The following is a 72,089-nucleotide window of genomic DNA, read 5'->3' on the forward strand; positions in this document are numbered from 1 at the left end:
AGCTTTTGCTTCTTTTTCCTCCCAATCTTGAATAACAGTTGCTAATGTTGTAGGTTCGACCTCTTCACCATTTACAATGGTCTAGACATTGTGCTCCTCTCTTGAACTTCTAGTTAACATAATTAGTACCATCTTATTTGATTCAATTAAAGGGGAGAAAAAAGAGCGGGGCTATCACAAAACCAAAAAAAAAAAAAAAAAATCATTTTTTTAACCAATTTCATACACATACACGTTAAGGCAGTGTCACAATCAACACTCTTCAATCTCACAATAAAACTTATCTCTGCCTTTTCTCTGCTCTCAATTTCTACCAATGAGAACAACACTTTATGCAGCAAGAGCACACTCCAAAAATTTGGATGCAGCAATAAATACATGAGATTTGTTTCTGATAGTAAATTAGAAAAATAAAACAGAAGAACACAGAGCAACAAAGATAACATATCAAAGGAGTTCAATGTTTGATTTTATTGAACAAGAGATGCTTATTTATACAACACGACGAACAACCAACATTTCTAAACATCTGCTAAACAAATTGTACTATATTTCTGACAATACATACGGAAAATTGAGAGGTAGATGAATCTTGACAGCTTCCTGGATCTGAAAGAGAGAACTACAGATAGTTATTGTTTCGAATTAAAACTCATGCACAACTCACTAAACAAGATTATGTTTGACTTATTCTCACAATCACAAGAATTAATTTCTATTCATTATTTTCAGGCTACAGAATGCTTTGGGCAATGCTATCACATAGTTATCAAACTCTTGATGTTTGTGTTGCAAGCTTTCAACTGAGTTGTGGCAAGTGCACTCGTAGGCAAACAGCAAGCATTAGCGAGTGTCATAGACTGACTTGCAGGCAAGTCCAGGGGTGAGTAACTTGTTTCCCCTCTTGCCTTGTGTAGTCTGCAATTTTTTAAACCTCAACTAATAGCATTACAAAAAAGATTTTGCATTGTTTCATTGATCCTTTCTGATTTTGTTGTTATAAGACAATCCTGTGAGGAGTAAAAAACAAATTCTTCTTGTTACGCGACATAATCCTGTAAGGAGTAAAAACCGAATTCACAAATAATCTGAAGACCTCTTTACCATGATAATATTAATTTTCTAGCACATGTTGTATGAGTTCAAGGGAGTCCATTTTTATCCGGAACGTATCCCCAGCATAATTTGACCTGTCCAAGAAACAGAGGTATCTGTGAAACTCAGGAAGCCCATCAAACCTCTTTACCATGATAATACTAATTTTTTAGCACATGTATGAATTCAAGGGAGTCCATTTTTATATGGAATATATCCCCAGCATAATTCGACCTGTCCAAGAAACAGAGGCATCTGTGAAACTCAGGAAGCCCATCCCCTGGCCGTCCCATGTTATCAATGTTGGAGTTTTGATAATTTGTTGGACTTCCACTCTTGTGTCAACTCAGTCTAAATTATTTAACACAAATGTCATATGTTAAATTATTTTCTAGCACATGTTGTATGAATTCAAGGGAGTCCATTTTTATATGGAATATATCCCCAGCATAATTTGACCTATCCAAGAAACAGAGGCATCTGTGAAACTCAGGAAGCCCATCCCCTGGCCGTCCCATGGTATCAATGTTGGAGTTTTGATAATTTGTTGGACTTCCACTCTTGCGTCAACTCAGTCTAAATTATTTAACACAAATGTCATATGTTAAAGTTCTATAGTGTATATAAGCCTGCTTTATCCATGTTTTCATATGAATATTTCATAATTCCCTATATATTTTAGATGTTAAGATTCAATAATGCATATAGTTGTCCCCTCCGCCATTCCCTCCTTCCCCTTAAATGGCCAAAAAAGTCCCAGAAACCCATTCCCCCATCCCCCCATTCTGAAAACGCGGGGGAACATACTTCAACATTATGACAAAAGATTGTTTGTTGCAGATCTTCAGATGAAATTGGAAGTACAGCATTTTTTACCCCACAAACATGGGCAAAATATAATAACCAAATATGATCACTGTCTATACTCAAGAATTTGCATCACACGAGACAACTTCATTGTCATTAAAATAGATATAACTTTGATGGCATACTACAGTATAGCAATAAGAAAGATTCAAAATAGTTAATGTCATTTCAACAAAACAATGTGTAGTGGAAAGTTATAGTGAATAAAATCTGTGCTACAATGCTAATAGATACTTTTTCCTTCACGTTAACTTCACAATCATTTTCCCATTTAGATTGAACTAAAGCACTTTAGTTATTGTGAGGGAGGTGGCATTTGCATCATTTGGTCTTATTAATAAGCAAGATTCAACATAGTTAATGCCATTTCAATAAAACAATGGGTGGTGGAAAGCCATTGTAAATATAATCTGTGCTACAAAAAAAAAATCAAATTCTGTCAAATTCCAATATGCCAATAGACAATTTTCCCTTCACATAAACTTCACTAGCATTTTCCCATTCAAATTGAATTACAAGAAATTCAGTTATTGTGAGGGAGTTGGCCTTTGGAACATTTGTTCGTATCAATAAACAAGATTCAACATAGTTAATGCCATTTCAACAAAACAATGTGTGGTGGAAAGCTATTGTAAATAAACTCTGCTACAAAAAATTAACTTCTGTCACATCTCAATATGCCAATAGACACTTTTCCTTCAAACAAACTTCACCAGAATTTTCCCATTTAGATTCAATTACAAGCAGTTCAGTTATTGTGAGGGAGGTGACCTTTGCATCATTTGGTTGTATCAATAAGCAAGATTCAACAAAGCAATGTGTGGTGGAAAGCTATTGTAAATAAACTATATGAGCTACAAAAAAACTCTTCTGTGGTATTCCAATATGCCAATAGACACTTTCCCCTTCACATAAACTTCACTGGCATTTTCCCATTTAGATTGTATTTTCCGCAGTTTAGTTATTGTGAGGGAGGTGGCCTTTGCATCATTTGGTGGCCCATATTTGGTGGTGGTGGTGGCAGCCCAGGTTGTGCTCCCTGTCCTTGATGCTGTTGCATAGGGAAACCCTGTGGAGGTGGTGGGGGAGGACGGCCCATCTGACTTCCAGGAGTGAAGTTTCCCATCTGATTTCCACCCATAGGGGGTGGTGGCATAGGGGGGCCTCCACTTGTTTGGTTTGTGAATGGCCCACCAGGAGGCATAGACCTAGGTGGTCCATTTATTGATGACGGTGGTGGTGGTGGACCACCCATTGGGGGCATAGGTCCTCTTGGTGGAGGCAAAGGAGCTCCACCAGGAGGGGGTGCTCCTTGTGGTGGTGGAGGAGGTTGCCTGGGAGGACCAGTTGAAGCTGAAGAACCATTAGTACTTGAAGGTGCAGCACCCTTGTTAGATTCCATCGTCTTGACTTTGAAGTATAGTTGTAACTGCCAATGCACAGAAAACATAATTCAGGAATAGATGTATGGGTTCACTGCGTTGTATCTCAAAATTATAAAAAAAATTGACTTTACTGTATGGACTTCTATACTTGACTTTAGTAAGGCCTTGAGTTCCTAACAGAAATCTACAAATGTAAAGACCAAAATATATAAGATATCAAGAGACAAAGTAGGTGAATAACCGTAAACATTTTTGTGTCTGGATCCCAGTGAGAAAAGAATTTAGAGGTTGCCTTGTCTATCTCTGTACTTGGAACCTGTTAAGAGGGAAAAAAGGAGTTTATAGAATTCAAGGGATAAAAAGAAAGAAACATGAAAAACTTGAGAACTGCTAGATATCATGAATTAATAATTTAGTACCTTGAATGCAATAATCTCATATGGCTCTGCTGCAAATAGAAGATATTGGTATCGTTTATCCCATGATTGAATCCTCTACAAAGTTGAATCAACAATTAAATATCAGTGAAAGTAATGTATGCTTCTGCATTTAACTGTGTAAGATTTATTGACATCGGCACTTCAGATCACACTACATGATCCATCTCAGGATGAACAGAGAGTAGTAAATTGCAAACACTAGCGAACTAAACAGGAGGCAGAGGAAGAGCAGAAACATTAAAAATTGACCCAAAGAGGACAAGTAAAGAAATTATTAAAGGGAGGCAGGGTGTAGTGGAAGTGTTGTTGACAATTTCCAATAATAGAAAGAATGAAGAAATTACCACAAAACAAAAAATGAGGGGATTTCATAAGCATTGAGTTATATATACTAATGTTTTATAACATAAGAAAAAGGTAAGTGAACTGGATTAGAAATAATTCATAATATTATTAACGTGGACATTACCTGCTCGAATGAAGACATAAAACGGTGCCTTGGTTTAGAGCCTTCCTCTATTTCTGGATATTCAATCTGCAAGAACAGTGTTGTGTTACCAAACATGTCATTTAGGCTGAGAATATAAGTATATAAAAAGTCTTTTGGAAGTTTAGACATATCCTACACTACTCTCCGCTGAAAATGCAAAAATAATCATTTTCTATTTAATTTTAAATTTCTATACTCTCTCAAAATGACTCCAAGATCCATTTTATAAGACCTTTATATGATTTTTATAATATTAGGAAAGCAAATACACTATTTTGTCATTTTTAACTTTTGAATACAGATTATTTACATTTGTAGAGTTCAAGGTCTGTTTTAATATTTTTTAATGGTTTCTGTTTGTATAGTCTTGCAAAAAAATGTCTGATAACTACTGTTCAAATTTGTGGAGTGCAAAATCTATCCCAGGAAATGATTTCTTTGAACTTGTTCAGGCAGTCACCCATGTATAATCCAAGCCAACATCATCTGAGATACATTGGGAATTTCATCTTGCCAGCTTATGCCATCACCAACAATAAGAGTTCCAACAACATTCGTGATATTTCATTAAGATTATTTTAATTAATCTGTACATCAAAGAATTCAATGTTTTGCGTGTTGGAATGAATAATATGTAAAAAAACAGTAATGAATAAGGGTAGAGGACGCACCAATTTCCAAGGGATCTCTATAATGAATTAACAACGAAGCAACCATACAAAAAAATTAAAAACATATAATATAAACAAAAAGAGTAATACACTATTTTTTAGAAGGCCCAAAAAATTGAAAATACAAATAGTTACAGACTTCCAAAATTAAAACAGATGTTTCACAATCCAGATGGTAAAGGACTGGAACACACCATTATATAGCTCTTCATGAGGACAGTCACATCATCCCCAGGATCATTCGAAGTTAAACTACATGAGCAACAATACCATTCCCACTACAATCACATTATTAGCTTGAGAAATTCAGCAGGAAGGAAGGATATCAGTAGCAAAATGGAGAGGACAGCACCTTTGTCTTATTCTACCATTTTCATATCAGTGCTTCATTTTTCAGGAAATGGTGTCAGGCATTTCATTCACTAGGATATTAATTCAATTTATTTTTTGATTTGATTTGTGGGGCACAAGTTCAGACAGAAGGTGTTGAACTAGGGTTTAGAAGTTTGATGCAACAAACCCCAGAAATGTTCCCTGAAATGTCTCACACATACCATTGTCATTTCCTCTAACAACCTGGCACATCTCCATTTCACAAACATTTCCCCATGATTCACATGGCTCTTTCCACACAGTAAACATACCAACACTGAAACATGAGCATCAAAAAAGGGTGTGGGATTTTTGCTGCAACGTACATTATTACTATTAGTCATTAAAGGATAATCAGAAAAGTTAGTGTACATCTGAATTGTCAGTGACACTTCCTGTCATGTATTTACATAGGGATTGTCAAAGTGTAATGACCCCCTCATCTAGCATTTCTTTTAAGTTAATAATGCTAAGCTTATTTTGTTTTTAGTTCCCCGTAGGCTAAGGCAAAATAATAATGGGACAAGTCTTATTTTTCAGTGATGGACATGGGCGTAGTTAGAGTTTCAATGATATCTACTTCTTCCCAGTCAAACTTATCTCATATCCATATCACATGCTTTCTTGACTTGGCAAGTAGGAACGCAACTAGTAATTACCAATCAAATGACTTTCCAAGTTAGAAAGAAAGCAAAGGGTTTCTTTTTACACCGAGGAGACTATATGTAAGGCATTCAATGGAACAGAATAGGCATCCAAGTTGTTATCATGATATATCATATTTTTCTCTGCCCATCATATGTCTGTTCAGGACACAACTCCAGTAGCATGATCTGTCCTGGACGCAAAGCCAGCACAGGTGTTCCAATTGAAGATCATAATTCTCAAAAGCAAGCCGTGAGCTTCCATAAATCAGGCCATGGTTCTGGGAAAGCAACGCCAAAAATCTGAATACTCGTGTTGATAATAATAGGGTTCAATATTCTGGTATGTTCTAAATTGGAGATAATTACTTGCGTGTTCAGATTTTGTAATAAATTCCTTGAATCTGATAGATCTTCTGTTGTCTATTACTCACCATTGTGTGAGTTATCTGTGTATCTGGAAATTACAAATTCTTCTGTTGTTGCTGTGAAGCAATCTCTTTCAAATAAATAATAGAATTTTGGTTTAACCCCAAGGAAGGATTATTTCAGTGGTATCCGAATCAGTTGCATATCAGATTGTGTGGTTGCATGTTGTTTCTAATTACTTACATATCAAAGTGAATCGATCATATGCACTCAAGAGGGACAGGATCATATAGATACTTCACCAGAAGTAGAGCCGATCAACAGTCAGAAGCATCTGAAGAAGAGAATCCCTGGTTTGATCAAGGCAACATAGCGGAACAGAGAAATGATGAGGGTAATTATCAACTGAACTTTCAGGATATTATGGCAAAAAATTGCACAACAACAAAAACAGCTGATGCAAATATTTATACAATCTCAGTAACAGCTTCTTGCTGAAATCGGAAACCTAAGTGTCCAGCACCCACATACACAAAACCTAGATGGAGATGCTGGGAATGAACATTGTGTTAGGACAGACTCTGAAACTATTAGAACAGAAGGCAACACATCTGATTGACCTCTTAGACCAATTTTCTTGCCACAATCCATTGAAGAAGCAGTACCAGAGGTAGAAGATGAAGAAGAGGCACACATCACATATGAAATTATGGTGGCACAAGCTGAATATATGCAACTACTCACTGATGTAAGGCAGCTAATAAACTTAAATCAGTTCATGCACCAGTGTAAGACAAGGCCAAAAACCGCCTGGTAAGGCAAGACAGGAGGCTTAGAGGGCCAGTTAGGCAGCACACAATTTATGGAGTATAAGGATGCATTGAACAAAATAGTTATACCAAACTTTAATGGAACCAGTGAGATATCAGCAAGGTCATGGGTTCATAAGTTGGACACATTTTTGGCACTTAAACCCATGGAAGAAGATAAAAGCAATACATTTTTCTACCATGCACCTAGAGGGAGTAGCAAACAATTGGTGGCACCATGAATTTGTCTCCCGGGACCACACCATGCTACATTACTACGGAGAGTTTGTTAAGAGGATGGTTACTCGCTTTGGCTGCAGAGACAGAAGTCTATTACAGAGAATTGGCCCAACTTAAGAAAGTAGGACATGTGGAGACTTATGTAAATGAATTTCAAAAGAAATCCATAATGGTTCCTATTAATGTTTTTGAACCAGAATATAAGAATGCAATAATTAGAAATACAATAACAGATGACACAGTTATTATCCTGGGAAAACCCTACTACTCCATGGAAAAACCCAGCCACACCGCATAAACTTCCTGCTTTATTATGACCTCAAAAATTGATTACAAAGCTTCGAAGCTTATTCAGAATAATGGTCTTTCTCCAAGATTGTTGACTCTCGACAATCATCAGAAATATACGGATAGCAAGAACAATAATTATGCTGCAGTCCTGAAGCTTAGCAATTTGACATCAAAATGATCATCCTAACACATCATTCAGCAAAAAATCAAACTGATGTAGACATGGATCGTATAAATACTGATATACAACCTTTTCACAGACACGAAATACAAATAACTTTTTCTGCTAAAGCCACACTTGAGTTTTCTCACACAAAACATTGAAACAATCATGTATTTTCCAAGTTGTAGGCGAACTAGACATGGAGAGCAAGATAAGGAATAGGAAACTAAATAGACATTACCATTATCAAAGAATCAGTCAATGTTCATAACAAAGAAGAAATATCTACCACACAGTGAGCCTTTCTACCTCTTTCTGCAGACACGTGGACATCAGCACATTAAAGCAGTGTATACTCTTCGAGTCTTCAGTGAATACACAACAATGCCAAGATGGTAACCAACATTGAATACTCATTGCCAATGGTGAATGCTTAATCTCAACGGTGATTACAAAAGACCACATGTAACCGATGCCAAGTCAGCACCCACATGGTACAAGGTAGGAGGAAAATGATCATACTAAGCATGTAACAAAACTGCAAACAATAGGAAGAATGGTATCTTTCGCAGCTATAAAACATTAACACTCTCTCTTAGCAAGAGAGATATCATTCAAATGTCATAGTGTGTCTCAACCTGTCAAGCACAATGAAACTGCAACCAAAGAGTATCAATAACAAAATCTCATCACAGATTTCTAAACATAATATTATCATCTCAGTATGACATTCACCATGGCTACTCATAGAAGGTGAATAAACAAAAGTATACAACAGAGAATTTCAACATGACATCCACCATGCCTACTTGCTAAGGGTGGATCTAACATACCTACTCGCAATGAGGGCTTTCGCCTCATACTTCTCCCAAGGAAGAATGCATTTCCACCATGTCTACTTGCAGAGAGTGGACAAGGGCTTTCTCCTCAGACTTCTCCCAAAAAAGAATGCATCTTCACCATGCATACTCACAGAAGGTGGATCCACCATGCCTACTCACAAACAGTGGAACAAGGGATTTCACTTTGATCTTCTCTCGCAAAGAGCAATTTAACAAGGGATTTCACTTCAAACTTCTTCCTCACAGAGAAGTACTCATTAACATGTATAATGATAGTTAAGACTCTCTCTTAACAGAGACTCCCTCTCAGCAAGGGCAATATTCTCACTACTTTGATTATCACAATAAGAGAGTTTGATTCCAAGTTGACCAAACAGGGAGCTTTAACGGTCACACTACCACACGAGCTTGCAAAAATTAGGCATTCTCCCTCCACCACACAAGCTTCCTCTGAATCTGATTTCTGCAGCTGAATAGTCTCCCTCTTAATGGCATTTCTTCCTCTAATGATAATCTAAATAGGTTCTTCCTCTTTTATGAAGTTAACCAATTCAGCCCCAGTATTGTAAGCAACATTTCCCATTTTCACGACTTTGCATGTAATCTCACATAGTTTTGATGTTTCTTGGTCCATCCTAGAAGCATTTTAGAGACTATAGTAACAGAATCAAATATTACTAATGCTACAAGCATACATGATTACTCTCAATGTTATTGCATGAATTAAATATATATAATTAATGATCAATATGAAATAATTATTTCTTCATAGTTTAATCTTCCTCACAATACGCAATAGATCTTTCACCATCACACGATTAAAGTGCAGGCAGAGAATGTGAATTCGAACCCCAACACAAAAGATTGCATGTGAAGCCTCAATAGCTGAGATTAAAACACCTGCAATGAATCATCAAACAGAAAATTCAACACCCATTAGACATCATGATTCTTCTAGGATCCAAATGTCCTATTCTGGTTTAGATCATTTCCTTAAATCCACTCCGATAGCATGTTAATGTTTTTGAACCAGAATATAAGACAATCTCCGTCAAGTGGCATAACACCTTATTGCATAAACACACCCCCTTGAAAAATAGAAGTGCATGATGAACCTCCTTGGCTCTTCTTCCTTTGGTGCACCTTGCACGCATCCATGAGCTCTTAGTTCTACTCTTTCCAGCTCATGTCAAACCCTTGACTTAGCCCCTCACATCTTCACCTTGGCATCCCCCATAAGACTCTTGCCAGTAACACTAGCCACATGTGATCCCAACTCTCTGAGTTCTCCAGATCACCCCTTTGATCACCATTATGTCACTCCCTAAATGCCTAGAAACCACCATAACTCCCCTTGCTCAACTATGCATGCTCCTTGAGCTATGCACTACACTACTTTGCATCAAGACTCCCTCATTGAACATTTCATCCTCCCCCGAGTGACTTAGACCACTTAGTCCTCTTTGCTTGTTGCGCATACTACCAAAGCACCTTGGAACACCTTGAGTCCTCTAGTCCAATCTTGTATGCTAACTTAGCACACTCACTGCCAAGGTCAAGGGGATTGGGGGCAGCAGCCCCAAGACAGGATGGTGCACTCCCTGTCGTAGTACAAGGTGGGGTTGAGGGTCAACACCCCTGAAGCCAAAAATGACTCACTCTTGTAAAAGGCGTACGCTGCTATTTTTCTATTGGACAACTTATTTTAGCCCTAATTTTGTAAGCAGCAAAAGCTTGTATAAAATGGCTTAGGGTTAGGGATTTTCATAATGTATGGTGATATTGTAGCTTCTTGTAGCGGTATCAAATTGTAAGGAATTGCGGATTGTAATCACTAAATAATAATAATATTGGACGTCTTGTTGCTGGACGTAGCCCAGGGATTGGGTGAACCACATTAAATCCTCGTGTCTTGTGTTCTCATTTGTACGCTTTATTATTCTCTAATATTGGTTATATTTGCATGTAACTGTTATTTCTGTTTGTGGTCGATCCTGATAGGGAGGTGTAGCTACCTATACCATTGTTGGGTACCAATGTACAAAAATGGTCTACTACTAGTCTTGAGACTAGAGCTAATGTTTACTAGGTGCTTCAATGATTATGAAGTATGTTTCCTTGTGATTTATGTTGTAGTTTTTGTGTATGTGTTAGTTTAATTAGGATAAAATAATATTGAAATATATTTGAGTAATATACTATCATAATGTTTTATATTATATTGTTATTTGGTATATGTATTAGAGTGAAATATATATAGTCTACTACTAGTCTTGAGACTAGAGCTAATGTTTACTAGGTGCTTCAATGATTATGAAGTATGTTTCCTTGTGATTTATGTTGTAGTTTTTGTGTATGTGTTAGTTTAATTAGGATAAAATAATATTGAACTATATTTGAGTAATATACTATCATAATGTTTTATATTATATTCTTATTTGGTATATGTATTAGAGTGAAATATATATATATATATATAACTAAATATTATATCATTTACTTTATAGTATTATACCATAACAAATCATTATAATACCAATTGACTAATGCTGGTTTGACCAGCTAATGGAATGTCGACTGAGTTTGGTTGATGAGTAAGGTTTACAGGAAATTGTTTTGTTATATTCCACTAGGAGCCATGTAACCAATGGGACGTGACTCCATGGTGGAGTCACTCCCCATCGGGGGGACATGGCTCCCTGTATTCCTATTTAACTTAACCACTCGACCACTGCAAAAACAATCAATGAACACATACTTTCTCCACAGTCTTCTGATGTTATTTGCAGTGCACAGTCATTATAAAATATTGACTCTAACATACTTTTGATTTCATTAGATGTAAAAGAAGCCTGAAGAAATATCGACTCTCAGCCATATTAAGAATAGATATTGGACTTTATATTGATACTATTCTTATAAAAGAGTGGACCAGAAATTAAATAATCTCTTCACAGTCAAGAAGTCTGATTTTAACAGTTTTGATGCATTTGATATCATCTTTTAGATGATGCTTGTTATGTTACTTGATGCTTCCCTTTATCATGATGTTGTATCTTATTGCTTTGTTGATGTTCCTTACCACTACTATGGATTAGTAATGCAATTGATATACTAGCATGTTGGATGTTTCATGTTTCATTGATGGCATATATTTGATTACTAGTAAGTTGGAACTCATAAGGTAACACCAAGGATCCTCTTGGCGAAGTGAGATTTCATGCTCGGGGGTATGGTTAGGATCCTTGAGGTCTCATGATGCCATTATGTTTGGCACAAAACGAGCAAGGTTGATATAGTTTGGTTCTTTGAGGATGTTGATTATCATGGATTACAGTAGTATGATGTTATGTGAGGTTGTAGATCCTCTTTATGCTTATTGATGGTCTCGAATGCTTGTTCCTCGACTTTGGTGGTTTGGGTACTCCCCGATGTGCAAGTTCTAATCCTATTTGCTTCCTCGGTTAGTTTTGTAGTCTTGCTCTCTAACCTTGGTGATAGTGGAACAACATATCGTACGACACTAGTGAAGTATTGCCTCTAATTTTGGAGAAATATCATACGATACTAGTGAAGTATTGCCTCCAATTTGGAGAAATATCGTCCAATACTAGCGAAATATCATATTGTAGTTATGTAGAGTATTGCCTCCAGTTTGGAAAAATATCGTCCGATACTGGTGAAGTATCGTACTATAGTTATGTAGAGTATCGTATTGCAATTCTCTGAAAACCTATACATCCAAACAGCGGGTATTTCCCAACTTGTCTGATGAATGCCAATAGGTGATTTGGATATCCTTTTGAGAGTTATTGGTCCCTAGACCTTGGCAATTTGCCTATGGGATGCATAGGATTCGAATGTTAATTTTGGACATCCTATTAATGGTGTGAATGGTAAATAGAACTTGTACAGTTTAATCACCTAGGAACTTAGGATTTGGGCTTTAAATGAACCTCGATTATGATGTTAGATTAGATCTTGAGATGCACCTTGTATGATTGATTCATGTAAGTGGATATGGCTGCGTTTGGAAGTGATGAATGCTTGGGGATCTTTGGTGGTTTGGTTATTTGTCTTCCCTTGTGATCTCTTTTATGTTTGTAGTTGCATGTATCTATGCTTTATCTTTATAAAAAAAAATATGTTTGTCTTTGTTTATCCTTGTTTCCAAGGATCTCCAAGCGGAGAATGACAATTGCATTCCACATATGATAAGAAGATGTTAGCAATTATGCACGCACTACCAAGTTGAGACAATATCTAGTGGGATCCAAATTTGTGGTCCAAACAGATCCCAACAATCTCAAGTACTTTTTGGAGCAAAAGGACCTAAATGAGTAGGCAATAAATGTGGGTAAGCAAGATCGAGGCTTACAACTTTGATGTTGAGTATATAAAGGGCAAGAAAATGTTGTTGTCGATGTTTTGTTGAGGAAAACAACACTCATTCTCTCGCACTCATTGAGATTTCAGCCAACAAAAAATCTCAACTATTGTCAGTCATAAAGAATATGTTTGCTTCTTATTTGACTAATGGCAAAGTACAAGATGACATATATTTGGTAATGGATGATATTATTTATTATAAGGCAAAATTTACCTTGTACCCAATTCCACGTTGTAATGTCCCCTTTCCAGGTCAATCGTGATTGAAGTTCTTAGATAAATTGTAATGTTCATGATAGTCATTTAATTATCAAATGATGTTTAATATTTAGATTTACAATCGAAAGATGCTAGTGCTAAGTTGCCTTGATACCATCCATGGACTCCTTCAAAGTTTACAGGTCCAAGCTTGTTTCACGAATGAAACATTGAACCCTATCCTCTATTGGGATCAAATTCATTAGATTGGATTTATACAAGCCCCTCCTTGGTAACATTGTATCCTTCCGATCACAATTTGAATGGAAATGAAAGTAGTCATGTTACAATTATAGATAATATGTGAAGATCAAGTCTTTTGTAATATGTAAGAATACTTCTATGCCCAATATTTATTCCATTACAAGAATATATTATAGGGTCAATTCTATTTGAATAATCATTTTTAATAATATTAGTAAGTACTCTTTAATAATCGTTTTGGTACTTCTAGGAATATTTTCTCAAGGCTTTGGAATCATGTTCTTACACATCTTGGACTCTTTCCTCAAGGCATTCGAAACCATGACATTACCCATCTTGGAATCTTTCCTCAAGGAATTGGAACCCATGTCCTTACCTATCTTGGAATCTACCTATCTCGTGAGGATTTACTCTACCTCTCCCATCTTGACACTAAATTACTTGTATTCATGAACTTATACTCATCATTTATGTAATCATGTCTCCAAGCTAAATTATCACATGTATTCAATAGCTTGATCTTTTAATGATTGGAATGCTTATAATCGTATTCACCCTACAGGATGGCAAGATCATGCTCTAATACCACTTGTAATGTCCCCTTTCCGGGTCCATCATGATTGAAGTTCTTAGATCAATTGTAATGTTCATGTTAGTCATTTAATTACCAAATGATGTTTATTATTTAGATTTATGATCGAAAGATGCTAGTGTTATCTAAGTTGCCTAGATACCATCCATGGACTCTCTCAAAGTTTACAGGTCCAAGCTCGTTTCACGAACGGAACGTTGACCCCTATCCTCTATTGGGACCAAATTCATTAGATTGGATTTATACAAGCCCCTCCTTAGTAACATTGTATCCTTTCGATCACAATTCGAATAATGGAAAAAATTAAAGTAGTCATGTTACAATTATAGATAATATGTGAAGATCAAGTCTTTTGTAATACGTAAGAATACTTCTATGCCCAATATTTATTCCATTAGGAATTTTAAATTTTCCAAGATCACTGAAAATGTAATAGCATAGCCATCTATTTGGTATGTGTTTTCCAAATCCATCAAACACTTACATTTATATTGAGAATAGGCAATGACTAGACATGTCCCTTCATGGGACATGTCTATATTCGATAATCAGATAATTAATATAATAACATATTTAATCATATATATATATATATATTTCTCTCATATATTTATATCTCATATATATGTGTGTGTGTTTATCTGACAAAAGCTATCAAACATCAACACTCCCTCTTAGATAGGAAGGATAAACAATATATTACACCATTGGTAATATTAGTAATGACAAATTTTACAGATATCTCATTTGATATCTCAGAAGTTTTCCACCATTTGATATCACATTCGATATCACGAGTATTGGTCTTCCAAAATATCGACACATGATATTCACCAAGTACTAAAAAGGGGTTTGATATCAGAGTATTGGCCTCCCACAATATCAATGATATTCACCAAGTACTCAAAAGGTCTTGATCACATCTGATATCAAGAGTATTGGCCTCCCAGAATATCAATGATATTCACCAAGTACTCAAAAGGTTTTGATATCACATATGATATCAAGAGTATTGGCCTCCCAGAATATCAATGATATTCATCTAGTACTCAAAAGGTTTTGATATCACATTTGATATCAACAGTATTGGCCTCCCAGAATATCAATGATATTCACCAGATACTCTTTGAGTAATGCCCTGCTAGAATGTTGAGGTGCAAGACACTCACCATATACTCAATTTGTTTGATCTCATAATACAAGTTGTTGTAAGATCGTCACCTTACAATAACTTCTGCAAATACAAGTGACATCATTTGGAAGTCGTCACTTCCTCATGATATACACAGGGGGTAGGCCCATTAAAATCATAGGTCTATTCATGAATCACAATCCTCTGACTAGTACAAATTATTGATCACTGGAGAATCCTTCTCAACATGGTCTACTTCCTCTGAATCAATACGATTGAGATCATCAAAGGTTTACTGAACCATATCCTCTATCTGCTCCCTCTCTTTCAAGGTTGCTCATAATGAAAAGTCAGGCTCCCTCTAAATCTCAATCTCCCTTTGTCTACAATAACATTCTCAGAGGAAAAGATCAAGGCCATAGCTCTTATAGTACATATTGAAAGGCAAATAAGAGAGAGACTAATATAATACTCAAAGTAAGATCTTTCCAATAAAATATGGATAAAAATCTATACTTTGAACATATATACATATATTCCATTTAAATAGATTATTAAAATCATCTATATATAAATGATCTATTAGAAATTTTCTATTATATATATATATATATATATGCAAATTAATCTCTTTATATATATAATGATCACATTTATATTGTACCATTCAATAAGAATAATAATTATGAAAGAATATTTACAATATTGCTTTTATCAAAAATAATAACATGAGAGATTCATAAAAATATTTGATATCTATTATAATCAACTATATCTTAACTCTTCATAATATATAGTAAAGAATATTAAATAATAATATTCTTTAGAAAATTATATATAAGAATATATTCCCAACAAAGTATAACCATATCAAGTATTACCTTTATAGTATTATACCTACTTGGTAGGCAGTGGGTCCATGGTATTAGTGACTTGTCCTTACTACCTTAAAGTATTGATTTCTAACATGCGCATTTTCCATTTCAAAGTGTTTGATATCCACACTCATCAAAATCTGATTCTTACTCAGATATGACTTATCAAGTTGAATTGGGATATTACTCCTTGTATAGATACCAATTAATATTCATATATCTCCACGTCAATTAATCTTCCCCTTCCATCAAACATTCTATTGCAGCCACGATATGTCAAAGCTTATATGTATAAACAAAAACCTTTTATTCTACCATTAAATTTCTGACTAATATTTGGCAACGTGACAATGCCCATGAAATATTAAACAATTTTGAATTAGCCAGGTATTGATAAGCATGATGTGATGACTTTTCCAAGTAATAACAAGTACATCCTCAAAAATTGTATGAATGAGGGGTAATTATCACGTTAGCCAATGCATAGTTAGCCTTTTATGCCGTTCTTGGACCAAGGTTCGCCATTGCCATGTCCCGTGTTGAGTGTGACTCATTAATTTTATGTGTGGAACAATGTATACTCATGACTTTTCTTCTTATACGGGCATCTAATTATCATGTTCCTCTTTGTACTCCAATCAGTACTGCTTTGAATCCATCCTTTGTGAACACGTGTGCAACCCTTGTGCGTGGTTCAACGGTCCTTATTCTGCATCACGTCTTTTTCATGGTGGTCGTTATGTTCAATCTCAACTTTGTGTGGGATATGGTTCAGTTTTTTAATTTTTAGCAATTGTTTTCCTCCTCGCCTTAGTTATACCCGATGCCACATGTACCTTTTTTTCCCTTCAACTATCCTTTAATCTCCTTTGACCAGCACTTCTATCTGTATGGTCTTTGCATAGGCTTGGGCATAGTTTGCTCTGTGTGTTTTATTAATTGATGCCCTGCCACACTATTTGCTTTGTTCCTTATTATGCAATTTTACCCTTAAATGTTTGCGGCATGATTGGTTCTATCTAGTAGATTGACAGCATCCAACTTATTTCAGCTGATGGGTTAATTATTTCACCAAATATAGTAGAAAATTTGCTCTTTCGCACAAATACAAATGGGGAACTATTCTTATCTTCAACAGCACACTTTCATATAACAAAAATCTCCAGCCCATTAAGTGTTCTGAATGCAGAATAACAAACGATTTACGCTACTTCCTCCCTTCTAAATTTTACAGTACATCATACCATGGAAGTTTGACAGATCAATATGATGTTATTTTGACCAACAAAAGCTACGACATCAGTGATGAAAATAATCTCCGGGGGGGCCTCTTCTTGGGATTTGAAATCACATGGAATATCAATGAGAATTGTCATTTCTGTGAAGACTCTGGTGGGATATGTTACACTTCAGATTATTGATCGTGTTCCCTCCTCAACTCATTGTTTCTGCGCTCCTTAACTCATTATATCTGGTCGCCACTCAATTTATGCTTTTGGTACAATTTTTTTTCACACTTTAAATCTGTCAAGTGTCTCTCTTTCTCTTCTTTATTCCTTATTCGACAGAAGCTATCAAACATCAACAACAAGAATATATTAGGGTCAATTCAATTTTAATAATCACTTTTAATAATATTAGTAAGTACTCTTTAGATAAGCAGGAGATATTTTTCCACAGCAAGTCAAATTGTGATATTGCCATCAAGATTTAACTATGTGGTTTCTATGTCAAACTCATTATCATGTTTCCTGGGTAGCGATTCACACAAATCCATCTCTCATGAGAATGAATGGATCACTTAGCACTCACTAGATCTAGGCGATGCTCACAAAGGTGAAGCACGGGGACTTCCTAAGAGGTCACCCATCCCAGTACCACTCCAACTCGAGCGCGCTTAACTACAAAGTTTCTTGAGATTCATATTAAATGTTAATCCTATAATGTTTTAATTGTATTTTTGGTGTTCACTCAACATATGTAATTATTATAATGACAAGGGTCCTTATATACCCTATTGGGTGACGTCACTATACTATGGCAGTGGGTCAATGTTTGTGTGGGCAATATACAAATGTCAACCTTTAATGGTGTATGCTCGGCTATATCATAAGAGGGGTCGCTTTGGAGTATATTATCCCTGTTTAATAATGCATACTCAAGTGGACCACCAATTTTGTACCAATCCGAATACCTTTAACTGTTATCATTAAAATAATTTGCTTTTTTCATGTTACATACATGCATCCACTTGTCCCTCTATTCAGTGGAGTCCATGTAGGATGGGCTTTTCATATTACTAATAACTTTTGTACATGTCAGACATCCTTCCATATTTATTTTTCCTTGCATCTCCTGTGACTGTACTTTATTGACAATATTTTATTCTTCCTTCAATGATCTTTCTTTCAATGGTCAAGACCATATTTATAAATGTATATATCCCCATATAGGAGTCGAGTCCTTTAGCCATGTCACCCAATGTGTCAGTTGACTTATATTTATTTAGAGGTATAATTTAGTTATAGCTTACTTACAAATATTTGATATTGATTTATTTATCTTTTAGCATTTACTTATATTGAATCTTATTTTATATTTTAGTTTTGTTTAATTCAGTCTTTTTAATCAATTTATTATATTTAGGGTTCTCATAGTTCCCTAATTAGTTATAAATATTGTATATTACAATTTCTATTATTATAAACAAGTTAACAAGGTATTTATTCATTTATATTCAATTGTTATGATCTAATGTTAAATTTCATTAGTAGAGGGGATATTACACATGTTGAAGACCAAAATTTAGAGAACACTATACTGTGCACTTATGGCAGGACATCCAAGTTTCTTCAAAACCTATCGCCAGATTCGTGAGAGGTTTACTTGGAAGGGATTGAAAGATGACAAATTATAGCATATTAGAGAGTGTTTGACTTTCTAGAAGAACAAGTCAAAACACACATTCCCTACAGGCATTCTACAACTACTTCTAATACCTGAGCAGAAATTGAAGGGATATAAATGGATTTTATCACAGGTCTTTGACGAGTTCAAAGGCAAGATTGTATCTTTGTAGTTGTAGACAGGTTGACAAAACATCCTCATTTCTTCACCAACAGATTTTTCAGCACCTTAGGTTGCAGAATTAATTTCAGAGAGGTGTCCAGGCTGCATGGTCTACGTATGACCATTGTTAGTGATTGGGACAGTGGATTCAGCAATATGTTTTGGCAGGAGTTGGTCTGACTGGCAGGTACAAAGTTAACTCCAAGCACCAGCTAACATCATCAAACGGATGGGCAAATAGAAACTGCAAACAAATGGGTTGAGGACTACCTTAAAAACTATGTTTCAGGGCAGCAGTGTGCTTGGGTTAGATGGTTTCACATAGGTGATTATTGTTACAATCCCACTTTCCATATGTCAATTGGTATGTCTCCCTTCAAGGCCTTGTACGGCTATGATGCCTTGTCATTCATTGACTTGGCATTTGATGACACTAAGGTTCCTTGTGCAAAGGAAACAATTCATTATCATGAATGTCTCAAGGCACTGAACGATTACATCCAGCAAGCACACATCAACAGAAAATGTATGCAGACAGGCATAGAGTTGAGAGAATATTTTAGGTTGGCAACTTGGTTTTCTTGCGTCCACAACAATACAGGTTGTCTTCATTGAAGAGCAATGGTGGGGAAAACTGAAGCTACATTTTTATGGGCCCTACAAAATCCTTATGCAGATTGGGGAGGTTGCATATGAATTGGAACTTCCAGAAGAAAGTAGGATTCATAATCTTTTGCATGTTGCTTACTTGAAGAAGGCCTTAGATCAACACACGATTGCATCTCCAGAGCGGTCATGATTGGATGAAGCGGGGAAATTGGAATTAGTAACCGAAGATATTGCTAATTGGAGGGAGAGGAGGTTGAGAAATAAGATGATTCAGGACTATCTGATTAAATGGAAGAACTTACCTGATAAAAATGCCACCTGGGAAGGCGAAGAGATTTTGCAGCATCCTAATCTATGGTTGCTAGTGGACCAGCAATCTAAGGAAGGGAGGACTGTAATTTGATAATCATAGATTCGATTTTCTGGTATGTTCTAAATTGGAGACAAATACTTGCATGTTCAGATTTTGTAATAAGTTTCTTGAATCCAATAGAGATTCGGCTGTGTATTACTCATCGCTGTGAGTTATCTATTTCTGAAAATTGCAAATTCATCTGTTATTGCTGTGAATCAATCTCTTTCAAATAAATAGTAGATGTAAACCCAAGGAAATATCATTTCACTAAGTGGCATGCTGTAGCATAGTCATTATCAAAATTTGCATGCACTGGGTTGGCATATGAATTGTTCACTAACGAAATAAAAAGCTTCCTTTTCTTCTCATCATTATATGATTCATTGTTGTCATTTAGCCAGTTATCTGATCTCTTGCCCTTCACTAAAGTATATCATACTGACTTCTATAGCTGTTTGAGGCAAAAAATTGTATGGCTTGCATTAAGGAAAAAATTGTGAGCAAAGATAAAATTTACACCTGGGCAAAAACAATAATCTACAAGAAAATACAAATGCATAAATACCTGGAAAAGAAGTGAGCGCTGCTTTGTCTCTGGGTCAAATTGCTTAGTAACCCTGTAACCAGGCCTACCAATTTTAACTGCAAAAGTCAAATAACTGTAAGTTCAATATTATAGGATGAATATAGTGCCCAGTAAACATTAATATCAGAAAATGTTGTGTAACAAGTAACAACATTATCTAGAAGTAAAATAACTTGTATCTTTCTCCCATGGAAAATGGATGATGAATAGAAGCCAAAAGCTCACTAGAACCTAGAATGCATGGTTCACTGAGATTTTAAACCTGTAAAGTTAACATCCAGTAGCTGTCACACTACCACCTGTTTTAAATGGGATAGCATGCCACAGATATTTCCATCCAACTTCCATAATTGCAATAAATTGCCCCAGTGAAGGAAGAAAAACAAAAACGCAACATTGATAGTTGGGGAATTATTTTGCTAGTGTCCCGAGATGGAGATTCACTGTCATGTGTCAACCTCTAATTCTAAACTGCAGTCAGAAAGGTGAGCAAGGAAGTGTCACCATTCAAAGAAGCAGGTAACAACAGATTAAAGAAGGAAAGGGAAACTGTTGCAATATGTAAACTATACTGTGTGAAATATGTTTTTTACTCATGTGCAAGAAAGGATGCTTCAAATAAAAGAGATTCTTAAAACATGAATAATTGTATTCAATTGGTTTTGTATAAGCGAGTGCACAGGAAAATTTATTATAAGAAAGGTCTATGTAAGAACATTATCTAATAGTATGCATCACTCTCCCACAGAAAATAGATGATAGACAGAAGCCAAAAAACTCACAAAAACCTAGACTCTTTCGGTCATCAAGTTTTTAAAGCCAGTTACATATGACAACTGGCCCATTATCATTTATTTTTCCAAGGTTAGTATGCCACACATTTCAATCCAGGTCCGAACTTGCAAAAGCTTCACCCAGGAAAGAAAAGGATAAATAAATTGAACACCAGTGACTGGATATGAAGGACCAGAGATAAGCACATTCAATCATTCTGAGGTTAACTTGCAGCCAGCCAGAAGTGTCATCATTGGAACACATGACCCTCAAAATAGCTAAAAGAAACTATAAAAATACCTCTTCTGTACTCTCAAATATATTTCATAGTATATTCAAGATGATGCTCCAATCTAATGATAATTAAAAAACAATGTCAGAATTTGCATGACATTGCACTTGACTGTGATTAAGTGAGAATCAGATAAGTATACCAAAACTATGCTGATGAATAGCAAGAAGTGCAAAACCCTAAACTACCCAAATTGCAAAACAAAATAATTACAATTTGACAATCTGCGGTATAAGAAAAATGGGAACAAAAAACTTCACTAGAGTGCAATTAGGATTTGATAGTAAATAGTTAAAAAATGATTTTAAAAATGCATATAATGATATAGGAATCTAAGATAATACACCTGATTTCTTTGGGGCAACTTTCCTTCTATTTGGTTGTGGTTGGGCTGGAGCATCTTTTGCTTCACGAGCAGCACGCTTTGCTAAATTTGTCTGATGTCTCTTTCCTTGAGTATGTGCCAAATAATTGCCTTCATTATTGTGTAGGGTCAAACATAGTTTGCATTCATAACTGCAAAATGCAGCCATTAACATGAGTTCTCCAACAGCACATGACCTTTCCAATGGAAAAAATGTAGTTGGTAAATTAGCACATCAAAAATTCTATATTGCAAAAAATATCAATTGTAATGATAATATAAACAAGCCAAGAAAGAAGCAATAGACATCCGTAGCATAAATGAGTCCCACATTTGAAATCATCAAGGCTAATCATATTATGAAAAGCATACATTTTTGCTACCAAAAGACTACATGTCAGATGACACACCTGGGACTCCAAAATAATGATAAACTACTCAAATAAACCTGTCACTGATTCCATGCTGTCCTGAAAGAATATAAAAAAACTAGGAATCACTGATTCCATGTTGTCCTGAAAATATCAAGAAAATTCAGAATAACTGGCTACAAATGCGTGTCAACTTTTAGTACAAACTCAAGTATGGCATCACCTTTATATATGAATTCCATGAAATAAGTATTCTATGTTTGCAAAGACTTAACATGGTAAAATGCAAAAAAGGATATTTTAAAGTATAAAGTTGATAATAGAAATTGTGACATGAAGAGAAAGATGAATACAGAGAACTCTACAAGCAATTCAAACATATTGGGAAAAGGCTACCTTTCATATTCTTCAATACATACATATTGTTCTATTGTTCTCTGACCAGACTTGATCTGCTAGAGTACTCAATTAAAACACCCTTGAGATCCAGTAGCAACATTATTGCCTGGTTTGCATTTATGCATAGGATCATTAAATCATCTCTCTAGTACATCTAAGTTTTCAACCACATGGATTTCTTTTGTTAATTTTAGAATTTTGTGTATTCTATCTACCTTCCTCAGATTCCTGCTTCAATGATTGTGAGTAGCTATCTATACATAGTGCATATTTTTGACTACTTGTTTGCAATTCAAGGGTTTTGCTCTATAATATACCATAGCAATTTGCCCCAAAGTACAACAATTAGTCAGCTGCTTTTTTCAAATTTCTATTTAGGTTCACACATGCTAACCATCACTTCCTTCTTATTTGAATTTCATGTGTTCTGTTTCATATCTTCTGTGTTTCTACCTTTATTTACAAAAGGTTTATTGTTGAATAATGAATGCTGAAAGTAAGGTCCCTTGGCCTCAACCCTAAATTACTTGAAAAGAGGTTAAGGGAAAACAGCTATACTTTCCATTCCCCGTAAACAAGAAGATGTATTTTGCATTGTCCATGCAAGCATACCAGTAGCCCTATGCAACTTGGTCAAAGAAGATTTTCTTCGTGCATAGACTATAAAATCTTGAAATAGAAGACTATCGAGAATAGTGTCCTATTCCCATTATTGATGACTTGCATAGAGCAATTTGCATAAAAATGGACCTTTTGTGACATAATAACACATTGCCCCATTGCAAATGGGGACCTCCCAGTTTTTGGCTTTTAAGGTTTTTGTTCAAGTGTTTCAGTTTCTCCTTTCTCTTGCCAATGTGAAGTTTAGGAGTTCATTCCAAATCCAAGGATGTCAAAAAGTAGGAAGGAGAAAACATGACCAAATGAGTATACTGATGGCACAAAGGATTTAGAAGGGGGACAAAGATAAACATTGCTTGAGGTCGATTCTGACAACTACTTTCGAAAGAATGGGCCTATCCGCGTACCTACTTTTTTGTTTGTTTTTTCAAAATTGAGAAAGCTTTTTTGCTTTTCAAAAAATTATATTTTTAGAAGTTTCTATTTTGGGAAGGTCAAAATTTGTGAAATTGGCCAAGTGTAAAATCCCTGATTCAACTTCAAGTTTGTCTGAAATTACATGAAAAAGCATGAAAAGCGATGAAAAGTTCCGGATTTCAAAACAAGGAAATGCATTCAAGATTGTGAAAATTCTTGACAATCCTTGCTCCAGTATCAAATTTATTTAGGAAAAGCTATGGCGAAGAATGCCAATGGAAGCAATCTGATTACTCTAAAGATTTGAAACCACTCTCAAACATCCCAACAGTATTATATAAAAATATAACCAGTATAAGAAAGGAAAATAATATGACTTATGACTACATTTTATATTTTATGTAAATATTTCACCCAAAGAGAGAAACTCCTCAATATTCGTGCAAACCAAAATTCTAGAATAAACCATAAATGGATCGACTTAAGTAAGCTTCTGGAAGAAAACATAAAGGATTGACTTGAAGAGAATTCTAGAGAAAGCGGGATAGAGGTAGCCACATAAGAGATTCTAGAAGAAAGTAAAAAAGAAAGTCAAATCTCAATAAAAAGGGAAAAACGGATATTTTCAATAAAGCTTCTCTAAGATTCAATAAAGGAAAGAAATCAAAAAACAAAAGCAAGTTGATCTCTTCTTGACATCAATGTTTCCTATAAATACAAGAGCTTGGCATTGTTTTCATTCACAAACAGGAAATTGAGCTCTAGATAGTAGTACTTTTCTGATTTCAGAGTAAGGTAGCAATTTTGGGCAATTTTCAAATTGAATTCCATAACTATTGATGATCATTTCTTGGAACTTTCATATTTGCTGATGAATTTCCATTCAAAATTTTGATCTCTTTCATGGTTAGATGTGATTTCCAGATCATTTCTTAGAATTTTCATGTTTGCTGAGGATTTTCAATTAAAATTCCAAATTTTCTCAAGATTAAAGATGATTTTCAGAATTTCTTGAGAATTTTCAAAGGGTTTTCTAATCTGATTGAAAGGTTCTAAAAAGTTAATGCAGACTTGAAGGGGATTTTCATCCAGATTCAAGATTTCAATCTGAATATTCTCGGAATTGGGCAGATTCAATGTTTTCATCATTTTTTCATACTCTGTCCTAATTCTTGATTGAAAATTCAAATTTTATAGGATTGAAGATGAAAAATTTGTTTGTAGGAATGCGAAATGAAATTAAAATAAGATATAATTGAATTTCCATAATTTGCATTCATAAATTTTATACCCTCTCTTAATTTCTTAAAGGTATGAAGTTCTGAGTTCAAGGAGGTTTAAAATGATGCTATTTCGGAATATTTTTCCCAAAATTGAGGAAGAATTCTTCAAAGCCAAAGAGATAAGGGCCCGTTTGGTTGCTGGAATACAACCGGAATAGGAATAGGAAATTAGAATATGATTTGTATTCTTTGTTTGGTGCGTGGAATAGGAATAGGGAATAGGAATACCTATTCTCATTTTAGCCCCAAAATGAGCTTTTGTCCATTCCAAAAAATACCTGTAATTGGAATTTCTATTCTTGCATTCATTTTAACTTTCTCAAATTTGATTAAATTTTCAAATCCGCTTTGACTTGGGGTGAGCGCTAGAACTTTGTTTTCAATATTTTCAAATATTTCAATGATTTTCCAATGGCGCCGATTGCATCTTCAGAAATATTTTCAAATGGCGCCGATTGCAAGTTAACCCTATTCCAATTTAAGCTTGCATAACCAAACAAGGGATAAAGAAGATTGAATTGCATTTTTCCATTCCTATGCTTCATTCTCGATTCTCATTCAAATTTTCTATTCTAATTCTCAATTCCTACGCTTGCAACCAAACGGGCCCTAAGCATGCTGAGGTAGGCGACCACCTGTCTCCACCAATCAAATAAGTTCATCGCAATACCTCCAAGTTCAACGAACTCGATCTTTTCTTCCATCAAAATTGTTGGTTCCCAAAACCGCAGATTGGAAATCCAAGAGCCTGTCACTTCTCCAATAAGACTTCTCAATCAGTTCTGGCCAACGAACGGGAATACTTCTTGATTCCCCTACACTTTGGGTTCCGCTACACCAGGCGGGTAAACCTTCACCTTGAACACTGACTACTCAATTCAAGGGTTTTCTATAGCGAACTTAAACTTTGCGAATTCCTCGATTAGCAAGGTCCTTGAACTCAATAAGAATGAAACTGAAACTGGATGCTGAATACTTGATGATTGAATGTTTTGTATAAATTTTGTAAATAATGAATTTGATGCTTGCAGGAGGAATATATTGATTTTTTGACTTCAACAAAAAGACCAGTCCCTTTGCTCATCCGGGCGATAGAGTCAACTTCAGAGAATTTTTACATACAACTTCATAATGTTTAATGCACTTGTACTGTCAATAATTTTGATAATCTAGATGCGACAAACCAATTATGATGCAATCTTAAATTAGTCCAGATTGAATTTCAACTCCACTGAGACAAATCGAACACAGCTGTGGAAACAATTAAATATTTCACAACACCTATGATGATCAAATTTAAAATGCTTAATTGACCATGTCCACTTATCTGATAACAAAATCATACACAAAATTTTAAAATATAATTATGAAGGACGATTCCCCTCAGTTTAAATCTCTATGCCGTTAATAATATTCAAAGAACATTTTTATTTTATTATTAAAATAAAATAATTTTATAATAATAAAATAATGGAACTTCAATATAAAATCATATTGAACCCTTATTCCTCCTTACAATAAAATATAAATATGAAATGCCTCTTCTCAATCTGAATGTTCGGATCTCTCTATCTGTCCTCTAATATTTCACTATTTATATTTTAATATCTAAAGAAATGTGACTTTTCAAACTCAAAAGTCATTTCCTTTTCATGAAAATAAATCGTACCCCTTTGTAAGTAATTTTAATCGGGTGTATAACAAAGTCTAATTAAAGTTTATAATTTGAACTTTATTAAAGTTGCATAATTATTATTTCAAGGCATAGTATTTTATGTTTATGAAGAAAAGGACGCTTCATATTCTTCTCCATTCTACTACACAAATTCTTCCTAATTTGCGTCTTCCTTGGATCGAAGAATTGTAGATTCAGATGCTCGAAACAATTATCCTTTGTTCCTCTTGTTTGGATCATACTTCTGATGGCGCCCATATCTGACGTGTGTGATCATTGATCCTAATATTGATACTTGGTAACAGGAGGTATATTAGTTTCATCGCTCACTGAAAATGCGTGCTCCAAGGTGCCCTATGCAGATGAGATGTCCAGTGTTTTCTTTCTGCCGCAAATCCCCATGGAGAGTCTAGACGCGAAGGATATTTGTCATATACCCATCGCTTCTCATTGCCACCGTTTAGCATTAATAGCAAGCTCGTACCCATCTGAACTTAAGAGGAACTTGTGAAATTCCTCCCAGACTTCACTTGGATAATTATCATGAATGTTGAGAGGCTCCACGCATTTCCAAATCTGAACATTTGGGAGGAAGATATAATAAAGGTCCTGCTCCCGGTGGTTTCAGTGTTACTATTTCTATTTGCTTAAGTGAATTATCCAGCAGCTCACGAACATTAAAATTAGAAATATGCATCTCTTCAATAATATTTACTTCTGCAGGCGCCATCATATTCTGTTTGAGAAAGTCTAAGGCACGTAAAGTAATACTTATTTGAGGCCGGCGAGAACCCATAAACTCTGATGAGGTTTGCTCCAGAGGCCACCTTCCTATTGGTGGGCGACAAATGTTTGAATTAAAACTCATAGGATGAGGTTCCTGACTCGGGGGAAACTGCCATTTCATTTGATTAGAAATGCCATGCGAAGCTTGCACATTGTAGCCTTGCTGTTGCTCAGGTACCTTGTAGATAATGATAAACCATTTGCAACTTGAGGCAAAAAGTTAGGCCTTGCTCCACCAGGGTTATCAGTAGATAAACTACTTGGAAATTGAAAATTAAATTTTGGTCTTCCTGTACCAAAGTTATTTGTAGGTAGACTATTGATAACTTGAGGCTGAATATTAGGCTGCGGGTTCATAACAGCATTTGGTCTTCTAGATCGAATTGGACCTCCCCAATTTTAACAAGCTCTATCTTCCATAGCTTAGGAAACATATACTCCATTTAATATGATTCTGTTATTGCAACAAACAGTCTCTATTTTATCATTTTTGACTCTTCCACAGTGTCTCCTTCAGATTTTATTTATGGTAGAGATATATGTATGTCAGAGTCTTTGTATTAGTTTGTTTCTTCATCAAACTTCAGAATTAATACTGCCGAGGTAATTTTGCCCAAATATGTGTTGCTGCATATATATGTTGATGTTCAATATCATCTTTGTCACCTGATTATATGATTGTTATTCATTTCTGTTAAACACAATCCTTTGACCACCTTCATTATTTTCTTGACATGGTGTTTGGGATTCTAAAATTTGCCAAAATTTTAGAGTTCCATCAAAAATAGCAGATGATTTCTTCTAGAAGAAAGCTCCATCACATGTTCATTTGTAATTGATTCTCACTGGATAATAATTGTAAACCCTAACTAGGGTATAGTTCTCTAAATCTTGCCCGTCAATCTTAAATTGATCTAGACCCTTCATCCGTTTTTGAATCCACCCCACTCCTCTCATTTGTAGAGGAGAGATTCATAGATTGTTGCATAAAAGCTGCTCAAGTAAATACATGGTTCAGTAATTGGTGAATTTAAATATCTTTTGCAAGTTGCATGGTTTATGTCTCTCACTTGTAGATTTTATTTTTCAAGTTGTTATAGCAAATGAAGGATTTGGTGGCAATGTTCATTGTCGAATTAATATGTTCATACTTTTGATAGTTGGATGATATTCAACTATTCTGCAAATTTACATTGAATTTGCAATAGAAAAACTTAACTTCCATTACTGTATTCACTGTTTGAATGTTTCTAAATATCAATGATGTGAAATTCCTTAGAATACCTTATAAGATTGCACCATTATTGTGGAGTTGTTGAAGTTGGAGAGACAAGGAAAGGTTTCAGCTTCCACTTTTGTAGTCTTGTCTCCATATTTCATAGGATTAGTTCAAAGAATTAATTTAGAGTCCGAATTATCTTCTCAACCCCTCCTATTTTTCACTTTGTTTTAGAAATCTTTGTCAGAAAAAGAAAATTCAAAAGTTCATTTGTTTAGCATGTAGAAAAAAAATTTCATGAGAGGATCGCGTACCCCTAGTATCTTATTCATAGTTGCTTGTGTCATAAAACACCACCAACATGACCTAAGCAATCAAGTCTCCTTGTGTAATGAGGACGTGGACAAGATAGCTATCAAATGCCAATCTGGATACTTTGAATTTCTAGCCATGTCATTTGGTCTAAAAAAAGCCCCAGCCACTTTATAGTCTACCATGAGTTAAGTATTAAGTGGTCACTTCAGAAAAAAATTGTTTTTGAGTTCTTTGATGATATTGATATTCGGTAAAAGATTAGAAGACAACTTGAGACACATGGATATAATCTTTGAAATATTCGGGCAACAAGCTCTGTTTGCTAAGGGAAATATGTGTGAGCTTGGGGTTACAAAGATTTTATAATTGAGCCATAACATTGGTTCTCAATGTTAAAGTTTGTACCTGCGATAGAGATCTTTATCTCTCAAAATCTGGACGTTATTACTGTTATTGTCATCTTCAGCTGAAAAGGACACTTAAGTTTAATTTGTAATATTAAATATAAATGACAGGTGTCATTCACATGCATTGAGGCATGAATATTCGAAGAGTTATAATTAATTATAGGAGTTATGAGAATCTCAAGAGACCTTCGGTTATAATGTGAAGAGTCTTTCCTATTGGTATATATTCGCATCAAGCAAAGGATATTGTACACTTGAACACTTCATTATCAATAAAGATATATTTGTGTTGTGTGGCTGGGTTTTTCCCTTCATCATTGAAGGGTTTTCCCAGGATAATTCTGGTGTTCTTTGTTTCAGTTTTCTCTCTTTCTTATTGCTGGTTATCTTCATGGATTTCTGGGCTCTAGTTTTAACACTTACAATGTTTGGATGGATCAACAAAAAACTAGGCCATCTTGGGTCAGAGACATCTTATGACATCAACACAATTGAGAGGATTCTGTGGCCTTTGTAGATACTCCCAGACATTTGCTAAGGTTTTCTCACAACTTGCAATGTCCTCTTATTGGATCTCTTGAGGGTTTGGGACTATTTACTTATAGCCTTAATTGCAGGAGACTTCTTACGATTAAGGCCTTAGAAGAATAAGTTAATTCTCGTAGCATTGAGCAAGAAAAAGATTATTGACCAAACTTGTACAACAATGGTGATAACTCTGCTCCACTAATTGTGTAAGTCTTCCTGGTGAAGCTGATATCTATAAGGGATGTCTTTATAAAAAATCGCTGATATACAGAAGAGATCTGAAGATGCTGATAGGTAGTGAATGCAATATAATCTGGTGTACAAGGTATGACTTATCCTGTAGGCAAGATTAAAGGATAATGTCGATATCGATATATTGATCAACTGATATCTCTGATATATTCCTCAAGTATATGCAAGTATGTTGTCAAATGAGACTGATATGATCCTTTATGATGCTATAACCAGAATATAATATAACTACACCTCTTGAAACTAATCCTTGCACAAACTAATCTCCCTCAAACTGTTGACTTCTATTTCTATGAGCAGTGTGATGATCCCCTTTTCCATCCCTATATTCTACTCTCAAATCTGTTGTATAAGGTGTCTGTTGTATGTAATCTTAAGTCTGCTGCAAATATGCATAGCTGTGTCTGCTGTAAGACTGATCATGATTTATATATTATAATTGCATGCTTCTATATGTCAATGGTCATCTGCTCTTATCTCTTATTTCTCTATTCTTTTTTTCTCTTCCTAATCGATGCCCTTTGTTGGATGACTAGTTTCTCCTTTTTTTGTCTTATTTGGCAAGGGCCACACCTTTTGAGCATCATCTGAACCAGCCCTCTTTATATAGATTAATATTTTTAAGCCTTGTTGCTAAATTGAATTGGGTTGGCACTCTTCAAAATTGCCCATAATTAGGTGGGTCAACACTCCTAAATATTTTTTTCTCAATGTTTAAAATACAGGATCAGCTGGCATATGTTAAATTGCCCAGCTTTTTGATTATTTAAGTATGAATGTTATTTATTTTGCCCTAGTTCCAGGCAGGCCATGACACAACTAGTTGCACCTCTAATTAATATGGCTAAAAAGAGGGCTTTCTCATAGAATGACACAGCTCAAGACACTTTTAAGAAACTCAAGAAAGTAACAAGTTCATGCCTTGTATTTGCTTTTCCAAATTTCTAATGTAGAAATAAAATCTCATAGCATTCAATAGACTCAAAAAGGACTTTTCTATATATGACAAGGAAATGCTAGCGATCATGCATCATCTAGCTAATTTTAATAAGAATACTTCATTTGTGCAAGATTTGTGATCACAAAAAATCATAATAGTTTGAAGATCTTCCATAGACAAATTGACCTAAATTACAGTCAACAAAAATGTATGAGTAAGCTTAAAGCTTATGATTTTCATGTAGAGCACATGGAGAGTATAAACCATGCAGTTTTTGATGCTTTATCCAAAATGCCTTCTCTCTATTCCATTTCTACTGTTTGAAAAGTTCCCACCATGGAACAATATACTTATAATGCATTGCTACTAGATTTTAAATGAAAGAGTGAAGGATGAGAAGTATTTAATAGCAGATAGTCTCATTTTATATAAGAACGGAATTTCCCTCGTACTCAAACCTAAGATGAAGGAGAAAGCTTTTTATGATCCACCAATGGCTAGACAGCAAGGATTCTACAACTCTAATAGATATAAATAAATATTGCCCTAGAAAGGTCTTAAGGAAAATATTCTCAAGCATATCACAGATCATACAATCTGCAAACATAACATAGCAGATCAAATTTTCCCACAGATTTGTTATAAGCGTATTCGCAATAAGAAAGAGTGTCAAAGGATGTTATTATAAGCCTTCATGAGGTAGGAAGAAAGAACTACATTTATGTTAGTGTGGATAGGTCAATTAAGCATGCACATTTCTTCGCCATTCCTACAAGACTTAGAGCACCTCAACGCACCTCAACCAGATTTATTTTTCAAGAAAATGTTCTAGTTAAATTGTCTAAAAACATTAATAATAACAGAAACAAATTCTTGAGCTCCTATCACGGGGTCAGAGTGAGCCCCGTGTGATACTATTACGGAAGTAATTGGTAAATACTTGTTTGTTATTAACAGAGACCAGATGGTCAATTTATACAAAAGAATGAGACGATGTTTCCTTAGGAAACGATCATAAAGAATAGAAACATTCTATTCTAGAGAAAGCAAAAAACGAAAGCAAACTAAAGCTAATTAGATATTTACAATAGATAGCCATTAACTAATAATAGACGACTTATCTATTATTATAATACCCTCCCTTAATGGTTAATCTATCTAACACACCAAGTTGTCCTCTGAATTTGACAAACTTATTAGGACCAAGAGGCTTGGTGAGAATGTCTGCAGTCTAATCTATGGTAGGAACATACTACAAATCTATAGTCTCGTCTTCAACCAGCTAGCGTATGTAATGACAGTGAACATCCACATGCTTGGTTTGTTCGTGGAAGACTGGATTTTGTGCTAACTTGATAATGCTTTCGTTATCAACAAACAAAAGTAGTTGGTCCTGCCGGTGACATCTGCATATCCCCAAGCATCCGATGAAGCCAAACAGCTTCACATCCTACCTTATAAGTCCCTCTATATTCGGCCTCTATAGAGGAGAGAGAAATTGCCTGCTACTTCTTACTGGTTCATGTGACTGCACCGAGTCCCAAACTGAACACATATCTAGACGTTGACTTTTTATCATCAACAGAGCCTACCCAATCTGAATCTGTGAACCCACTAAGTTTAGAATTAGAACATTGAAAGTACAAAAGTCCATAATTTGAAGTGTCCTTCACATAACAAAGCACACACTTTGTTGTCATCCAATGATCAGCCTTAGGATCTGTCATAAAGTGTAAAATATAGCTAACTGCAAAGCTGATATCAGGCCTAGTAGCAGAGAGGTAGATGAGGCTGCCTACTAGTTGCCTATATGTAGTATCATCAACGGAAGGAGAATCAGACTTAGCCAATAACTTGAGAACTTTCTCCATAGGTGTAGATGCAGGTTTGCAATCCTGCATACGAAATTTGTCTAACAAAGCCCTAGTATATTTGGACTGAGAGATGAATATACCAGAAGACTGTTGCCAAACTTCAACACCTAGGCAATAATGCATGAGCCCAAGGTCAATTATATCATAAGACTGGCATAAATTCTGTTTGATTCCCTAAATCAAAGATGTCGAACTGCCAGTGATGATCAGATCATCCACATAAATAACCAGAAGCATGATGTCACTATCAGTAGTCTTGATATACAGATTTGAGTCTGAAGAACTCCTCTTGAAGCTTTGATCACTATGGTACTTATCAATTTTTATGTACCATGCCCGAGGGGCCTGCTTCAAGCCATAGAGAGCTTTTACCAATCTGAGAACCTGATGGTCTTTACCAGCAACCTTGAAACCAGGAGGCTGCATCATGTAGACCTCTTCATGGAGATCACCATTCAGGAAAACACTCTTGACGTCCATCTGATGGACCTTCCAACCAAATTGTGTTGCCATGGCTAGGACTAATCTGATGGTGCTCATCTTTGCAGTAGGAGCAAAGGTCTCCTCATAATCAATGCCCTAACGTTGAGAAAAGCCCTTCACCACTAAACGAGCTTTGTACTTATCCAAAGTACCATCCGATTTGTATTTGATTTTGTAGACCCATTTGCAGCAAATGGGTTTCTTCCCTAGTGGAAGATCAGAAAGGACCCAGGTGTTGTTCTTCAACAAGCTGTGGTGTTCAAATGTCATGGCATGTTTCCACTCTGGAATTCCTTTAACCTCGGAATATGTTTGAGGTTCAAACACACTGTGAATGTTGGCCATGAGAGCAAAGTTAACAGAATCTATAGTTTTGCTCTTTTTCTGAGCAGTCCTCCCATCAATGAGCTCATCATCACGAAGATCAACAAGTGCCTTGGCCCACCACTTAGGCCGGATAGGAGAATGACCAACATTAGTACCACGAGATGCTTGATCAGCAGGATCCTCATTAGAAGAATCTGGATCAAACTCAGGTGAAGCATCTACAAAGCGAGGTGATCCTGCAGGAGAAGCCGGAGGTGTTTGTACAGGTATCACTATTATAACTAGAGCTACTGGAGCTAATGGAAGCCAAACTCCCAAATCATGAGCCATCATAGGTTGGTCTATTGGATCAGGAATAGGAGAAATAGGCATGAATGCTCCTCGCTGCTCATCAAAGACTACATCTCGACTATAGATGAGACGAAATGTCTCAACATCGATCAGGCGATAGGCTTTGTGAAGACTATTATATCCAACAAGCATGAGTTTCTAACTCTTGGCATCCAACTTGGTGCGTGACACATCAGGGATCCAAACAAAAGCAAGAGAGCCAAAAACCTACAGGTGACTGATTCTAGGCTTGCAACCTGACTAGGCCTCTTCCGGAGTTTTACCTTTGACCACCACTGTGGGTTACTGGTTGAACAAATAAACTGCAGTGTAAACTACTTCTGCCCAAAACTGCTTTGGAACATGTTTGTGTTCAAGCATGGATCGAGCCATCTCGGTGATTGTCCTGTTCTGACGTTCAACTACACTATTTTATTGTGGCACGTGGGGTGTGGCTAACTGGCATTTGATGCCATGTGTATCCAAGAAGTTGGAGAAAACATTAGAACAAAATCCCCCCCCCTGTCTAATCTAAGAGTAATAATAGATTTCCCAAAGTCTTTTTGCACTAAAGGTTTAAACTTCTAAAATATAAGAAATGCATCTGATTTCTTTTTAAGGAAATGCACCCACATTCTTCTACTAAAATCATCAACGTACAACAAAAAATACCTGGACCCAAGAACAGAAGGAGTGGCCATAGGGCTGCAAATATCGGCATGTACAAGCTAACGTAGCTAAGAAGCTCGCCATGAGTCGCCACTGGTAAAAGGTGTGCGATGTTGTTTCCTAACCTGGCATGCGTCACAAACTCCAAGCTATTGAGTCTAAATCTCTGGCAATCCAAGAACAAGCTCATCCCGAGCAAGCTGGGAGAGATAATGCACATTTAAGTGCCCATATCACTGATGCCAAAGTGTGTTGACAAAAGACCGCAAAGCAGCCATAGCTAAGTCTTGAGAATCACCAAAATCAGTAAGTCTGAAAAGACCATGATCCTCGAGATCCACTACAACAATAGACTTAGTCGCCCGATCAATGATTGTGCATTGATGTGAACTAAAGGTGATTGCCAAGTGTGGAGAACGCTACAGCAACTGACTGACTGAGAGTAGATTTAGTTCCATCCTAGGAACATAGTACACATCAAGGAATATGAGATTCCTCCTAGCAGACTGAATCTAAATGTTGCCTTTACCGACAACCGTGTACTCTTCTCTGCCACCAAAAATAACAATGTGAATAAAGTTGGTAGTCAATAAACCAGTCTCTGCGGTGAGTGAAATGACGAGAGGCACTTGAATCAATGTACCAGGCAGGCGACTTCACATGATCTGCAAGTCTTTTAGCCACGAAGGCGTAAAAGGAAGATTTTGCCTACTCGGTGTGTTCTGCACTGTTCACTTTGGGCTGCGAACCTAATTGCTTAAACTGTGCAGCTAAGCATTTCCAACATTCAACCTTCATGTGTCCAAACTTGTGGTAGTAGTTGCATTGAATGTTCTTTCGAGAACCATCTGATGCTGGAGCAAAAGACTTCTATTGAGAGGCTGCTGAAACTTGCTTTTATCCTTCTGAAAGGATTTCGCAACAAAGGCTTGCTCTATGGAGGTGGAACTGGAACTACTACTGAACTGTTGTTTCCACTGATCTTGCTAAAGCAGCAGTGTGCAGAGATCAGTGAACTTCAAATCAACATAGATGATGTGAGAGTCAATAAAATGCTCATAGGATTTTGGTAAACTCCGAAGAGTGATAACCACAATATCCTCTTCCTCCATCTTGCGACCAATGGCAAGTAACTGATCACGAATTTCTTGAATCCGATTCATGTGTGCCTAGAGCGAGGTGCGCTCATCCATGACAATAGAAAGCAAAGTGTGTTTTAGAAAGAAGGCTCTGTTTTTGTCAAATGTCTCATGAAGACCTTTGAGATGTGTCCAGATCTCGACAGCTATCTTACCGGGTGGAATCTAAGAAAGCTAATCATCTGCCACAAATAATTCGAGAAGCATCACTGCCTCTCAATTATTCAAATCCCCATGTATCTTGATTAGGACCCAGAGAAGTTTGACACTTCATAACACCCAGAACAAGTTGATTGGTGTTCTGATATTCAAAAATTGCGATGATCCGCTACTTCCAAGTGCCATAATTTCAACCATTGAATTTGGAGTTATGCTCGAGTAGAATGTTTGTTAGAGATGCCATGGCACGTTTTTCAAGGAAAATTGTGAAAATCTATGAAGGCACGTTCTTCGAGGTAAAAATGGAAGACCCGAAAAAATTAGTGAGGGACCCAAAAAAGAGCTCGAAAAACCCAAAAGAAATATGCTGTCATTTTTTGAATCCACTGGCTCGAAAATCGAGGCACCCAGAAAAACGGATGACAACCCAATTGAGCTCTCGAAAAACCCATCAAGAATCTACAAGCAAAAATAATTCCCAAGCTCAAAACATAAGGTTTCGTGCAAAACCCTAGCCGACGGCTTAGAAGGTCAAATTTGCAGAAAGAATGGTGATTTTCTTGGAACAAAATGGTCGATCTACTTCCCAGAGCATGATTACAAACTAAGACAGTGCTTGAAAAATCATGTTTGACCTCCAAATAATAGTAGATGTGGCAGGAGTAGTTGTTTTTGTAAAACGCAGAGCCGTGAGTTGGAAGAAAATCACGCAGGTGCAGGTTGAAGCCGCAATTTTTGTTCCAGTCACAAGTTGGAAAAAGGACTAGAGCCGTAGCGAAAGAAAATCGTGATTTGTATCCAAGACAACCCGCAATTTGAAGACACGATTTTTCAATTCGAGTTACAGAGAACAAAACCTGTGATTTGTTCGAACACGCGTGTTACAGACTGAAAAGAAACTTGCGATTTACAGACTGAGCCGCGATTTCCAATCCCGAGTTGCAGATTTGTCTCATCCAAACCCTAGCCTAAACTAGGTATAATGAAGCAAAATTATTTAGGGAAAATATAATTTTGAAAATAAGGTTCAGATAATTTCAATAAGAAATTATTATTTTCAAAAAAAATTCAACCTTGCTCTGATACCATATTACGGAAGTAATTGGTAAAAAATTGCTTGTTATTAACAGAGACCGTAATTGCTTGTTATTAACAGAGACCAGACGGTCAATTTATACAAAAGAATGTAACGATGTTTCAATGTTTCCTTAGGAAACGATTGTAAAGAATAGAAACATTCTATTCTAGAGAAAGCAAAAAACAAAAGCAAACTAAAGCTAAATAGATGTTTACAATAGATAACCATTAACTAATAATAGATGACTTATCTATTATTGTAATAATTAGGTGAGCTTGTCGACACTGGTTATCTATGCCCTTCCCGCTCCCCATATGCGTTGCCTATGTTGTTTCAAAGAGCAATCAATCATGAGTTCCTGAAACTCATTTAACAGACCTAAAACCCTCTATTGCAATTTCTCTACTACATTTTTTATCTACCCTAGGAATTAAAGCATAACACAAGTGTTGATGTTTCATACCATCCAGAATTTTTCTCCCATCAATAAGACATACCCTAGCACTATTGCATACCTTTGCTTCTTCTTCATTAGGGGTTTCAACTTGTGCCTAACTCCATCCTTTATCAGAGAATAAGTGTGTGCATGACCATGTACAGCACGCCTACTATACTATCATGGCCTTCCCAGCAACATATGACATGCATCCATTGGTATGATGTCACATAGTACCTCATCATGGTAGCTTCCAATCTTGAACTTCACCAAGCACTGTTCATTGACCATGACCTTGTGGTCATCCTACAACCACGCAATCAGGCACAAATGTGGGTGCTTCTATCTCTTCAAGTTTAACTTTGTGACCATCTTCTCTAGCGCCAAATTGTTAGTGCTCCCACTATCGATAATCACATCACAACACTTATCCTCACACCTACACCCAATGTCACAGCATTCCACGAACTTTAAACATGAAGTTCAATATGCAACAAACATTAAATGGTGGGAAAAATATCATTAAAATTCGTATGAAAATAACATGATAATTTGTATTAAAATTTTCTTGTTGAGCTCGCAGTTGACTTTTGAGGATACCAGCTAAGGCACAGGAGCGACAACATTTGCAAATGTCAGACGGTTTGCAGATACCAACAACGAACATTAAGTTGGAGGAGAATAGAGGGCTAGGGTTAAACGCATTTCATCAACAATGTGTGCCTACAAGTCAAGCAACCCAACCTTCAAACTGGGCATTGCAACTTCAGTGGCACAATCCTACAATTCCACTTCCCAATATTTTTTTCCAGTTTTCGTATTCTTAAAAAAATGGTGTTTTTTAGGTTTTTTTTGGTTTTGATATGTTTTATTTATAAAAAATTAAAAGGTACGTTTGAAAGTTTTTATTTATAGTTTAAATAAACTTTAATTTAATATTGTTTTAGTAATTTTTACTTATACTTTTGTAAATTATATTTCGTAATTTTCAAAACAAAATTTCGAATTTTTAACAAAACAAGAGTTTTTAGTTTTTTAACAATGTTAAACTATTTTGACAAATTTATGTATATATCACTCATATTTAAAACAATAAAATTATGCAAGGCAAATTTAATGTCAAATTTATTTTTGAATTTTTTACACTTTCCGAACTTCATCCAAATTTAATAGTAGCAAATCTCGAACTCGAATTTGAACCTTGTGACTCAACTTGCACCTAGTGCGAAACAAACTCTTCCTCTTATCTAACTCCTCTCCAATTACTAGGGTTCTCCTAATAACAAGGATTTCTCCCCTCTTTGCATCATCTAAATGCTCTGACTTGGCTTCTTCATCTACATGTGTCACTCTCGTGTGGCCTTCAACTCTCCGATTTGTCCTCCCTTGTCGTTGATGACATTCATAGGCTTGATGCCCTTCTTCACCATAATGGAAAAACGTTCCTCTAAAGCCGCCTCTCCCTAGTCCTTGTCCAAATCTTCCTCTTCCTCTTTGGTCTCCATAATTTTGATCACGGGAGTGGTTGAAGCCCCCATTCCTCTGGTTTCAGGTAGTACCCACATCTTTATTTTTCTTCTGGTCCTAACACAAGGTAGGTACGAGGAAGGAACCAATTCCAATCTCCTAACACCTCGTCAAGAGTACACATAGATCTAGCTGTAAGGCCTTCCTAGTTGCGGCCAATACCAAAAAATTCAAACTCCAGAGCTCAAAGCTTCCTATCTTGATACTTTCTTACTTCTTCTACCTAAAAACTTACTTTCCTAAACCTAGTCCAAGTCCTTATAAACACAGCAGGTAGAAACCAATTCCAGTCTCCTAACACCTTGCCAAGAGTACACACAGATCTAGCTGTAAGGCCTTCCTAGTTGCGGCCAATACCAAAAAATTCAAACTCCAGAGCTCAAAGCTTCCTATCTTGATACTTTCTTACTTCTACTTGAAAACGTACTTTCCTAAACCTAGTCCAAGTCCTTATAAACACAGCACGACCACAAGTCGACCTGTCAGGCAATTAATTACAAAATAGGTCGTGTCTTGGAGGAGAAAACAAAAGAACCAACAAATGATCATACATGATCCAAGGGACGTTCGCCAACTGTGCAAGATGCCATGTCATCGTAGGAAGCCGTAGTTAAAGGAACTCCACGCTACATTGGATGAACAAAGAAAAGAAAAGTGAGCGGAGAAAGAGGGACAAAACTCCACGCACAAAGCATTAGATTTTGCGCACTTAGGGTGAGGATCAACAATAGATCCACATTAAGATGCCAATTGTGCACAACTTAAAACCACGAGCAACAACGCCTACTCCGCGAACAACAAAGTGGTACAAAAAACGAAGCAATATTTTTGTTTGATGTAAGATTGCCCACAGAACCAAGATGCTCCTGCATTAGACACCTAGGGTAAATAAAGATTTGATGTCCACATCAAGAAACCTTGATGCTCTGATCTGAATCATAAAGATCCAACTCGGCTTGTAATATCCATTAACTATCTTCCACTAGTTTATCCTTCCACTAAACAAGGTACTCCATGTAGTCTTTTCCTCTGGTGCTCTTACTCTAGTATCCAAAACCTTTTCAATACTTTCAGTCCTCTTGGGATAATCTAGGTTATTTTTTAATTCCTCATCTAATTCAAAATACTCAAAGATGTTTGCAATATTGAATATTGGTGAAATATCCATGTCCTTTGGTAATTCAACTTCAAAAGCATTTCAAATTTCAAATTTCTTCAAGATCTTACAAGGACCAAACTTCTTCATCTTCAACTTAATATAGGTACCAATTGAAAATTTGATCTTCTTCAAGTGAACCATAACTTCATCTCCAACCTCAACAGATTTATGTCTTCTTCCTTTATCTACCCTTTGTTTATACTCTTGATTACTAACTTCCAAATTCTTCTTCACTTCTTCATGCAAAGTCTTCATGAAATCCACAAATTCCTCTACTTTAGCACTTCTCTTCATTTCAATACACAAATCCCTCGATTCAGTAGTTCCTTTAGTATGCATTCCATTTACTATCTCAAAAGGTGTCTTCTTAGTACTCCTATTTACAAAATTATTATATGCAAACTTTACTTGTGCTAAAATCAAGTCCCAATTAGCAGGCTTACCTTCAATCAAACATCTTAGCAAGTTACCCAAACTCTTGTTCACAACTTCAATTTGTCCATCTATCTGCTGATTGTAGAACTAAACTTAAGCTCAGTATCCAACTTCTTCCAAAGTGTCCCCCAAAAAGAGCCAATAAACTTAGTATCCCTATCTAAGACAATAGTCTTTGGTAACCCATGCAATCTTACCACTTCCTTAAAGAATAATTCAGCCACATGTATCGCATCAAATATCTTCTTAGAAGGTATGAAATGAGTCATTTTAAAAAATATGTCAACCACTACCAGAATAGAATCACTATCTCTCTAAAGTTCTAGGTAAGCCAAGCACAAAGTCTATACTGATATCTTCCCAAAGCTTATTTGGAACAAGCAATGTTGAATACAAACCCAAAATTCTAACTAGTTTCTTTTGCTTGACAAGTTCTGCGACTTTTAACCATCTTCTATACATCTTTATATATCTAAGGCCAGTAATACCTAACTGTTTTGTCGATCCCAAAATGTCCAACAAGTCCTCCATTATGTTTCTCCTTCATGATGTTATCCCTTGTAAATCCTCTAGGTATGCAAAATTGAATTCCCTTAAACAACATGTTTTCCTAAATGAAATTATCAATCCACTTATCTTGTTCACTTATCATGTGATTCTTAAAAGCCTTCCAAGGTTCTGCAAAATCAAGATCAATTTCATACAAGTGTTTCAAATCATCAAAACCAAGTACCTCTCATTTTTGTTAATAAATTCCTTCTTCTGCTCAAAGCATCAGCTACTTTGTTTGACAGTCCACTTCTATGTTTCAACACAAAAGAAAAGTATTGTAAATACTCAACCCACTTCATGTGTCGTTGTTTCAACTTATTCTGACTTCCCAAAAACTGTAAAGCTTTATGATCAATGTACACCACAAAATCCTTATGCATCAAAAAATGTCTCCATTTCTTCAAAGCTTGAACAATAGCATAAATTCTTGATCATAAACCGAATAGTTTTTCTTAGCATCATTCAACTTCTCACTAAAGTCTACAGGTCTTCCCTCTTGACTCAAAACAGCTCCAATGGCACTTTTGTTTACCGTACAGGGTAAATGGATATTTATTGCATTAAGAGACTAGAATGTAACACAGAACAAGATACTTTATTCATATAAGCAGCTATGCAATCACGATTACAATGATGATTTATGATTCCATTCGGACGATGTATATATACTTCTTGAAGGGGTGACTCAACCGTCACGCAACCTTTCGGACACTAACTAATCCCATCGGCTATAATATAGTTTTTACCGACAACATCATCCCCCCAAAAGAGAAGTCGTCTCTAGACGACAAAATAGAGACAACTATACTACTAAGTACATCAAGACTCAAAACAAACTAAGAAGAAGAGGGGTGCATCCCTGGTAGGGCTATAGTAGTAAACATCCTCTATGCCCGTAGCTCACTTAGTTGTGCCTGCAACTCGTGCACCTGCTGCATCCGAGTGTCCAAATCCACTTTGGCCTACATCTGAAGCTCTAGTGCCCTCTTCATCATCTCAACAATGTTCCAGAGCTCTACCTCTTTTTCATCTAACTCCCTCTTTGCGTCCCCCAACTAAGATACCAATGCTGCCTTCTCAGTCATGTGTGTTGCCCGCTCCTTCTTCCAAGCTTCTATTGTGGCTAATCTTGTAGTTGTCTGCTCCCAAACCCTTGCTACTACTAACTGATCTGCCCTACTTTGCATAGAGCATAGTACGCCTCCCGATACACTTGTACTATCTCTCGGGTGAGGTGCTCAACTCTGCTCTCCACCACAGGCTCTTGAGTAGTCCACTCCTTTCGCATCTCCGAGGTTTCTATGTTCGGCCATCCTCTTGCCTCAAAACATACTAAGAAGGTCGTTGGACAACCAACCCGCATGAATGACAAGACCTACTCTAACTCCCAAACCACTGCCTCCAAAGCACATCTCTTTGCTGAGATTACTACTTGGAGAACTTGAGTCAGCACATCCGCTAAGTAGGTCTCAACATCCTCCTCCCCTGTAGCTGTCGAGGGGTCAAATGGTGTTGGGTGCTCTGTGGCCATCACTGCCTCTACTGCTTCTAACATTCTCTCCGTAGTACTCCCTGTCAGAGGTGGGGGTGGTGGTGGGGTTGGGGGACGCTAAATCTCCTACCCAAGTACCCACTCAAGTCCTGCTCACTTAAGTCCTAAGTTGTAGTACCCTCACTGGTGGCCAATAATGCATCGTCTATCGTGACCACTACATCAAATCCCACTACCTCCAGTCTGACCTATGGTGTCCCCGAGCTCTCACGAATCTCCTATGCCAGTAACTCCATCACCTCCTCTGGCAAGGTTGTCGTCAGTGATGAGTGGGACTCTGTCTCAATTATGGTCACAGCCTTCGGAATAGTCAAGGTCACTGTAGCCAGCTGAGCCACTACTGTGACAGGGGTCATCACTACTGGCTGCCCGAGTTGTCCAAATCCTGGAATGTGTGCATTGTGCGTACCCACCGGAACCAAATGTGTTGTCGCCGAAAGTGTAGGTCGCAAAAATAGCAATGGTGTTGCCGTAATAACTTCCACCTCTTTATCATCTTCTTCCTCCTCTCCGTAATGGTGGTGTTGTAATAACTAACATCACAATCAACCTTAAAAACTTTAGTGAAATCATGCAAAGCAAGTGTAGGTAATTCTACCACCTTTTGTTTCAACGTTTCAAAACTCCTCTATGCTCCATGTGTCCATTTGAAATCCTTTTTATCCCCTCTCATTATCTTTGTCATGGCATTACATACTGAACTAAAATTTCTAATGAACTTCCTATAGAAACTTGCCAATCCATGAAATGATCTAACTTCTCCAACATTCTCAGGTGTAGGTCAATCAAGGATAACTTTTACCTTTTCAAGATCCGTCTTCAAACCATTAGCAGAAATCACATAACCAAGGTACATAATTTCTTCCTCTATGAATGAACATTTCTTCAAATTAATCAACAACTTCTCTTCTTTCAATCTCTGCAACACTTGTCTAATATGCTCAAGGTGTTCTTCCTTAGTCTTATTGAATATCAGGATGTCATCAAGGATCAACAATGGGTCCACATTAAGATGCCAACTATGCACAACTTAAAACCACGAACAACAAACAAGTACAAAAAATGAAGCAATATTTTTGGTTGATGCAAGATTGCCCACAAACCCAAGATGCTCTTGTATCAAGTCCTCATTTTGACTTTCAAAAGATCTACCACTGCCCCTTCCTCCTTGGCCTCGCCCTCTTTGCTTTCCATCAAACCTCATATTTAGCTTCTCCTCAATCTCAAAGTAAGGTGGTATAACACCTCAATGCTAGTCATTCTAACCAAACTTAACTCCTAAATATTTGGTCTTAACCCATTAAGGTAATGGGCACCCTTCTGCTTATCAGCTTCTACACACCCTGTCCTGATGAGGACTCAATAAAACTCATTTGTAAATTTCTGGATAGATTTTCTCGCTTGCTAACCCTTGCATCTTCTTGAGCAAATGAAGCTCATAGCCAAAAAAAATGAATTGCTTCTTTAGTCTATCCACCATCCGAACCCATCTAGTGATTTTCTCCTTTCCTCTTCGATTTCTTTCCAACTAAACATCCTACCACCAAATTTTGGCAACCCTTCAATTTGGCCTTCACAAACTTGACCCTTTCAGGACCTTCTACATCTTCATACTCAAAATACTCCTCCATATCATTGATCTAATTGATTAACTCTTCTGGATTGAGATTTCTAGAAAATGTGGGAACATTGAATTTTGGGTCTTTTTCCAATTCTAGAAATAACCCTCAAAAGCTTATCCACCTTCGGATCCCTGTCTTCTTCTTGAACCTCTTCAACTTGTCCCTCTTCTACAAATTCTTCCTCACTTTCATCTCCAATCCCAATATTAGTCCCTTTTCGCAGTTGCTCTTCCAAGGCTTCCACTTGCCTTTGGAGGGCTCTAAAACCCTCATCTCTAACACCTCCAACTCTTCCACCATGATTCCTTCATGGAGGCATTCTCACGCTTATCTCACAACCCACAACCACAATCCTACTACAAACTGCTTTACTGTCGACAATCTTTCTACACACTCAGGAATTCCTACTCTGATACCACTTGATGAGGGCACAACTTGAGACAAAAATGAACATAATAGAAAAGGGAAATTGCTATTATGTCAAATAAGAAGCTATTTCATGCATCACAGTCTAAAAAGACCAAACTGCATGCCCCCGTGGGCTACAATATTATTAGATTCTAGAGAAAAACCCTTCTCATTGTACCTTCTCCCAAACTCCTCCAAAAAATTGCCTTTTCACCTCAAGGATGGCTCTTTAAAAACCTATTTTAGGTTTAGGGCTACAAAGAGAATTTACATTTCGAAATTGGGTGGTCGGCGCCAAAACAGGGGTTCTAGAATTCAAATTAGAAGTCGGTGTAAAAACAAAAAGCTCTAGAAAAAGTGGTCCAACTTCTGGGAAGCATAACTTTTGCTTCAAGACTCTGATTGACAAACCGTTTAAATCATCGAAAAGCTCTCCAAGTGCTCTATAGCCCTTTGGACTGCCTACTAGTAACCCCAATTTTATGGGGCCATACGAGGCCGTTTAGTGCCTCAAATCTGACTTAGAAGGGTTTTTCTAAGAGGTCTTAAGGCAACTTAAAACTGCAATAACTTTTAAACAGTGAAACATTTTCACCTAACTCTTTTTCTGTAGTGCTTGAAATTTCAATTACAACCTTACAATCTTCCCCCAAAGTCGCACCCTCTAATTCTTCATACTTAAGGTTCACCAACAAAATAACTCAATTTTTGCATTTGCACATTTCTCAAGGTGTGCCAAAATACTGACCACGAAAAGTAATTATGGAAATCTAAGAGTTGAAATATCTATTTTGCCCAAATGGGTATCTAGAAATGCAAACGCATAAAACAAAAGCTATCTCTAGACATATTTTTGGGCGATACAAGATTGCCCTTACACCGTTGGTGCTCCTACAACAATCAATTGTGACTTCATGTTTATCAGCCTAGAGTTGCATTGGATGTAACCTCAATTTTGAGAAATTTATGCAATGTCTCTTTTGGGGATTTGAATGATTAATCACAAATTCATTTTACAGATTTTTAATTCTATTAATAGCATTTATGTTGCTTTTGGTTTGTATCAAGCAAAAAGGCTTTTGTGTATTACCCTAGTATTGCATCACATGGACCAAGTGGTTGCACCTTGGAGAGTGTTTGCTACAATAGCCCCCATCAAATTCTATTGTTATGACTCATTTTATGGCTTTGTATGAATATGATGCAATATCCTTCAGAGATTTAGTGTTCACTAATAACAAGGTACTAGCAGCTAGTGATTTGGTAGAGTTTAACCAAGAAATCTTGAGATAACTCAAGGATCACATGCAATGGGCTCAAAATAAACCAAAGTGTTATGGAGAGAAGCGTTACAACTAGAGATCATTTGAGGTTAGAGATATGATCTTCCTACACATGCAACCTTACAGGCAGACTTCCATTCAGTGAAGTGGAGTTTAAAAGCTTGAACCTTGCTGCTATGGATCTTAGAGACTTTTGCAAGGGGTTCACAAGGTGGTTTATGATCTAGAGTTGCCAAGAGATGGCTGGATTCACAATGTATTCTATGTATCTTGCCTCAACAGGGCACTTGATCAACATATCGCAACATAAGTTGATTTGCACCCTAGGTTGTTGAGGGGAACTCATATTGGTTATAGTGGCCATCATTCACGGGCAGCAGAAGACATTGAGAGAATATGACTGCCACAAAATGCTTGGTCTGTTTGAAGAACCTATTTGCTGAGGATGCTACTTGGGAGGTGCCAAAGATATTCAAACACCTAACACTGCATTTCTTGTGGGTAAGCATTGGTGCATTTGTAATACATACCCCCTTATCCAACCTGTAGGTAAGTCCAAAGCTTCACATGAATGATACGAGTAGAAACTAATTAAATTTGTTGCTGCTATCTATTGTATTATTTAAAAACCAAATACGTGGATGTATTGAACTCTAAGCTGCCAGTTAACTTTATTAATTTGATGGTCTGATTCTTCTGTTGGTTTTCCGTCAATGGGGAGTTGTTTATTGATTAACTACCACCAATTCATAAAGTGTCATCACTAATTGAGCAGCATATAAGATAGTGAATTACCAGAGGTAAGTGGGAAAAGTAAAACAGGAAAAAAATATCCTTTTTGTAATTAAAACAAAAGCTCAGCTTGATGCTGCTACATCAGTTTTGGTGCTTGACACAAAACCTCAGGTGAATCCACTATCAGGCTGCTCTCAGGCATCAGCGGTTTGTGGTGCAGACATCATTGAGATTATCAGGTCGCCCTCAGCACTAGCAAAGCATCAGATCTTCTTGCTACAGAGAATTGAGGAACTTCTCGAAGACACACGTGCTATTGGGTGCGCCCAGTAAGTGAATCAGTTTAGTAGATTGTAATTGCTATATGTATGTGTAAAATATTTTACGACATTTCTTAAAGCAATAGTTTGTCTTCTTAGTTCAGTTGTTTCTTTTGTATGCAAACTAGCAGAGGCCATCACAAACGCAATATAAATAGCATCCCTAGGGTTCCAAAAATTCAAAACAGACACTACAATCAAGCCACACATAAATCAGTTCACAAAGGTTATAGAAACCCTAATCCAGTCAACATTAAAAAAGCAATTTTGGTAAACTAACGTTATAGCACCCATAAAACAAATGTGGCTAGAGGGAGACACTGCAATAAAATATACAATACTCCAAACACAAAGGTGCCGGTGACTCAGTGATGCGGTGTCATGGCGTACTAATGTTAATCACCGGTCGATGAAAAATTACGGGGTATCGTAGCCCAGATAGTACCCCACAGAAAACTAGTGCGGCTTGATGAAAGATGCTAGAAGACATTATCTCAACCGAAAGAGGCGAGTACCTAATAAAGGAAAACTCTACCATGGCAACGAGAGGCCTCGGATTCCACTCCTAAAAGATCCATGGAAAAAACAAGGCACGCAAAGAGTAGTCGAACATAATACATAGTTCAAAGAGTTCTATGACAACTAAAACAACGTTGAACCATCCCAGACGCGTAAAACTTAAGCGACACATCTTGTCAAACCGTTGGCATATGAAACAATGGATACCAAGTCCGCTCAACCCATTATTTGAATTGAGATTATAAGTTTTTTTCCGGGTTTCTCAAATACCCAATGGACATTCTTCTGGGATTTTACCAGTTAAATTAGCTTCCTATATTTTTACAGCTATGCTCAACTAAGCTTTTCAAAGGGGGTTGATAAAGGCATAAGAGTATTCTGTATGAATTGAAAGAAGAAGAAAGGGACAAATAGAAACGCGCCTGCCGAGATGATTTCGCATAAAGTATGGATCTTTTGCGAGATCGATGGTCTCGAGGGCGAGACGCCTGAGACGTTCCCTTCTATCGATAGCTTCATTCTGTGCAGAAGCAGCACCTCCACTCCCTGGTTTCGAACCCCACTCTCTGTCCATGCCTGCTCGGGAAATCTCCCTCCCTCTCTTAAGCTTCAATATCTGGGAAGAGGAGCCTGTTTTCCTCCACAATGCGCACTTAGGCGGCGGCCACTTCGACTTCAGTGGTATACACTTAGTTTTCGGTGGTATACACTTGCCTGGGATAAATATTTGGTCAAGTAACCTATATAAGAAGTATTCTACTTTTATTACTTTCTCATGATAAATTTTGTGGAGCTTTTTGAATTGAATATTTAATGGTAACGTTTTGTTTTTAATTTAAATATTAGAGAAGATTACCTATTTAACTTGTCCCAAAGAGTGATGTTGTTTAGAGAGAGGCAAAATTTATAACATTAGAAAGGGACATATAAGTTTTGGATTTGGCATTCTCAAGTGGCTCTAGTTTTTTTTGGGTTTTTAAAAAAATTAAAATTGGTAATAAAATAAGGGTGCTAATTGTAGAAAGAGTTCAAATGTATGAAATCTTGATATCTAGCATTTTCAAGTGGCTCTGGTTTTTTATTGGGATATGCTAAGTGTTGTTCGCATCAATTTCCTTTTTATTGGGAGTATCGAGGTTCATATTTTTAAAAGGAATGAAGTTCTTAAATCTACATGGCTCTAATTTGTTTGGTAAGGTAGGTTGTGTGTTTATTGCAAATGTAGGATCAAGGCTTTCAACAAAATTATATAGCATAAAGAGTCAAGGAGACAATTAGGAAAATTAGAGGTTGATTCAAATAGAAAACATTGATAGCTAAAAACGAGATGAATTTTCAAAGTAATTGCATTTTATTGTAATATATTATCATGTCATGTAAAAATAGGAAATTTATATTCCTCAACATTACCCTATTCTAGTAAATGGTATGCTTGTAAAGTAATGTAAATATGAGTTTCCTTAGCAATACTCTATTTACGTGTGATAGGATGTTTGTAAGCTAAGGTAACCATAAGAATTTTTCTTTTTGGGGCAAGACTAGAGATTTTCTCCACCTTGACTCTTTCTCATCAACGCCCCTAGTGAGTCAAGTTATAAATAGGTTTAATTTTAATAAAATAATTTGGCTACAACCTTTTACTAATTAAAAAATGGTGTTGATCTTTGTAAGATCATGGTTTAGAGGAATTGATAACACACAGACAGTAAAGATGTTGACAATTACAAAGATAAACCATCCTAAAAATCTACTACATATTTTTAAAAATAACATTTATTAGGTTTGGTTTAGGCTAATTAAATAAAATGTTTATAATTTAGTATAAACTAGCATACTTGTTTTAGAGTAATATAGTAAAGAATGACTTATAGATACCATACTTGTTCATTATTCCACAAAAGAATCATTATACTATTATATTGTGATTAATGTTATATCATTATTATAATATGATATTATAGTTAACATTAAAGTATTATTAAGATATGATTATATCATTGTGTTTTAATATTATCTCTTTTATATTTCCACAAAACTCTTAACAAAAGTTGCCAATTGACAACCTTTCTTAGGTTCATCTATCTTCTTTGATAGACAAGAACATGAAGTGAATTGTATCATAGGGAGGATAGATCAAAATCAATTAAACTCAAGTTTGTAAAGGCAACCTAGGGCTTCCAGGTGTAGGTTGTGCATTTTGTAGTGGGAAGGGTAATTTATTAGCATTTAGAGCTTAGAAGTTCGACAATGGCACAAATAATGATGTTGAAATAATTGCAATTTCACTTGTAAATTTGGCAAGCAAAATGGAAGTCAATATGCTATGCCTAGAGGGTGACTTGCAACTTATTATAAATGAAATTATAAAGAAAGAGGCACATACATGGGAAATAAATAAAATTATCAAAATGAATAGAGACAAATCCAAGAAATTTTTAAAAATTTAAAGTTACCCAAAGATTTAGGGTGAGCAATAAATTGACTAATATTATCCAAGTGGTCAGGGAAGATATCCATGGTAAATAAACATACATTTTATAAGACTACTATGTCATTAAGTTAGAAAAAATATGAGCTAAACATGACAATGGGAACATTGGAATAATCTTAGATAATACTAAAGGTTCCAATCCCCGAAATGTAGAAGGGTGCAAATTAATTGCTTTGAGTTGGAGAGATTATATTAAATTTAAGACTCAAGCTTTTGCCTAAGACAATGTTGCAAAGTAGATGGAAGCATAATTGGTTTATAAATGCTGAAGTACAAAGCCAATGGATTGTGGAAGCCAACTTTAGCCTCCAAACCAAAAAGAATGAATTAGCACTGTGGGGGATGATCACAAAGAAGAGACTAAAGTGTTTCGTCTCATTAATGAACTAATGTTTTTATAATTGATAAAGATGGTGTTGGGAAATAAAGTTTTGTAGATAGAATTATGCTATAGAGAAATGTGGACATTTCTTCAATGTTCTTTATATGGTGCTTAGAGTTTGGTGGAAAAGATTGCACGCATTGAATCATGAGCATCTATGTTAGGGTGGAATGGTGTTATGGGATGAATTCCTTCCTTGGCATTGTTGATTTGAGGGAAGGAGTCAAAGCCAAGGGCATCACCAACTAGTTTCACACAATTGAATCTACCCCATCAATGTGCTCCTTTCTAATTTGGAGTGCTTCTAAAGATAAGGAAGCTAGATGGGATCCATGTTGATTGGCAATACATCAAAAGGTGTCTACGATAAATATTAAACATTAAGCCTGTATATATTATTTATATAAAAGATAATTAAAAAAACTAACAAACTAAGCTACTTTTTCATGGCTCTAGAACAACTAGGTATAACTTGGATCAACTAAAATGTTTCTCCAAAATAACCTATCTATTATCAACTAACCCATATGTGATCATTACATCCAATTCTCTACATTTCCAAATGTCACGCCATTTAATAAAACCCTAACCACTAACTAGTTTTAAACCAAAATAAGGTCACTAGAAAACTACTAAACATATCAAATATGTAGACTAAACATCCACTGTGGCAAAAGACCTCCATATAAACTTGAAAATGGAGTGCATATGCAATTTGCTCCCATTTTCTATCATCAACATTATTGGACGCAATCAAAGGATCAAAAATTACAATTACATGTTAAACAATAGCGTTCCTCCATTAGACCATAAAGTAATTATTCAAAAAGAGAATATAGAAGTTTTTAAAGGATGGTTATTACACCATCAATAAAAGAAGAAAATGGAGAGAGAAAATTAACAAGAAGTCATTTTTGTCTCTATAGCATTTTAAATGTAGGAAATTTAATTTTAATCCTTTTTTAGACCACATTTTTTTGTCAGGCTTTCATGCATCATTCACCTTCTTGTTGCATATTAATTAATAAATATTTAAAATATATGTCCTCTATTAACTTAATTTACATTATAACCCCCTTTAATTATGGGTGTGCCCCTTTAAATATTACACTTAATTAAGTAATTAATTAATTTGAAATACAAACCCTTTATCATTTCAATGTCATCAAATAATTGTAAGGACCCCTTTGATTATGGGTGTGGACCTTTCAATTATTTCAATCATTTAGCTCATTTTGCATACATGACCCTATTTCAAATTAGGTGGCCTTTTATATTTATGTTGAATTCAATCCTTGATGTTTTGTTCATTTTAGATATCCTCGTACCCCATTAACCATTGATTTAATTTTGAGCCCACATTGGTTGGAACTCAACAACTAGTAAGACATGGGATGATCACTATGTACCTCGAGAGGTACAGTGTTCCACTAAAATGTGGCCCAAGTTTAAAGTGGATGAAGATCTTAGGTTTTTAGAAAGATATTCAAATCCTCCTTATCCGTCTTCAAGTTTTGAGTCCCAAAATGGATTGGAAAGGTATAAAAGAAATTCTACCTCACTCATGTTGAGATCCATCCATTATCAATCATTCACTATCAATCAAAGAAATTAATAAAGTAAATTCAAGAGCAATAATTCCATCAAGACACCAAAGCATTATACTTGCATTGATATTCAAACATCAAGAGTGGAAGGTAAGGAATAAAGTCTACATGAAGGCACTTGTGAAGGCATACATGATCTTCCTATCCTAGAGCTAAGGTCAAGACAACATTGCAAGAATCTTCATGAGAAATGCATCACTCGTAAATGTGTAATAAATTATTAGGCCTTTGCTACTAACAATGTGGTTTTCCTTTTATGTAATTTCATTTTGATTTCAATATTAATTATTGGATAAGGGTTTGACCAAGGAAACCCCCCTTTTCAAAACAATTTTCTTATTTTCTATGTTTAGATGATAGGTGGCAAAGCTATGGATTGAATTACATACATATATGATAAAGATGTATAGGCAGCAAAACTTTCATAAGTATTTACCAATATCTAAGCACTTTTCAAGGCCTTTCGCAATCTAGTTCACCCCAAACCCTCCAATTTGTCTCATTCCTAACATTCTAGACTACAATTTGAATCACAAGTCAGTCTTTGTTTTGGATTTCCAGATCTAGTCTTGAAAAGGGGTTTATAGTATGTGATCTATCTATATGCATAATTTTTCTCATTTCCCCCTTTTAAATCTTATATTTTTCACTTTCTAATTTAGATAGTCAACTTTTAACTTATTAGGATAGAAAATATCTTATATTCCATTAGTTTGTGAACCTTCTTGAGCTTAGGGCATTACATTCCTTTCAAGGTGCCAAGGTAAATTTAGGTGTGAACTTCCTAGTTTGATTATCCATCATATTGATTGCTCCTTAAACCTAATTTATTTCATTACATTTGGTGAACTAACACATCTCACATTCCCTTTATTTTTTATTTGTATGTTTACATCTAATTTAGATCACATCGTATCATTTCTATATTTTATGCATTTAGATATCTAAGTTCACCTTCATTCACATTTTGATAAAACCAACATCCATACATTTATGTTCTAGTTTGGTATCTAGATCTATTTTGTATGTTATAACTTATGCATTTAGAATCTTGTCATACAATACTTTCTTCTTGGATGATTACATTTATATACATTAATTTATGTGTACAAACATGTATTAACTTTTTCATAGAGGACCTTGTTTTGTAAAAACTTAATGTATGTTCATTCACTCATTTGATATTTAAATGATCAATTTATTTGTAGCTTGCATTGTTTAAGAATCCCCTTTTTTGTTTTTCCTTATGTATGCATTTTTCAACATCGAGTCCAAACATACCTGTAAAAAAAAAGACTTGTAGTTTCCTTTAAGGGTATAGACCCCAAGTCCTTTAATTTAATTTATGGGAATGCAGATGGTAACTCTATTCCTACCAATGAAATGGATAATATTATTGAGAATCCTTCTTTCAATTATTCCCATGACGAAGATGAATCATTAACAAGACTGTCTCCTACCCAAGTGCAAAAAACTTTCTCATGATTTTGAAAAGCATAAAAAATGGTTAAGCCAAGACCATTCTAATAGTGAGGCAATCTCTTTTGTGGGTGGGAGGATTGATGAAGTTAATTGAAAATGATGAATATGGTGTTGATTTATTGCATGACATACCTTATCTTATTGATGAAAATATTGAGTATATGAAAATTTGTGTTAAAGCTCTAAATCTTTCTAATCCTGTTATTAATGATTTTATTCTTATTCCAACATCATTAGCTAATGTTTCTACCTATACAAACTACATCTATTAAAAAAAATCATCATACACATATTAGTCATGAAGGATTTCCTAATACTAACATACCTCCTCCTATGATGTTCCATGTATTTCTCAACCATTTTCTATACATGCATCCCATGATTTCCCACCTCCATCTATTTCCTATATGATCCCACATCCTTCATTACCACGCATGTCAAATACTAACATATCTACCAGACAAATCATTCACAATTGTTTCCAAAGTGTTACATCCTTACAATAGAAACAACATTCTTCCATCATCCAATCCAAATATAACATCCCTACTTTTGACATGTCCAATCCATTATCCAATTAAATTATTTGTGCCATAATCTATCAATGCATGAAAATAACTACCTTGGAGGTCCATATAATGGAAAAGGTGATCCATTCACTCATGTTAAGATATTTTAGATCTTTTGTACTGACTTCTATCATGATCATAGACTTATGGTTAAATTGTTTATTAGGACTTTTAGAGACAAGGCCACATAATGGTTTTGTTATTTTCCTCCTTGTTCTATTGACTCTTTAAAAAAAAAAAGCTTTCATTTAACAATTTCAAAATACTATCGATCCTCAAACTTCTTTTCTTATGCCTAATATAAACAATTAATGTTTTTTCATTTCTAATTTACAAAATGAAATTAAATATGAGTTATTATTTTCTAAATTTTACCTACTTTACCCAATTGTGTGAAGTACTTCATAATTAATAACTTCAGGAGGGCCAGTTTGAGACATCAACTCCATGACTCTAGTTGATAATACTGACACCTTTAAGAAATAATCCCAAAAGTTTAAAATAATATTTTATTAAGATCCATAATTATTTCAACAATGTTGATGCACAAGTGGCAGGTGTAATAGGTGTGGCTCCTTTATTGTGTTAATCAATATTAATGCTAATATTTTGAAGCTTCTTCTTGTCAAACCAATCAACCCTTCCAAAGTAGCACCACCTTTCCATGATTGTAGAGAATGTTTCCAATATCATTGTCACCCTAGATATGATATTGAGAAGTGATATCATTTAAAGCATATTATCCAAGACCTCGTAGATCCCAATATCATGATTTTTAATGGTGTGAGTGATAATGTAAGCCCATTTGTTGCACATATTAACTAGAACTTGCAAATATATATCAATCTCTTTCCTTCCATTCAACTGATATCATTGGGAAACTATTTCTTTATCTACTTCTTCTACCTATATTTTTGCACCTAGTAACCTTCGCCCTATGAATGTCAATGTCGTGTGTAGTGTGGTCAACAATGTAGTTAATCACATTGTTCAATTTAAACCTTGGTCTAAACCCCAATCTAAAATAATACTTTCATTATATTTGCTCATAAGGAGACTATTAAAGCTTATAAGGGTCCTCTTTACATTTTTACAAAAATTGGCAACAAGTTCTCTCAAGGGACCGTAATTGAGTCTACTTGCATGGTGAATGTTATAATTGAGGAACATCTCTTCACCAAATAAAATTATCAAGACTCCTATGACAAATCTAATGTGATTACTAAGAATTATAATGTTTTTACTTGTCCTACCTATGATTACCTTTCACCTTCCTATAGAAGTATGTAAGAAATTCTTAGATGTCACCTTTGTTGTCATCCCAACTTCCAATCAACTCCAAGTAAGACTTGGACTTTCTTGGATCACTTTTATGAAATTTATTGCTTCACCTATCCATACGTGTCTTAAGTTTCCATTTGATGGAAAAATTATCACAACCAATCATAGTCTTTATCAACATCTACCAAGTTATTGAAATATTAACATTCACTCATTTTTCCTACAGTGTTTTAATATTTTCAACCTTAGCAAGACTATGTCTTCCTATTTTATCAACTTTATAAACACAAATTGATTTGTGAATTAAGAAACCCTAAGGATGTCTGAACTCTGTGTGCTAGATCTTAACTTCTTCCAACACCTTCCTTCCTCCTTATACTTTAGTTCTTCCACTTATATCCTACAAGTGATATGTATCATCTACCTCTCAACATAGAAAGGTTCCTTTTGTTACTCTTCCCAAGGAAGAAAAGGATTCCATGTTAATTGATCCTAAACATTCAAAATATTAATAAAAAACAATATGGGATTTATTTGTTCATCACTATTGTCGTAGATGTCATTCTAGGGCCTATGAGCTTACTTACAAAAATATTTCCTCCCCTAAAATACCTCATAATTCTTTGATTATATTTGATCAACTTAAGCATTACCCAAGGGGGTAAGTTAACCTTAAGAAAATTAAACTAGTGCTTGCACCAAAAGGAGGTAAAATGGGTATGCCAATAGTCATATATGTCAAGAGCATAGAAGCCCAAACATGTATGATTGAAAACATACTTGGGGATATGCTATGTACAAAATTTTTTTGTACTATATAAAAAATGAAATGAGTTATACTACAATAATGCAAACTTATAAACCTTTATTTATAATTTATCTTAAACTCCATAACACAAATTATATTTTATTTTTTAATAGTATAAATAAAACTATCATCTATATAATGGGCCCTATAGATTATGGGGGAGGTATCAAGTTTTGTTACATTGTTATTGATGCAACAAGGAAATCTTGTGCAACCAACGATGTTTTCTACCTTAGGACAATCTTTGCCAATAACTAATCTACCTCCTAGAGGGGCATCCAAGATGAGTCATTCATTATATACATATTCAAAAATGAACTCTACATGAATGCATTATGAAAGCACTCCACCAATTCATTAGTAGGCACCCCTCAAAGAAATAGGTTACATATGTTAAAGAACAAGGAATCCCAAATATGAATGAATGCAAATTAATATAGAGATGTGAATTATAAAAAAATATTTATACGATGTCAAAATTCATTAATTTAAACACATTTGTTGTTGATTTTTAACATGCTTGTTAAACCTTAAGTGACATCCACACATTTTAAGTAAGAGAGTTTTTAATATATTTGTTGTAAAACAAAAACATTTAAGTCAAAATAATTCAAATGAGGAATTGTGAAGTCGATATTCTCTATTATTTCAAACTCATATAGATGGGTTATATTTGCAAGAGTGTAAGTTTATCTTGTAGATAAGAATTACTTGGAAAAATAAAATCCAAGAATATTATCATCTCTTGTCTATGGTTGGATGTCCATATCGTGTTTTCAAAGATTCCATTGTGATATAGAAAACATGGATGTTGTCAAATGCCCACAGATGGAAACACTAAGCAAGGGTGAATCCATGTTCATACACAAATTTTAATTTTTAAATACTTTTTCAAATTTGACTTGTTTATGCAATATGTAACAAATGTAGAATGGACAACAAACATACACAAGAATATGACACAGTAAAATTTTCCTAATTGGAAACCCTTTGGGGAATAAAACCACTTGAACTTGCCTCACTAGCTTATCTAAAATATTCTATTTATAATTCCTCTTTAGTAGGCATGTCTCACTGACAATGTTATTCCACAGATAGAGTAATTAAGCCTAACTGGATATGTATCATCAATGCAAATAACTACAAAGTATCATCTTTATTGTAGTCCACATATTTTGATCTCACTTTGCCTAAGTTTCATAATCAAGTGTACAACTTAGATTTAATAATATGTATCATATCACTGTGCATATGTATGACATACATCCAATGATATAGCATAGAGAAATACAATGCCTTAAAATTTTTCTCACAAATTCTTGTTATACATTCAAAATAATCATTCAATGAAATCAATATAAGTTTTCTTCAATAGAGTATAACCACGAAAAATGTTTCCTTTAAAAGCCACAATACTTTCTATCTCACACTACCCAATACATTCAATTTAATGCATTTACAATGTTCTCTATTTGAAAACTAACTGAAAATAGTCATCATAATTGGTAACTAAAAATACAAAATGTTTCTACAAATGCCTTTACAAATAGTTAACTTATTTCAAACTAATTATTTTGAAATTCTTCAACTAAAATAATATTACACATCCATAAAAAAAAATTCACAATCAAAATGTTAATAGGGTGTCCTTCAATAAAAAATAAATAACAAACTCAAAATAATATAATCACAACTTCTAATCCAAAAGACTTAACATGGGATGGGGTAGTCCCACAATAGTATCCCACTTTTTCAAACATCCTATTTTTTTGTTGAAATTGCCTATTTTTTAGAAAATACAACGATTCAAGCCTTGAGAGGTCTCACTTGGAGGAGAGAATTGAAAATGGTTAGACAAAAGTGTCTTAGATCAAGCTCTTTTTGTCATAATCTCTATACTTCTCAATCGCACCTCTAATCAGATCTCCTTTGCACCCATCAAAATGATAACAACAAATGACATTGAATTGACATTTTGAGGGATAAAATGAATTCATTTGGAAAACCCAAATGTAGTATGGTAATACTCAAATAAAGCTTTCCAATGGTTATGAGTTATATATATTGAGTTTATTATGACTTTTTTTTAGTCTTTTCTTTTGGTCGGTAATAAGAGTATATTTTATTGATACTTAAAGGAGAACATTACATGAGACAAAACAAAAGGGCATAACACCCCAAGACTTCAGACACCTATGCCTACAATAAATAATAAAGAACCTTTCCATTCCATATGACCCATAATACCTTCCATTTAAAACATAAGTAAAGACCCATGTACACATGTATGACTAGATGACATCATCAAACTAGACAAAAACCCATTATCAATTGAATTCGCTCGCCAACTCTTCCTGCTTTCTGTTCATTGATGCCCTAAATTGATAAAACCCATCACCTTTGTAGTCAATTTTTCAACTTTCAACTTCAAATTCTCCAATCAACTTGTTTCACCAAAGACCAGGTAAGCCATTAATTCATTCACTTCATCGTCTCTGCATTTTCTCCTCATAGAATTCTTTTGTTTGCCATCTTTTTTTTATTATCAAAAAACTCATTCCTGACATCCCCTAGACAAAATTTCTTCCATCTTCCTTAAGCAAGTATATAATGAAGCATATGCTATACTAACTTTCTTCCATATTTCATATTAATTACCTTAAAATTTCACAATGCCAAAATTTAAATCACCAAGTCATCCCTTCAATCATTTCTAGGGAATTCCACCTTCACTACCATTCGACGTCAATGAAGTCTAGAGGACCAAAACTTTCAAGGATGCACTATATTGAAACCACACACCTGGTATCCTTGCCGCTCTTTGAACCTTCCAATCTCTTCCACTAATTTCCTCCATTCCACCACAATAGTTTCCTTGTAGGCATCTCTATTCACCCCAGTTGACCAGCACAAGAAAAAAATTTCCCAAGTGTTTCTCCTTCCTCCTCATCTTTGAAACACTCATCATAATTAAACTAAAACCTGATCAAGCCCATTCCAGCATCCTATCAAGGACCACTATCAAATCCTTTGGGAACAAGGCTTCCATTACCCGTTTCACCTCCGCTTCTGGGGTTCCAAGTTCTAAACCCCATGTCATGATCATAGCAGTGATATCTACATTGATTTTCTAATGATGATCTACATCCTAAAACAAATTCCCCACCATTCCTTTCATTGCATCTATAATCTTATGTGAAGGGCAATGAAGCAATAATTTTAGGTGATGATCCTTGACCAGGCCAAAAAAAGCTTTTTGTTGCTTCTTCATTTTGAAAGTGAAGGTTGCCTCCATTACCAATTTATTTTTCTTTCCAAGATTAAATCTCAAATTTTATTTGCATTATTAAAATATTTTCCCTTCCTTTGATCCTTTTAAGAAAGACTTACTTCCTTCACACAACACCCCATACTTGATTCATTTATGAGATGACAATCTATCCTCGCATAAAGCCTGCATCTCGACTATCAAGAAATCATTCACACACCTCAGATCTATTCAATTGTTCCTTGGATTATTTTAAAAAAATCTTTAATATTGCCACCAAATATTAATTTTTTATGTACTTAGCATTTAGTAAAGAGTCACTTTTTCAAGGTCACCTTTTCTAAATAAAGCAAATTACTCTCCAACTAAACCAATGGTTAGTATATGAATATCAAATCACCTCCCAATAGTTACATAATTCAAAAAAGCATTCCCCTTCCTCTTTGAAATTTACTACCCATTTTGAAAGCTTGTCTACTTCTCCATTGCCTTCCCTATATATATGGCTTATTTTCAAAAAAATCAAACTTTCTAACTCCCTTCTTATTGTCATTACATAATTTTCCAGATGTCATGCCATTGTCTAGTTACGTCTAATTGCTTCTATCACCAATAAATAATCACCCTCTAAGTGGATCTTATACCCTCCAACCTTTTTTGCACCTTTAATTGTCATTAAAGCAACTTGAAACTCAGCAGAATTATTTGATCCTTCCATTAATATTTCTCCCACAAAAGCTAAAGTTCCTCCCTCCTGATCCCTCGCTATAAATCTTTCCCCTAAAGGACTCAACATTCCCTTTGATGCTCCATCAAAATTTAATTTGATCCATCCCTCTTCTGGCACTGCCCACTAAGTCTCCTTTTGAACATTTACTTCTTCTTTATTTGCCTCCCTCCTCCCTAGCATCTTAATCTTTATCCTTGGTCATTTTTTTGAATTTCTCCATCCTCTTTTGAGTATCCACACTTCTTCAAATTTAGTCTACACACCACTGCACTCAACACCTCCTCAATTGCATGATCAATTCTCGAAACTAACCTCTCTACAGGCTCACCCTTATCCTAAAAGATGCCTTTATTCAATTCCTTCCATATTTATCGTATCACTATTGAGGGACAAAAATTCCATAGACTTTGCAACATATCTCCTTGGCTAATACGGGCCCAAGAAATGAAAAATCTTGCAAAGTTACCCTCCAAGGTTCTTGCCAACCCAATTTGTATTGCACAAAAATCCAACACACTAAAGAAACCTCACAATTTAGCAACAAGTGATCCACATATTCTTCACATTTTTTGCACATTGTGCATATAGATGGGCCATAAAAGCCCAATCCTTTCCTCCCTTCTTCTGTTAAAATCCTTCCTTGCATCACAAGCCATGCAAAGAAGCCAACTTTTAGAAGAACATATTTATGCAAACATAAATCACCTGCTTCAAAGGCAGCTAACCCGCTTTGTGCCAACATCTCATATCCAAGTTTAATAGAGCACTCCCCTAAAGATAATGCACACCATTTTACTTCGTCTTCCCTATTAATTAAACACACTTCCCTAGATGAGAACAAATTCTTTATATAAGCTTGTTGTTGCTCAGATAACTCCTCTACTCACTAGTCCTTCCACTTCCATTCTATCCCAAGGGGGCCATCAACTCCAGTCATATAATTTTGAACTATAACCCCCCAATTTTCACACAAAACTCTCTTCAAATGTTCATCATGACACATCTTTTAACACTACATAACCATTCCAAGAATCATCCTAGAAAAGAGCCTTCCTTCCATCCCCTATTCGCCAAGTGACATGTTCAGAGATCACATCTCTGCATGAAATCACATCTCTGCATGAAATAATAAAATTCTAGATAGCCGACCCTTTAATAGGGCTTTGAATGGTGAGAATCCTTCCCTCTCATTTGAGTCTAGATATTTGGCTTTTAAGATTTTCATCTATAATTGATCAAAGCATCTATAAATCTTCCATACCAGTTTAGCCCCAAGAGCTAAATTCATCAAATTCCAATCCCTTAACGCTACTCCAACCCACTTTTTAGGATGGCATACTTTATCCCAACTTAGAAAAGGAATATTGTCACTCTCTAGAGAATGATTCTAAAAGAATTTCCTCATTTTTTGTTCAACACTCCGAATAACTTTTTAAGGAATGTTTAAACACAACATTGAAAAGATAGGAACCACTGAGATAACTGATTTCAACATCAAAATCTGCCCTGCAAAGATTAACCACTTTCCTTTCCAACCCTCCATCTTTACTGAGCATTTCTCCATCAAACCTTTCGAAAACTCAGCCTTATTCCTTCCCTGAAATAAAGGAATCCCAAGATATTTTCTTGGAAAGGTTCCACCTCAAATATTTAGAATCCTACAAATAGCTCTTTGCCTATTCAAAGGGACATTATAAAAGAAAACCTCTGACTTATTCTAATTAATCATCTGACTTGAAACCTTTCCATATAAATCAAGCATTTGTTTCATTAACCAAGCCTCCCTTTCTTAAGCTTCCCTTGCTAAGAAAGTTTCATCCATAAACTGAAGATGAGATACTGCCTCCACCCCTTCAACAATCTTAACACCTTTCCAAACTCCATACCTAATCCTTTTCCCAATAAGTCTACCCATGACCTCTGCCAAAATGATGACGAGAAAAGGGGGCAATGGATTCCCCTATCTTAAACCCTTCCCTAATTCAAAGAAACCTTGAGGGATTCCATTCACCAAAACAAAAAATGCATTGTTGAGATGCAATTCCTCACCCATTTAATCCATCTATGATCAAAACCAAACTTCTCCAAAACCTTAACCAAAAAAGCTCTATCCACTTCATCATAATCTCATTTAATGTCTATTTTCACCATCATCTTATCCAAGTTTTTTAGCCTAATAGAATTAATCATTTCATGAGCTATTATTACTCCTTCATAAATGGAACTTCCCGGGGAGGAACCACTATGCTCTAAGGATATCACCACATCAAGAATCATTTTCACTTGATTAGCAATAACTTTTGAGATTATCTTATACACAATATTGCACAGAGCAATAGGTCAAAAATCTTCAAAATTCTTCACCTCATCCTTCTTTTGCACAAGCGCTATGAAACTATTATTCAAATCCTTTAACATAAATCCTCCCTCTTTGGACTCCACCACCTCCCGCATTTCCTAGGCCAATAGATCCCAAAAAAATCTAAAGAACCTTGTTGGGAACCCATCCGGTCCCAGACTTTTATCCTTTTCCAATCCTTTCAACACTTTAAGCACTTCCTCCTTTGAAAGTTTAACATACATCACCCTATTTTGATCTAAGGATATCTTTTGTGGGATACACTCCAAAACCTCCTACAAACCACCATCCTCAACAACCCTAGCATTCCTTTACTCTGAAAAAAAGATATTGCCTCTTGTTTTATCAGTTTTTCCTCCCTTAACACCCCTTCCCTATTTTCAATAGAGACAATCTTATTATGAGCCCTCCTAACCTTGATCGAGTTGTGGAATTTTTTTGTGTTTCTATCTCCTTCCCTTAGCCAAGTTTCCCTAGATTTTTTATGCCAAACAATTTCTTCCCTTGCTAACAATTCTTCATATTTTTTACACAAAGCCTTTTCTTCTTGAAAATCCTCCTCCCCCATTTCTTGGATAATTAACTTCTCATTTAAAGATTTCAAAGACTCTTCCAATTCCATCTTGTGTTTAAAAATATTTTGGAAGGATTTTCTATTCCAAATTTTTATCTGCTCCTTCAAAAACTATAATTTCTTAAAGAAAATAAAGACTTTATTGCCTTCAAAGGTTAGTGCATTCTTCCACCATCTTCCCACTGCTTCTCTAAAATCTTCATCCCTTAACCACATGGCTTCAAACTTAAAGGGACATATTTATGGGTGTAAGGGTTTCATAATAGATGAAGATAATCACTCCATTGTCTTCCTCAAGGATACTATATCTATTTTGAAGACTACCTATTCCATCATGAATTACAGTTGAATTGTCAACCCAGGGACGTAGGACTTGAAATGGGTTAGCACAGTATGTGCACTAAGTTCCTTTAAGAGTCTTAACACCTATGCTATAGGAAAGTAAAATGCATGAAAGGAATATATACTATTGTGACAAAACAGTAAACACACTTGGACTAACAACTATTAACAATAGAAAGCTTTGGAAAATGAATTCTAGACTAGTTAACAACTCAAAACATCCACCATGATCGTTTTCCACAAGTGTTGCAGGAACTTTCATGGTAACAATGCTGCAGGACTAATACAGTAAATTTATCTTGAAAATAGGAAATTGCAAGGAATGAATCTACTCTACCTAAATCTATTCCACCTCCCAACTGGGCCCCCTTGGTTGGTTTCAACTAACTAAGAACACAACAAGTATTCCAAAATCACTCTTTCATTAGAATCCTTCTTTGATTACATTGACTAAATAATTCATGAAGAACAAAAAAAGAGTAACTTCTAAGTCTCAAACTAGCATTGTCTATTTTCTCCTTCCTACTAAGATGATCCCAATCTATTATATATAGCATTGAATACTTATTAGAAACATGACATTTAAAGTCTTAAACAAACATTGCCAAAAAAGAAGGTGGAAGATCAACCATGACATAGTACATTTACTAAGCAACATAATATCAACTTGCAGGAAATATAGCAAGTTGGGTCTTCCTAGATTTTCTAGAACAATAATTCCTCTGCAGGCATGACTTATCCATAAGAACTGAAAAGTGCTTTCCTTGCCATGCTTGGCCTCCATCATTCTTCTTCCTTTAATGTAGTAATCACCACCCTTTGTGTCGCTCTTCATTTCCTGAAGGTTAGAAACATTCAAAACACATATGCAAGATAACATTCCTACTCTTATTCAGATATTAGAACATAGCTTAAAATATTTATATGAAATACTAAATTCTATGTATAATATTAAGCAAAATATGTCATACACACTACCCATAGGTTTAGTAAGTTCTAGTTGTTTCAAGCATAAGTTCACAAGATATTTAAACAAATATTTTGGAAATGTTTTTCACAAAGCATAGAGAGTAAGTTCAAACTATAAAAACTATATCAAAATTAAGTCATTAATATGCCTCATCATCTGCCCCCTACTATTCGAATGATTTTCCTCAAGCATTATACTTCTTTGCCATAGCTCTGAAATCTCCCACTATAGTTTTCCCTTGTTTCCCACTTTTGAAGGTGTAGAAGAATCCTCTGGTGCGCTTCCAATGTTGACCCAGGTGTTCCTCAACCAATGGATCTAGTCTGGTAGTGTTATTATCATATAGAGGCCAAAGAAGGGTAGGAGGCTAAAAAGTCAATGGCATTTATAATTCCTTTCTGATTTGTCTTCTTAATTGCATATACTTAGCCACCCTATTAATAGTTGGCTCATAATTGACAGGGCTATGTGGTTCTGCCTTTTTGAAGGCTTCTGTCAATCAGTTCCATCAGTTCCTAAGCCCTGCAATAGCTCTTTGTATTTCTCCACAAATAGAGTTTGCATTTAATCGTAGGTACCTGTTGCATTGGATCCTAAGCCCATGAACCATCATAAGGCTAATTCTTTCAGTGTTGCTAGAAACAACTTGATCTTATGGGCATTAGTGTTATAGTCAAAGCTACGATAGAGTATGTCAAACTCAAATAAGAAAGTATCATTATCTTCGATTGCAAGGTCATAGAACTTTGAAAGAGTAGTTGTAGGCATATTTTTGGGATAAACATTGGTTATGAGGTTTGGGAGAGGAAATGGAAAAGTAGGTTGTGTCATTATAGGAGGTATTTGATTATGGGGTTGCTACTGAAAAGGAACATTGGCTATGAGATTGTTAACAACAGGTGGATTTGGACCATAACTATCAAGGAAGTTGGCCAAAATTTCAGCAAAAGGGTGAAGACCACTTGTATCCAAGGGTTCTGCTATAGAGGAATATCCTATAGGAAAATCAGGGCTTGTATCCTCAAAAGGCAAGTCAACTTCCTCTTCAATTTCTTTGTTCATATTAACAAACTCTCGTGGAAGAAATCTCCCATATTCATCTCACTGTCTTCCTCTTCGATGCATGCAATTGAATTGGTGACTTGTTAATCAAACCCATAACTTTGCAGTTTTTAGCTAACAAACTAATATGAAAATAAAGGACTCATGAAGGTTCCTTGTTTGACACCATCCCCGACAACGATACAAAAAATGTAAGGGTTTCGTAATAGATGAGGATAACCACTCCATTTTCTTCCTCAAGGATACTATATCTATTTTCAAGACTACCTATTCCATCAAGAATTACACTTGAATTGTCAACCCAGGGATGTAGGACTTGAAATGGGTAAGCATAGTATGTGCACTAAGTTCCTTTAAGAGTCTTAACACCTATGCTGTAGGAAAGTAAAATGTATGAAATGAATCTATACTACTGTGACAAAATAGTAAACACACTTGGACTAACAATAGATAACTATAGAAAGCTTTGGAAAACAAATTCTAAACTAGTTAACAACTCAAAACATCCACCATGATCATTTTCCGCAAGTGTTGTAGGAACTTTCATAGTAATAATGCTACAAGACTAATATAGTAACTTTATCTTGAAAATAGGAAATTGCAAGGAATGAATCTACTCTACCTAAATCTATTCCACCTCCCAAGTGGGCCTCTAAGAACACAACACGTATTCCAAAATCACTCTTTCATTAGAATCCTTATTTGATTACATTAACTGAATAATTCACGAAGAACAAAAAAAAGTAACTTCTGAGTCTTAAACTATCATTGTCTATTTTTTCCTTCCTACTAAGATGATCCCAATCCATTATATATATCATTGAATACTTATTAAAAGCATGACATAAAAAGTCATAAACAAACATTGCCAGAAAAGAAGGTAGAAGATCAACCATGACATAGTACATTTATTAAGCAACAAAATATCAACTCGTAGGAAATATAACAAGTCGGGTCTTCCTGGATTTTTTGGAACAATAATTCCTCTGTAGGTGCAACTTATCCATAAGAACTAAATTGCGCTTTCCTTGCCATGATCAATCTCCATCATTATTATTCCTTTAATGCAGTAATCACCACCCTTTGCATTGCTCTTCATTTCCTAAAGGTTAGAAACATTCATAACACATATGTAAGACAACATTCCTACTCTTATTCAAATAGTAGAACATAGCTTAAAATATTTATATGAAATACTATATTCTATGTATAATATTAAGCAAAGTATGTCATACACACGACCTATAGGTTTAGTAAGTTCTAGTTGTTTCTAGCATAAGTTCACAAGATATTTAAACAAATGTTTTAGAAATGTTTTTTACAAAGCACAAAGAGTAAGTCCAAACTATAAAAACTATATCAAAATTAAGACATTAATATGCCTCATCAATGTAGATGAATCCTCTTGGATACCTAGGCCAATGGGAAAGTGATCTAAGCCATGAATTGGAAGGATTTTAGCTTCCACTATCCAATGACATTTTCCCAATCACCAAACACTAAGAGTCTATCCAATTTCTGAGCAATACTTACAAACCCTACTCTTCTATTAGTTTAAGTAATCCCCCCTTTTGAATGGGATATCTACCAGTCCATTTTCCATAGCACAGTTTGTGAAGTCATCCTGACTTGTCAATCTCCATCTTCTCCCTCCCCTTTTTTTGTTTGGATGGAGGATTGCATTAAAATCATCACCCAACACCACCATTTCATCATACAGGATTTCCAAAACCCCCTTCAACAAATGCCATAACACCCTGTTCTTCCTTTTTTGAGAAGGCCCTTACATATTGATAACATTAAATTCAATTCCCAATTGCTTTGATTTCACCTTCATCCAATGCTAATTAGAACTTTGTTGCATAATAATGACTAGCACAGACTCCCTTTTGCCACAGGACTCTTAAACCTCTTAAAGCACCCTGAGCTTCCCTCCATTCACTATCTCATCTATAAATCCTTTTATACATCTCATCCATATCCTCCAATTTAATTTTTGTTTCTTGAAACAAAAAAACATCTAGTCTAACTTGATCAAGACCCCTCTTGATCAAGTTAATCTTGTCAGGGGCATTGCAACCCTTAACATTCCACGAAAGGAGCTTCATTTGTTTTGGGAAGAGGTTCCCCCTCTTCCCACTTTCAATTTTCTCTTCCCTTTGGCGCTTCCAACAATCTGGATTAGATCTTTTAAAGTCCTCCTTCCCTTTTTTGACTCTCCCCAACCTTAATCTTATCGTTCTTCCGGTCTAACTAAGATAGTGTTATTTTCTCCTCCATCACTATGCTATCTGAGAGCCCTAAAAAATCCTCCACAGGCCCTCCCTTCTCGTCCTGTTATGGATCATTCTCCTCTGTCTCTTCCCCAGATTCCTCTTCCTCATTAAAGGATACTTCTAAATTACTTCTTGGAGAGATTTTTATGTCTTTCATCCTTACATCTTCCAAACCTTCAAAATTGTTTGTAAAATTCATGCCACCCTCCAAAATTTTTGAACAATACAATGCTTCTTTACTAGGCTTTTCCATTCTCCTTATCAAACTCAATTCCCAATCACATATAGGTTCCTCCACTTTGTCCTATCGAGGAGACCCATCTTTCATAATATCAAAACACCTTTCCCCCCCTCTTAAGTAGGAAATTTCATCCTAAATGACCCTTTCAAAGCCTACAAAAACTTTCTTCAACCCATTCATCCCTACCCCCATTCCCTGTAACACCTCCTCCTCTCCTTCTTTAAGTAGCCTTCCTTCATGCTCTTCCTTACTACTCTATCTATCCTCCAACCTCTCCATTCCTCTATTATTCAAACTTGATTTCAAAACCATATCACATTCCCATTCAACATTCCTTGCTAACATTCCTTAGCACTCCTTTCTATCCCTTCTGGATGAAGCTTTCGATAAAACTGGAGCTCTATTGAGAAAAATTCCTGCCTCTCTCTCTTTCAACTTTCCTTTCAAAGAGCACCCATCCAAATCATGTTCTTCACTTAGGCATTCCATGAGCTTGTCTCCATTTTCCTTCCGCAAAGAATAACTCCACCATCTCTGGTAAAGGATGAGAGTCATTCCACATTATGCATATGCAAGGCAATATTTGAAAAGCCTCCTTATGCACCATTTCCCCCATTTGAACATAAGTCCCAAGCTTATTTCCAATAAGTTGAAAACATTCTTCATTCCAATATTCTTCAGGCAAATTCCTTAATCCAATCTAGATTGGGAAAGACCTAATAGCTTCTTTGGTTGGATCAAAGTTTAGCTCCCAAGGCTTCACATATAAACCTATTCCATTTAAAAAGTAAGCCCACTATTTAAAATCTAGTCCCTGTCTTGGGCATTGTCCACTATAATTATACATAAACCATTTTCAAGAGTCTTTTAGCTTTCTAATGGCCGACCATTTCCCGCCCCACTCCAGAAAAAAGGCATTACTCCTTAAATGGCTCACTAAATCTTCTCATGATCATATCTCTACCCTAAGAATATCCACTATGCATCTCTCTACTACTGGACCTTCCACACACATTTTGAGGTGATTCTCTACCACCTAATTAGGGTGCCACATCTTTTGAGCTATGGTGTTGAAATCCACTCATCCCCCCAAATTTGTAGAAGTGAAATGTTGCACTAGATGGGAAAGGAGGGGGAGGATTCTTGACCTTCCCATCCCCACCAAACTCTTGATACTTCTCCACTAGGTGACCATCCTCCTTTCTACCAGGAAAACTTGCCCGTTCCTTTCTTTGAAAGCCTCTTCTTCCTATGAATGACCATCTCTTTTTTGATTGAGTTGAGTAGGAAAACCCTTCATGCCACTTAAATGGTCTATTCCAGTCATGAAACCTCTTCCTTATGTCAAAAACATCATCCCAACCTTCATGGCTTCCAAACCTTCTGGTAAACCTTAAACCTCTTTGCTCTGCCATACTAATAAATTAACTTGATTTGTTTTTTAGACTTATTAAACGTAGGTTGCTTGACTATTTAACAACTTATATGTTTGGCGCCTCTAGAAAAATAGTATATTAGGAAATAATTATGAAAAATACCTAGGAACTAGGTATTTATGTTATCTTTCTAACAAAAAAAAAGAATTTTGATATATACAGATCAAGTTAGAGTGCAAAAAATGAACTTGTGTCCAAATAAAGTTAACATCATGTTATAACTCAATCAACTATAAAAATATTAAACCAAACTAAACAAAACCAATTGGATGCCCTAGAAATTGGTGTTAAAAACTTACTATGGTGCCTGCCCCTAGTTTACATTTCTGTTATCATTGCCAAACTCTTTTAGGCCAGTTTTATGCTTGATTATTAGTAGTATTGTTTTGAGATTATCATATATTGTTTCACATTCAGTTGATTATATGATGAGATTACTTGGTACTCTATACTTCATGCATGCATGATGATCATTCAATGATTTCAATTATTAATGATGATTAGTTAGATGAATTATCATGTGTTTTCTTATGGATACTTACCCCATACTACATGTGTATGGTGTGCATGTATATTTTCTTTATGTATGACATTTTTGATGTGGTTAAGGAAGGGAGTCGTAGACACCTACTAGTCAGGATCTACACAATGCACCACTTCCTGCCATTGCCTATTTAGCTTAGTATATATGTGTTTGTACATGCATGGATCTTATGTAGATTGCAGGTACTGGGTATCGACTTCCTTGAATTGCTAGGATGAGCATACCCTATCGCATTATCTCAATTGTAAGAGAGGGGAGATAAATTCTTATATCCAAATCCTAACCTTTAAACCCATTTGTCCTAGAAAATTAGGACAAGTATATGAGATGTTTACCTTTCAAATACGTCGTATGACATAAGTTCATGATTATAACCCTTTAGTTTGATCTTGTATGTGTTTTTCTATGATGGGTTTTCGTATTTCGTCTTTTAAGTCTTTGGTGATTTTTCTATTAATTAAATCTAATTAAATGATTTAATTAATGATTTAATTTAACGAAAAATTATTATGATAGTTTTAATATTTAATTATATTTGATTAATTGGGAAATTAATTAAATAAAAAGAATTAAATTTACAGATAAAAGTTATAAGTTTAATTTTAGAACGTGATAATATTTATTTAATTTAATAATAATATATTTAGAGTTTATTTTTAAATAAATGCTAAATACTATTATTATTTAAGTTAATAAATATTTTATCAATTAATGTTTCGAAAATAAATTAAAAAGTGAAAAGATATTAATTTATTAAAAGTTTTAAGATTTCATAAAGTGTGCATGAGATTAAAATTTAATAAATTAATTAAAAAAGAGAAGTCAAGTGAAATTAAATAAAAATATTTTACATTCCAATAAACTTACATGAAAAAGATAAAGAAAAGATAATAAGAGTTAAAGTCTTGTGAGTAAGGAGTCCTCTCGAGTGATCACACAATTAGTGCCCCGATTTTAGGAGAGAACTCCTTATCACCAATTGAGGGTTCATTTTTGAGGGACCATGGATTTTGGAAGGAGAATTTTTGGAAGAGAGAAAGTTTTGAGAGAAGAAATTTCTTTGACAAATCTTCTGGGTGTTTGCAATTTTAGCATCAGAATCTAGGTAGATTCTTATGTTTTGAATTGCATAGTTAATTACGTTATTTAAATAATTCTATCTTCTTCGTGACTGTGAATTGATTGTTTGTATTTCATTGCAACGAATCTTTCAATCTTGTAATTTTGAAAATTCTAGTATGCATGTTGATTTTGACGGTAAACGAGAAGATTGAAAATATCATTACAATACTTCTTCAGTAGTCTTAAAATTTGGGAATTAAATTGGGAGGGGTTTTGAAAGAAAATGAAATTTTAAATCAAAAATTTGAATGGTTAATCGTATTTTTCTTATCAGACTAAAATTGCAAATGTTTAGAAACAAAAAGAATATTTAAAATGTTTTGTTGGGGGGGGGGGTGTGGGCGGTTTGAATTGTTTTTATAAACATAATTTAAAAGAAAAATTTATAAAATTTGGAAGGGGTGGGGAAATTCCCACACCCCCCCACCATACCTTGCCTACCATTTACGGTAGCGGCAACAGGCCGGACTGCTAGCTGTGGCAGCAGTGAATGCTGCCTATGGCAGTAGTCAAACTTGCGGCCGCAGGTCAAAGGCCAATGGGCCTTT

General features: G+C 35.4%; 1 protein-coding gene across 1 annotated transcript; it reads right to left on the bottom strand.

The window, feature by feature from the left end:
* Nucleotides 1-2,653: 2,653 nt before the first annotated feature.
* LOC149576769 (uncharacterized) lies at nucleotides 2,654-48,673 on the bottom strand. The gene is made up of 7 exons (XM_089819794.1): nucleotides 48,420-48,673; nucleotides 22,160-22,329; nucleotides 20,727-20,803; nucleotides 4,257-4,322; nucleotides 3,767-3,841; nucleotides 3,589-3,663; nucleotides 2,654-3,391 (listed from the first exon to the last, which is right to left on the bottom strand). The coding sequence occupies exons 1-7, from the start codon at nucleotides 48,569-48,571 to the stop codon at nucleotides 2,924-2,926; spliced, it is 1,083 nt and encodes a 360-aa protein (XP_089675920.1). The 5' UTR covers nucleotides 48,572-48,673; the 3' UTR covers nucleotides 2,654-2,923.
* Between the last annotated feature and the right edge of the window lie 23,416 nt (nucleotides 48,674-72,089).

This window comes from Cupressus sempervirens, chromosome 1 (genome assembly GCF_028749045.1).
Source record: "Cupressus sempervirens isolate cs-2001-9-10 chromosome 1, ASM2874904v1, whole genome shotgun sequence".
NCBI lineage: Eukaryota > Viridiplantae > Streptophyta > Pinopsida > Cupressales > Cupressaceae > Cupressus > Cupressus sempervirens.

Coding starts and splice junctions, on each gene's coding strand:
- LOC149576769 (XM_089819794.1), bottom strand. CDS start 48,571: ATGGACAGAGAGTGGGGTTCGAAACCAGGGAGTGGAGGTGCTGCTTCT. Junction 22,330..48,419: donor ATGCGAAATCATCTCGGCAG/GCGCGTTTCTAT, acceptor TGCATTTTGCAG/TTATGAATGCAAACTATGTT. Junction 3,392..3,588: donor CAGACACAAAAATGTTTACG/GTTATTCACCTA, acceptor GTGCATTGGCAG/TTACAACTATACTTCAAAGT.